Genomic DNA, 72,089 nt, shown 5'->3' with positions numbered 1-72,089 from the left:
AAACCTACTTGTAGGAGCATCTTAGTCTAACCCTTGTAATTCCAATCCTACTTGAAAAAAGTCAATGTTTCTTCTTTGGAAAGTGATCAGATATTACTCATCAGTCTCTCCAGGTCAGTACATGAGTAGATATAAATATCTACAGGCTTTCAAAATGGGATGACCTTGTTTGTCACAGACTCTGGAGAGTCACAAGGCTCAGCATACCCCATGAAAAATTTAAAACAGAGCTGGAGAAACAGATGCACACCAGGACACAGGGATGAGGACACTCATCCATGATTGTCCAGAAAGGAGAGAGGCCAGAGGTGTGAGGAGCTGAGGGTCCAGTGATGGGCTCCAGCTGGGCCCAGACGAGGTGAGATTTGTATGGGCAATGACAATCATGATGATGGCTGTACTTAAGACTTTATAAACTTGACCTGACTTCTGGCATCTCATCCTTGCAACACCAAAACTAATGGTTCTAGTTCTCTTTCTACTTTAACAAAGGCCTACATTTCTTTAAAAGACTGAGTAGTTACAGCTAGGACTTCTTGGGTGCCAAGTCCTGCTTTTATCACTGTATACAATTCACCTATGTTTTTATTTATTTATTTTTAATTATTATTATTATTATTTTTTGGTGGTACTGGGGTTCCTGGAAGCCCTTCTTCCTCCGGGCTACACTCCCAGACCTATTTTATATTTTTGAAACAGGGTCTCTTACGCCAGTGCAGCTGGCTTCGAACCTGCGTGATCCTCCTGTCTCCGCCTCCCAAGCGCGGGGATTACAAGCGTGCGCCACCACGCCCGGCCTCACCTATGTTTTTAACCCTAAGATTTGAGCTTTAATAATTTCCTTCAGGGAAATGGATGGAACTGGAGGACATTATGCTAAGTGAGATTAGTCAGTCACAAAAAATAAGAAATCAGACGCTTTTCCTAATATGTGAGAGTTAGGGAGAAATGGGTCATAGGAAGAATTCTAGATGAAAAAGAAATCCTATAGAGGAGCAAACAAGGCAACCTAAAAGAGGAGAAAGGAGGGGGGAAGAGAAAAATCTCTAAAACACACAATGTATTTAAACATATCGAAGTCAACCACTAAGCCAAGCAAGGGAAGGACGGACAGGGAGGGAATGGGGTGGGAATTGGGTAGGCGTTAAATCAGTGATGTGTACATGTATGTACACACAAGTTTTTTTACCCCAATATGATATATAAATACAATGCACCAATAAAAAATTAAAAATAGAGTATTTTCCATTTTACAGATGATGAAACAAAGATTCAGGGAGGTTAATACACTTGCTGAGTATTACCCAGCTGGTACTGTCACAGAATAATTGATTCCATGATAGGTCCATAGGAATTCCAAGCAAGCAATAGGGGAACATAGCTCAGGACTTGTGGTGGTGGTGGTGGTGTCCTTGGCTTACCTGATAGAAAAGAATTTTAGCATCAGCCAGTCAGGGACCTATGCAGAGATTTATTTAGGAAAGCAGAAAATACATGCTCAAGGGAGAATGTGGGTCACTTCTAGAGTGAGAGACACTTTTGGGGTCAATGGTTCTTTTTTCAAAAGGTAACTTGGTAAGGGGGTGGGTATGGAAAGATGTGAGTATAGCATAAGTTTGGTTACCACAAGCCACATTACAGTGTCCTGGTCATGTTCTGAATCCTCAGGCTAATCAGCCTGATCAACAGATGAGTGGGGAAATCCCCTTTATTGGTTTCTCAAGATATTTTTTAATCTGTTTTGCTTAAACTGTTAATTGGGTTAATCGACAGTGCACAAGGAAATTAAAGTTTTGTTGTTAACTTTAAGATGTACATATTTCTCAGGAATTTGGTAGAGACATGCCTGGAAGAGCAAACTTGTTTGGGGAGTAACAATATGAGTAACTTTAGCACCAGGCTTTTATATTACACCTACACTTTAATTATCTTCCTGTTCTTTTTTACCTATTTATTTTCTTTCTTCTATCTTACTTCAATAAGGAGAAGATCTGGGATTTAAATGCAGGCAGATGGAAGACAGAGACCTTATTCCTAAACCCCATACTTCCTCCCTAGCTTGCTTGATGTTACAGGGTACCAAGTCATGGAGCTGGGATAAAACTCAGGTTAGTCTCATTCCTGGCCCTGAACCTGGAGCCCTAGGTGCATTTCACTGCTTCCTGGGAGGAAGAATTCTGCTAACGCATGAAGAGGTGTCTTTTTAAATGGCATTTGATTTAAAAGGTTGTCCAACACAAACTAGGTGGACAGTAAAGCCAATGCCCAGAAAGAATAGGGCCAGGTTGCAGCAAGAGATGCTCAAGAGATGCATGCAGCCAGCCTCTGGGTGCTCCAAGAGGATAGGTATGTACCTGTGGGGTAGGTGGCAGGAGTCTATGGGGATTTACAGAGAAATCAGGCTAGGGGAAGTGGAATATGCCCATAACCCCAGAACTTGGGAGGCTGAAACAGGAGGATCCACAGGGTCAAAGCCAGACTCAGCTATTTAGCAAGACCCTATTTTAAAACAAAAATTAATGTTGGGTGTGGTGGTGTACACTTGTAATCCCAGTACTTGGGAGGCTGAGACAGAAGAATCACAAGTTCATGGCCAGCCTCAGCTACTTAGTAAGGCCTTCCACAACTTAGTGAGACCCTGTTTTAAAATAAAGAATAAAAAATAGAGCTGAGGGTATAGCTCAGTGGTAGAATGCCTCTGGATTAAATCCCTGGTAACACACACACACACACACACACACACACACACACACACACACGAATCAGAGCCAGGAGAATTGGATTTCTCATGTGTTCCTTTTGAAAACAGGTATTCCTTTATTTGTTCATTCATTCATTCATTCATTCATTCATTCATTCATTATGCTGTTGATCCTGGGCTGTTTTAAGTATAGTTTACTAATAAAAACTCTAAGGTACAGGAAGTCCATTAAATCAGGTACAACTGCCTTTGAAAAGCAGCTTGCTACACACAGTTCTTGAGGAGGGCACATGATACCATGGGGCTGCATGGGGAAGGACCAGGAGGCAGAGAACAGAGGCAGGTGCAGGCTGAACACCTTTGCTAGGTTTGTTTCCTGGGAGCAAAAGGCCAGGCAAGGTCAGCAGGCTCCCAGATCTGGGGCAGAGGCTCATCAAGTTTGAGGCCTGATGGAGGAGGTGGTTGGAGCTGTGGGCTCTGGATTGAAAAGCATGTTCACAAAAGCATGTTTACTTGTTTACCTCTCTAAAAGCAGACTTTCCTTGGGAGAAGCTGACCCACCAGCATCAGCCAGATTCCAGACATAAACACTTTGGAATTAGAATTAAAGACCTGAGTAGTCCAGAACCTTGGTCTGTCTTCTTTCCTGGGCACCATAGCACTGCCCCCACAACCTAGTTAAAATTCATTTTTCCTGGTCCTTGTGTTGCAGAACCTGAGCCTACCAGAAGACCTTTTGCATTTTAGGCAGTTATTTGACTCAGGAAGGAGCTGACCACATGGCAAAGGGATATTGACTTTGCTGAACTTATGCTTGGATGTGGCACTGTGCCTTCCTGGTGTCTGTAGCACTTTTGAGATTAAGGCAAATTGTAATGCTGGTGTGTGGATCAGCCACACACTGTCTGTAGCTCCACATCTAGGTAGGTGGTTTCTCACTAGGAAATTTAGTGTGGTTATTATAACAAGCCTCCAGCAGGTGGCAGTAAAGCTAACAAAGTCTGTCCATTAGGATAATTTTCCTGACAGAAGGAAAGGCTGTAAGGGATACAAGAGACCTGGTGGTTTGCTCTGTGGGTCAACCAGCTGGCTTCATGCCTCTCAGCCCAGCTCCCTGTGGTTCTAAAGTACCCTAACATTGGATTCTACTACCAGAGCCACAAGGGGAGAAAACTGAGAGGTCTCAGAAGGTCAGAAGGAATGTCACATAAAGCAAGTGGGTGGCTCTTGAATCTGGTGTCTTGACACATTGGGGGAGAGGGAGTGCTCTAAGAGCTTGAGGCCAGGATGGAGGAGGTCATGGAAGGACACATGCAGAACAGAAGTTAGGCCTGGGGATAACAAGCCCTGTACCAGGGAGGAACCTTGATATAAATGATCAGGCCCAACCAGGTGGACATGGGATTTGAGGTGGGGCAGAAAGTATGTGGCTTTGAACCTGTGCTGTTTCTGCAGGGACATAGCAGACATGTGTGTGGGGGGTGATGAATGAGCTGAAGTGGTCCTTCATAGCTTGCTGTGCCAGTTTCATTTAGGGCCAGCAGTTACTCTAACATCTATCCTGAAAAGGATCCTGAAAAACCACTGAAAAGAAGGTGAGACCTTAAGGGTGGGGGTGATTCAGGGATTTTGAGCTCATTCAATGAGGCAATAAAAGGGATTTGTTTCATGCCTTTTGGAAGAGGAAAGGGGAGGAAAGAAGCAGGAGGAGAAGAAAGATGTAAGATGAGAAACCCTGAGTTCCCAGTGAGTGTGGGAGCTGTTAGGGGAGGTGACCCCAGGGATGGGGCCATTGAGAGGGAACAGGGATGCCCAAAACACAGCTTTGGTCATAGGATCCAAGCCAATGAAAACCCTTTCCCTGGTCTTTGGTGAAATTTACTCCATGGCCAGTGTTTTGTGTGAGAATTTTCCTGGTGTGTGCATGTGAGAGAGACTTCTGGATGGGCCAATATAGTGCAGCAGAGAGAGGCATAAGTGGAAGAAAGCCCAGATGCACATGGGCCATTTCAGTGGAAACCCCTCAGGATTCTGCAAGTTTGGTGAAGGCCTCAACTTTTAAACTTTTGAGTGTAGGGTTATATTCACTTTCCCCTTAATGTCAAGTTTGAGATGCTCCTATAATCATCTGAGTCACAAAGACAGCCCTATACACAGGAAGAAGGCTGTTGAAAGACTTACTGAGCCATAGAAATATATACACATAGAGAATGTTACAAGGCTTAGTGAAATGTTAAAATTTAGCTGGGCATGGTGGTGCACGCTTACAATCCCTGTTCTTGGGAGACGGAGACAGGAGGATCGCGCAGGTTCGAAGCCAGCCGCACTGGCTTAAGAGACCCTGTTTCCAAATAAAAATATAAAAATAGGTCTGGGAGTGTGGCCTGGAGGTAGAAGGGTTTCCAGGAACCCCAGTACCACCAAAAAAAAAAAAAAATTGCCTCCATCTTCTACTTGTCCTATCCAGAGAGTAAATTTTTCTCATTCACTCCCTGAGTTACAACTGTGATGGGGGGAAGCACTCAGCCAGTACATTCAGTTCCTTAGTAGAAATATTTTAAAGAAATAAATGGCTTTATTTTGATTGATTTACTCAATGTATATTTATGATACAATATATGTATCAGGAGTATCCCAGGCATTGGTTGGGGGGACATGAAGAAGGTGGTTGTCCCTAAGGCGATTGCAGGATGCTGGCATGGTACCAAGAGTACCACAAACACAGCACTTCAGGGTCACCTTTTTAGAAGCTACTTTTAATTTGCTTGACAAACTCATTTGCTTGAAAAATTAAGGCAGGAATATCCCTGGGTAGAAATTGCTTTATGTTAGATAAAATACAGGTCTGTTCTCCAGTCTTATATGCTTTTAAGTTTTTGTTGCAAGCAGGAAGCAGGGAAATAGGCTCAGAATGGGCCTGACCCAAAGTAATCCCTAGAAAGAAGCTGCAGGGCCAAAAGGACTCAGCCACTCTGTTTTTCATTACCAAGTCTCTGTAAATTCTTATTTCATGCTGGATCTATAGAAAAATAGCAAAATTGTTCTTAATACTGAAGGTTCAAATTATGCTAGAAAACTCTCATTTGGATCTTCTAGTGGGTTATAAGTAAACACATTCTTGGAAGATGAGAACTGAAACTCTACTGTTTAAGTCCAAGAGGACCAGACAACTTCAAAATGTGTGCTACTTTGCAGTCTTGGTTGTCTTTAGTATATCAGAAGGAGCCATTTTGGGTACTGATAATGAGGTTGAGGAAGTACATATGATTACATAGAAAGGGCTTAACACAAGCCTTAGAAAGAAATGGAAAAAGGATTGCAGCACAGAGCAGATTCCCACACTTATTCTCTTTACCTTCAATGATAGAAGAGTTTTATAATTTTTAAAACTCAAGTAAAACTTATTCCCTCTCTTTGGTACTGGGGATTGAACTCAGGGGTATTATACCTCTGAGCCACACACCTCATTTTATTTTGAAACAAGGTCTCAATAAGTTGAGGAGGGTCTCAAGTTGATGAGGGTGGTCTTGAACCCATGATCTTCATATTTTAGCTTCTGAAGTCATAGAATTACAGGTGTGTGAAATCTCTCCAGCCTTAAAATTCACCCTTTTCAGGGTATGTGTTTCAGTCAGCATTCTCCAGTTTCAATCTAGAGACTTGACCATGTAATTTAGAGGAAAAAATTTATTTTCTTATGGTTTTGGGTTCAATCCTAGGCATGGGGGCAGGAGGTGGGGAGAGGAAATGCATATGGGCTGTGCTCTTCACATTACGAAGGTGGAAAGCAAGAGAGAGAAAGGAAGGAGGGAGGGAGGGAGGGAGGAAGAGAGAGATAAGAGAGAGAGAAGGAGGAAGAGGAGGAGGAGGGTGAGGAGGATGAGGAGAAGGAACCATGTATAAACTATAAGGTTTTACCCCCAGAGATACACCGATTCCAGCTACACCCTACTGGCCCAGGCCATCACTTAAATGAATCCATTATAGTGAATTTTTTTCACTGCTGGAATTACAACTCTCAAGACTCAATTACATCAACTTTAAACATTAATATATGAGCTCTTTAGGGGGCATTTTATATGTAATTGTAACAGTGTCATTTTGAAAATTTTAAAACGTATTATAGCTGTGTAACCACAATCAGGACAGGGAATTCTCCAAAGAAGAATTTGAGAGTTCACCTATGTTAACAACTATCAAGTACCATTTGATGTCCCTGTTGCTTTGTGTTTGCAAAAATGTCTTATAAATGAAATTGTACAGTATGTAACCTTTTGAGTGTGGCTTCCTTCACATAGCATAATAAATTTTGCCTTGAAAGTCAAGGATCCCTGCCTCCTGGTGTTCACACTCTTGTATAATTTCTTCCTCTTTGGTATGAGTGGGACCTATAATTTGCTTTTAACCAGCAGAATATGGTGATGGCAATATATGTTATGTCCATGATTGTTCCAGTAAGCATTTGCCACAGTTATAATCTAAAAAACTGTCCACATAATTTAGAGGAAAGGAGATTTATTTTTTTATGGTTTTGGACTCAGTCCATGTGAGACTGGGGACTGAGGATTTCAGGGCTGCAGGAGGTGAAGAGAAAAAGAGCACATGGGCTGTGCTCCTCACAGTATGGGAGCTGAAAACAAGAGACAGAAGCAAGAAGAGGAGAAACCAAATATAATCCCCAAGGCGATACCCTCAGAGATCTTTCCCCACTAGCCACGCATTACTGACCAAGGATACACCAAGATAAATACAACCCTCAAGATTCAATTACATTAGGTACAAACATTAATAAATGCGTTCTTTTTTAATTGGTGCATTGTAGTCATACATCATAATGGGGTACAAGATGGTAGAAGCATACATGCACACATCATTCATTTAGCCCTTCTCCAATTCCCACCCCATTCCTTTCCAGCCCCCTACTTCTCATGTTTGGTTTAGTAAATGATTTTATATACTTATAAATGTTCATAATGTACATTAGGAAATTTCCCTTCCCCAAACCCCCTTCAGTAAGGTCTCCTTGTTTGCTCAACTATAGTTTCTTCTTCTTAATCTAGAGTTTCTCCTATGACCCTTTTACTTAGGGAAAGAAGCCAATTTATTACTTTTTGGGACTGACTAAAACCAACTTGCATAATTCTCTTCAATTTCATCCATTTCCCTATAAATGAAGTAATTTTGTTCTTTATGGCTGAGTAAAATTCCATTGTGGGCATATCCCATAGTTTTGTAATCCATTCATCTGTTGATGGACATCTTGCCTGGTTTCATGGTTTGGCAATGGTGGATTGGGCAGCTATGAACATAAATATACCTGCATTAGTTTGGTAGTTTGGTTTCCATTCTTTTGGGTAGATATCCAGAAGTGGTATTGCTGAATCATATGGTAGGTTTATTCCCATTCTTCTGAGGATCCTCCATAGAGTTTTCCAAAGAGGTTGCACTAATTTGCAGTCACACCAACAATGTATTAGAGTTTCCACTTCTCCACATCGTCAACAGCATTTGTTGTTGTTTGTGTTTTAAATGATTGCCATTCTAATTAAAGTTAGGTGAAATTTCAAGGAAGTTTTGTTTTGCATCTGTCTGGTTGCTAATGATGTTGAACATTTTTATACATTTATTGACCATTTGAAGTTCTTATTTTGTGAAGTGACTATTTAGTTCACTTCCTAGTTTTTGATTGGGTTGTTTGTTTCCTTTAAAAAATTTTTTTATTGGTGAATTGTAGTCATACATCTTTTTTTTCTTAAATTTATTTTTTATTGGTGCAATGTATTCATACATCACAGTGGTATAAAGAAAATACTTTTGTAGACATACATGCACTTATCGCCCACTTAGCCCCTACCCGATCCCCACCCCGTTCCCTCCACGTCCCTCCTTCCCATGCTTGGCTTAGTGGTTGACATCTAGTATTATAGCAATTTATCCAATATTAACATTGATAATCTCACATAACAGTTTCATTTGTCTGGTACCAAGCGTTTGATGACTTAAAGATAACATTTCAATATTTCTAATATTTCTTTTTGCTTTCTTTCTTACCAGAGAATATTTTTTTTAGGTGAAACTATCATACATTTATTTATTTATTTTTCAGAAAAGATCTATCCTGATATGGAATATGAACTCTAGATACCCAAAACAATCTCAAAGAAGAACAAAGCTAGAAGATGTATGTTTTCTGATTTCAAACCATATAAAGCTACAATAATTGAAACAGTGTAGTACTGTTCTAAAGGCAGATAAATAAACCATTGGAGTTAAATAAAAGCCTAGAGATAAATTCTTCCATACATTGTCAAGTTATTTTTGACAAGGTTTCCATGAACTTTTGGTGGAGGAAATACTAGACTTTTAACTAAATATTGTTGAAAAATAATAATACATGAAAAAGAATAAAATTGGACCCTTACCTAACACATATACAAATATTAACTCAAAATAGATAAAAGACCTAAATATAAATCTTAAGACTATAAACTTTTAGGAGAAAATCTGGGTCATAAAACCTCACAACATTGAAATTGGCAGTGATTTATTGGATATGATTTCAATGGCACAGGCAACAAAAGGGTAAATAAACTCCCTAAAAAATAAAAAAATATTGTATATCCAAAGACAATGTAAACAGAGTTAAAAGTTACTGATCCTCTTCCAAGAGTTCATCCTATTACCCATTTCTCCCTAACTCTCACATATTAGGGAAAGCATCTGATTTCTTATTTTTTGTGACTGACTAATCTCACTTAGCATAATGTCCTCCAGTTTCATCCATTTCCCTGAAAATGATGTAATTGAGTTTTTTTTGATGGCTGAGTAAAATTTCATTGTGTACATATCCCACAGTTTTGTAATCCATTCATCTGTTGATGGACATCTTGGCTGGTTCCATAGATTGACTATGGTGAATTGTGCAGCTATGAACATAGATACACATGCATTAGTTTGGTAGTTTGATTTCTTTTCTTTTGGATAGATACCCAACAGTGGTATTGCTGGATCAAATGGTAGGTTTGTTCCCATTGTTCTGAGGATTCTCCATACTGTTTTACAAAGTGGTTGCACTAATTTGCAATCCCACCAACAATGTCTTAGAGTTCCCACTTCTTCACATCCTCTCCAGCATCTGTTGTTGTTTGTGTTTTGAATGATGGCCATTGTAGTTGGAGTTAGGTGAAATCTCAGGGTATTTTTGATTTGCATCTCTCTGATTGCCAGTGATGTTGAGCATTTTTTCATGCATTTATTGGCCATTTGAATTTCTTCTTTTGTGAAGTGTCTATTTAGTTCATTTGCCCATTTTGTTATTGGATGCTTTGTTTTCTTAGTGTTGAGTTTCTTGAGGTCTCTGTATATTCTAGATATTAGTCCTCTATCGGTGGTGTAGGTGGCAAAATACTTCTCCCATTCTGTTGGCTCTCGATTGAGGTTCTTGATAGTTTCCTTTGCTGACCAGAAGCTCTTCAGTTTCATGCAATCCCATGTATTGATTCTCCTTTTAATTTGTTGTGCCTTTGGGGTCTTGTTGAGGAAATGTTTGTCTGTGCCTATGTGTTGTAGTGTTGGACTTATGCCCTCTTCAAGGAGCTTCAAGGTCTCTGGTTTAATTTCCAAGTCTTTGATCCATCGTGAGATGACTTTTGTACAGGGTGAAAAAGTGGGATTAACATCCAATTTTCTGCATATGGTTAACCAGTTTTGCCAACACCATTTGTTGAAGAGGCTATCTTTTTTCCAGTGTATGTTTTTGGCCCCTTTGTCAAAAATCAATTGGCTGAAAGTGTGTGGACGTGTTTCTGGGAATTCTATTCTGCTCCATTGGTCTATATATCTGTTCTTTTGCCAGTACCATGCTGTTTTTATTACAGTGGCTTTGTAGTATAGTTTATTTTATTTTATTTTATTTTTTAAAGAGAAGATTTTTTTTTATTGGTGCACTGTATTCATACATCATAGTGGGATACAAACTTTTGTAGACATACATGCACACATTGCCCAGTCAGCCCCCACCCGATCCCCACCCCATTCTCTCCCCATCCCTCCCTCCCATGCTTGGCTTAGTGGTTGACATCAAGTAATATAGCAATTTATCAAAAATTAAAAATGATAATCTCACATAATAGTTTCATTTGTCTGATACCAAGCGTTTGATGACTTAAAGATAACATTTCAATATTTCTTTTTACTTTCTTTCTTACCAGAGAATATTTTTTTTCTATTTTTTAAGGTGAAACTATTTTTTAATGAAGTAAAGGCCTCAATTCAAAGCACAAACAACCGATTAGACCACATGGAGAACAGAATCTCGCTCTTAGAAGATGATTATTCCAAAAATGAACGCATAGTTTCTAATCTAGGAAAAAATATCCGACAGCAGGAATCTGATATTGAAGAAATATGGGCCCATTTTAAGAGAGCTAACCTAAGAATAATTGGAATAGAGGAGGGAAAAGAAAGCGAAACCAAGGGGATCAACAATCTCTTCAAGGAAGTAATAGCAGAAAATTTTCCAAACATAGAGCAAGAGGTTGATACACAGGTCCAGGAAACTTATAGAACTCCCTTTAGACAGGATCGGAGAAGAGGATCCCCACGCCACATAATTGTCAAAATGACCAATGTGGAAGCTAAGCAGAGAATCTTAAAGGCAACAAAAACAAAGGGCCAAGTGACATTCAGAGGCAAGCCAATTAGAATCACTCCAGACTTCCCAAACCAAGTCATGAGAGCCAGAAGGGCTTGGAGTAACATATTCCAAACTCTGAAAGAAAACAACTTCCAGCCAAAAATTTCCTACCCAGCAAAACTTTCTATCAAATTAGATGGAGAAATAAGAAGCTTCCATGACAAACAGAAACTGAAGGAATTTATGTCTTCAAAACCAGCACTAGAGAAAATACTCAAAGAGATTAACTACAAAGAAGAAATAGGTAACACACATCAGAACTAGAGAAACAAGATTTTCCATCCAACAGACAACTAAGATTGATTATCTGTGGAGATTCATTATTTATGTTAGTCTGTTACCTATCTCTAAAGGGTATTGTTTGCCTTTATTGTTGTTAATTTTTAGGATTTTTAGTTGGAATATTAATATACCTTCAGATATAGCATTTGGAAATATTTTATCCCATTCTATTAGTAACTGTTAACTCTGGTTACATTGTCTTTGGATATACAATTTTTTTTTTTATTTTTTAGGGAGTTTGTATACTCTTCTGTTGCCTGTGCCATTGAAATCATATCCAAGAAATCACTGCCAATTTCAATGTTGTGAGGTTTAATGACCCAGTTTTTCTCCTAAAAGTTTATAGTCTTAAGATTTATATGTAGGTCTTTTATCTATTTTGAGTTAATATTTGTATATGGGATTAGGTAAGGGTCCAATTTTATTCTTTTCCATGTAATTATTATGTTTCAACAATATTTAGTTAAAAGATTACTATTTCCTCCACCAAATGTTCATGGAAACCTTGTCAAAAATAACTTGCCAATATAGGGAAGAATTTAGCTCTAGGCTTTTATTTAACTCCAATGGTTTATATATCTGTATTTAGAATAGTACTACACTGTTTCAATTATTGTAGCTTTATATGGTTTGAAATCAGAAGATATATATCTTTTAGCTTTGTTTTTCTTCAAGATCGTTTTGGGTATCTAGAGTCCATTTTCCATATTAGGATCGATTTTTATTTTCTGAAAAATAAATATATAAATATATGATAGTTTCACCTAAAAATATAGAAAAAATATATTCTCTGGTAAGAAAGAAAGTAAAAAGAAATATTGAAATGTTATCTTTAAGTCATCAAAATGTTGGTATCAGACAAATGAAAATGTTATGTGAGATTATCATTTTTAATTTTGGATAAATTGCTATAATACTAGATGTCAACCACTAAGCCAAGCATGGGAGGGAAGGATGGGGAGAGAATGGGATGGGGATTGGGTGGGGGCTGACTGGGCAATGTGTGCATGTAGGTCTAGAAAAGTTTGTATCCCACTATGAGGTTTGAATACAGTGCACCAATTTAAAAAAAAAAAGATTCTCTCCTTGGCTTCCACATTAGTCATTTTGACAATTATCTGGCATGGGATTCTCTTCTCTGATCCTGTCTAAAGGAATTCTATAAGTTTCCTGGACCTGTGTATCTACCTCTTGCTCTATGTTTGGAAACTTTTCTGTTATCACTTCCTTGAAGAGATTATTGATCCCTTTGGTTTCACCTTCTAATGATCATCTTCTAAGAGCGAGATTCTGTTCTCCATGTGGTCTAATCGGTTGTTCATGCTTTGAATTGAGGCCTTTACTTCATTAATTGCATCTTTTATCTCTTTTTGGCTCTCTCTGAGTTCTTTACGAAGCACCTCTATCATTTCTAGTTATTTTCCTTATTTGATCTTCTAGAAATCTCTGATTTTCTGTTTTATCAGGTTCTGATGTTGTGGGGTTGTGGGCATTCATTGCTCCAGTGTTATTCCTCTTTCCCATGATTTCGGAAGTTTGTGCCTTCTCTGGGTTCTTCCCTTGGGTCACTATGACTTCACGTAAGGTGTTCTGGATCTCGAGTCTGTAGTATCTCAGACCCCAATGTGGGGAGCCATTAAGGTTTTCCCCTTTAAGAACACTTCTGACTGTCCTTTGCCCAGAGCCAATAATGTTTGGGGTCATGGAAAGTTCAACGTCTGAGAGAAGCTCAGGTGGAATTGATTGCTTTGACTGTTAAGCGCACAGGTGGTGACGGCACAGGCTTGGTTGGTTTGACCGTTACGTGCTTAGGTGGTGACGTCACGAGGGTTGGTTGACTGGGAGCGGTATAAATAGGACTTGAGCGATAAAACCAGGATCGGTCAGTAGAGATATCGACCCGGGAGTGTACTGCCGATCCTTCCATGAGAGAATAAAGTATTCTATGAATAAAATTCATTGAATAAAATTCTTTTCATCCTCACTCCTCTCTTCAGAACCCGTACTTTTGCTGGCTGGTTCTGGCAGGTGGTGGCCCTTACGAGGAGATTCTGAAACTGAGGAGGCAGTGAAGGACACCGCTGAAGAGAAAGAGAGCATGTTCGAAGACTTGTGGTGGCGGTGAGTAACGTGGAAGTTGTAATATACAATGGGTCTAAAACTTAGTCTTTTGTTTTTTGTAGAGATGTTAAGAGATATGCTTGGTGTAAGTAAAACTAAGATAGAACACAAAGGTGTTTTGCCTTCACTTCCTAAGGAAGATGAGGAAACTGAAGAAGTGGAGCAGCTTGAGGAAACTGCTTCTTGGTTCCATAGAAATGAGTTAGGGGCTTATCCTGATATTCCAGAAACTCTGGAGCCCACTTTTTGTATAAAACAATTAGAAGTAGCCGTAGAGACTTTAACTAAACGTTTAGATAAGATAGCTCCTTCAAATAGTGAAAAAGAAGGACCTCAACAATATTCTCCTATTATTAGCAATATGAACCTTCAAAATTCTCCCACTGTAGCATTTGCTAAACAAAGCACTGAAAAACACCGACCTTTACCTGTAGAATTACCGTTTCAAGCGGATATAAGTCAGGCTGCAGAAAACGGAGAAGATACTAGGGGATTTAGAGTTTTCCCCGTTACTGAAGACCCTGATGGTCGAGGAGGTGTGATTAGAGGACATAGACCCTTTACTTTCAAACAATTAAAAGAATTAAAAACAGCTTGTAGGCGGGCGTGGTGGTGCACGCTTGTAATCCTCGCGCTTGGGAGGCGGAGACAGGAGGATTGCGCAGGTTCGAAGCCAGCCACGCTGGTGTTTCAAAAATGTAAAAATAGGTCTGGGAGTGTAGCCTGGAGGTAGAAGGGCTTCCAGGAACCCCAGTACCACAAAAAAAAAATCAGTTATGTAAAGATAATTTAAATACCTTAAATGATTTTCAAAAACTTTTAGGAGATATTAATTGGCTAAGACCATTTTTAAATATTACTACTGGAGAATTAAAACCTTTATTTGATATCTTAAAAGGTGACTCAGACCCAGCTTCCTCTCAGATCTTAACAGAGGAAGGACATGCTGCTCTTAAAAAGGTTGAATTGGCTATTGAATGTCAAAGAAAACAGTACATTGACTATGCTAAAGAATGGGCTGCTTATATATTGACATCAGCACATACGCCCACTGCTGTTTTGTGGCAGGATGGACCATTAATGTGGATACATTTACCCACTACTCCAAACAGAGTCTTAATGCCATACTGGGAATTAGTTGCCTGCTTGGTGTGTTCTGTCAGATCAGAATCTATAAAATATTTTGGTAAAGAGCCTTCACTTATTAGTGTTCCTTTTACTAAACAACAAGTACAATGGCTTTTTCAAAATGCTGATTCATGGGCTATTGCTTTTGCATCTTTTATTGGAAAAATTGACAATCATTTACCTCATGATAAATTATTACAGTTTGTTAATAAACATGCTCTTATATTTCCTAAGATAATTCATGCTACTCCCATATCTCAAGCGGTCTTGGTATTTACTGATGGCTCATCAAATGGTAAGGCATCTTATGTAATTAATAAACATAGTACTACAATTCAAACATCTTTTACATCTGCTCAAGTTGTAGAATTGCATGCAGTAGCAGCTGTTTTTCAACATCTAGCTGATACACCTTTTAATTTATATACAGATAGTTTATATATAGCTAATGCCCTTCAAACATTAGAAACTGTACCATATATTGATATGCATAATAAATTGATAGGTAATTTATTTTTTCAAATTCAAACTCAGATCTTATCACGCCAACATCCTTGTTTTATTGGGCACATAAGAGCACATTCTGCTCTACCTGGTCCTTTGGCAAAAGGTAATCAGATTGCAGATGATGCTACAAAGTTAGTCTGCCCCTCTCAATTAGAACAAGCTCAGTGATCACATTCTTTACATCATAAACACAGTGCTGGTCTGCGTAAACAGTTTCAAATTACTCAAGAAGCAGCACGACAAATTGTTAAACAATGTCCTATATGTCCAGAGTATTTGCCTGTTCCTCATTTAGGTGTAAATCCACGGGGATTGATTCCCAATAATTTATGGCAAATGGATGTTACGCACATTTCTGCCTTTGGTAAACAAAAGTATGTCCATGTGTCTATTGATACTTTTTCAATGGTTCAGGATATACAAGTATGGCTTTTAAACGATTTTGCAATACATACAATATTCAACATATTACAGGTATACCCTATAATCCTCAAGGACAGGTTATTGTAGAACGTGCCCACAATTCTTTAAAAACAACACTTTTGAAAATAAATAAAAAGGGGGAGTTATATCCCCATTCACCACAGAACTCTTTAAATCATGCTCTTTTCATTCTTAATTTCTTGAATGCTGAAAAAACTGGTCGCACAGCAGCAGATAGATATTGGCATCCATCCTCCAAAAACAATTTTGCCCTAGTGAAATGGAAAGATCCTTGCACAGGAATTTGGAAAGGTCCTGACCCTGTACTAATATGGGGAAGAGGGCATGTTTGTGTTTTTTCACAGGATGAAGATAATGCACGGTGGATACCTGAGCGGCTGGTGCGACATATGGATCAAGCAAAAATGGAAGATTCTCAGATCAATGCTGATGATGCTCCTAGCTTCAATGTTGAATGAAACATGGACTTATGTTCCAGATAATCCCATACTCATCCAGCTGTTTGGGAACAATGAAAGATCACTGTCTTCAGTGACAACTCACGATTACTGGGACTTCTTGCTTTGAACTTTATACCCATTACAGAAACTTTTAATTATTTTGGACAAAGAATTGGAACTTTTGGTTATTTTGGACAAAGAACTGGTACACTCTTATGTTTTCCTAAATATGTCAAAAAGATGGGATGTCTGCAGTTGATGCCCATGGTATTGCAGACAAATACTAAGAGGAAGAGTAATTGTGCTATTAAAGATGTGGTCTTGTGGGACCCTGGTTATGCAGGGAAAGAAGATAAAAATGTTAGCCCACGAATAACTTGTATACCCTGTTAAATTGATTTAACATGTGGAAATCCTAATGTTAATTGGAAAAAATGTCTTACTGAAATACCTATTTTTCATGATATACCCAATACCTTGTTTATTAGAGGCTTGGGACAAAGTGTGACCTCGGATGAAGTGAGAACAATTTTATTCAGCAGAAGTACATGATCTACATCTAAAAAGTACCCCCATTTAAGAGGCTGGTAGTCAATGACGGGTAAGATTTCCTTAGGACAAGGAAACCTAAGACAGGATATACAGCTTAGCTCTGTATTATCCAGAGACGGGTAATCCTTGATACCTGAAGGAAACAACCTAAGACAGGCACAGTCTTCTTTTGAATATAATAAGAAAGGGGGAAATGTGAGGAGCCATTAAGGCTTTCCCCTTTAAGAACACTACTGACTGTCCTTTGCCCAGAGCCAATAAGGTTTGGGGTCATGGAAAGTTCAACGTCTGAGAGAAGCTCAGGTGGAATTGATTGCTTTGACCGTTAAGCGCACAGGTGGTGACGGCACAGGCTTGATTGGTTTGACCGTTACGTGTGTAGGTGGTGACGTCACGAGGGTTGGTTGACTGGGAGCGGTATAAATAGGACTTGAGCGATAAAACCAGGATCGGTCAGTAGAGATATCGACCCGGGAGTGTACTGCCGATCCTTCCATGAGAGAATAAAGTATTCTATGAATAAAATTCATTGAATAAAATTCTTTTCATCCTCACTCCTCTCTTCAGAACCCGTACTTTTGCCGGTTGGCTCCGGCACCCCACTACTCCTTTACTGGGTTGTATCACAGAGTCTCCGACCCAGGGAGTCGATAGAGGCTGCTTTAAACTATGGGGGGTGCCAGGTTGCACGTTCTCCTATGGTGTGATATCTCTGCCACCGCCACTCCCCCACTGGGTCAAGTCCCAGGGAGTACAGTACTGGGATTTCTCCTCTGTGGCCCGCAATTTGACTCACTGTTCTTGAGTATGTAGATGTAGCTGTACTGGGCTCGGTGAATTCTCTGCTGCTGCCGCCGGTGGCAATATGGCGCCGCTGCTACGCCCTCGACCGTGAGGCTGGCGTATTTCTTCTTGGCTTTGAGTTCCATCTGAGTCCCTGCAGCATATGCTGAGCTCAGCCACTGGGAGCTTTAGATGCTCCCTGCGCCGAAAGATCTTGCCTGGCTGTTCCGCAGCAGCTCACCTCGGCTTGCTGTAGCTCTCCGGTGAATTCGCCGCTGCCGCCGGCAGTATGGCGCTGCTGCCGCGTCCTCGGGCGTGAGGCCTGTGTATCTCCTCTGTGGCTCTGAGCTCTGTTCTCAGTCTGCTTTCTCTCTGGAGCCTGGTGATTTTTTTTGTTTCTCTGGTGATGGTGTTTTCTGGCTATGAAAGGTGCTGATTTTGTGGTAATAGAGATTGGTTGTTAGCGGGGCTCTTAAGCCCCGTTTTTCTCAGTTGCCATCTTCCCGGAAGTGTCTGGTTATCTTTTAAAAAAGAAAGCAGTGAGACTCTCATCAACCTAGTGAGACCATATTTCAAAATAAAAATACAATAGGGCTAGGGGTATAGCTCAGAGGTAGAATGCCCTTGGGTTCAGTCTTCAGTACAACACACACACACAGACACACACACACACACACACACACACACACACACACAAAGTTACTCTGTGTTGATGATTTTCCTCTGACCCTGAGTGAAAACATCAGGCCTACAACTTCTCTGTTTCTCTTACATAATAGACTGTCATATGGATTTCAAGACTCAGTTCAGTTATTAGTATGTCCAGTATGAGATCTTAAATCTATTTGTTGATACACACTCCTCTGCCTCACAGCTGGGCATGCACGTGGTTTTCTCTTAGTTTCTTCAACCTGCCTTTTACTTCCTCTCCAGGCCCTGACGGAGCAGTGCAGTAGGTTTGTCCTGGCCAGGAATGGAAGCAAGGAGAAAGGTGTCCTGGCAAGTTTCTTGGCTTTCTAGAGGCCAGGAGATTATAAATTATAGGGCAAAAGAAACAAGTAGCAGAGATAGGCTAATAAGGGGGAGGGATATCCATGTCTTTTTGGAACAGGCAAAGGTTTTGTTATGATGATGGAGGAGAGAATACTACCCTTCTCTAATCTTGTACTACCTAGTCAACCTCATTAAATTTCTACCTGCCCTACTTTTGCTTGTCTTTGTGGACAAGAGACCTGAAGGTCAGGAGTTCCTCTTCAGGTATGACAGCCAAAAAGCAATTGGATCTAAGATGGCTGCAGAGCCCACCAACAAATAACATTTGGCTTCATTCTAATCCCATCTGCATGCTGTATCACACTCCCTACCCCATGCAATTGCAATAGTGGCGATTAGAAAGAATAATAAAAGAACTGAAGAGAGGTGGTGCCCAAATTCCCAGAAAAACCTCTGTCCATTTCCTGAAAAGACAGGGACCCCTCTCCCACAGCATATCTTTCCCACTTATTTCTCAGACTCTACATCTATGAGCTGACCCTGAACATAGAGAATCTGACTGGGAGCCCTTCTCCCTGCTTCTCCTGTTCCAGGAATGAGCTTCCCTTCACTCCATAAGCTCCATCTTGTTTATTGGTTCCAGGATTCCAAGATAAAAAAAAGACCCAGTTTAGAATTGAATATTGGTAAAAATAGGGCCTGGCTCACTCCAGCTGGCCATGTTGAAAGCTAAAATCCTACTGCCTGGGCTGTCAGCTGTGCAGATTGGCTGCTTCCTCTTGTGTGGGGATCTGGAAGGTTCTTCAGCTTGCCCAGTGGGTTCCTTGGTTGCAATTGCTTCGAACAGGCCTGGGATTTTTTTTTTTGGTCTGACCATCAGGGTGAGAAGCTGCCTGTGTATAGAATCCAGTCTTACCTCTACTATTGCTGCAGAGATTACTCTGGTCCTCCAGACAGTGCTGATGGCTTCAAGACATCCCCAAACTAGCTTCCCTACTATGGGGCCCACATTTCAGCCTTGGGAAACATTGATACGTCCTGCTCTGCAATCTTCATATACCTCTGCCCTCTCAGTTTCCTAGGTAGGAGCCAGAGCCCAAGCTCCCTGCCTCCTACTCAGCTCTGTGTGCACAGCACAGGGGGCATCATGGATATGACCCCTATTTTTATTTACAGAAAGGTTGAGAGGGTGGAGAAAGAAGTCTTGATCTGATCAGAAATCCTACCTTTGTCAGTGTGATGGTATACACCTGCCCTCCCAGTACATGGGCGGCTGAGATAGGAGGAACACAAGTTTGAGCCCAGCCTCAGCAACTTGGCAAAGCCCTCAGCAATGTAGCAAGGACATGTTTCAAAAAATAAAAAATAAAACAAGTCTTAGGAATGTAGCTTGTTGGTATAATGCCTCTGGGTTCAATGCACAGTATCTACCAACTTCCAAAAAGAATTTATGCCTCTGGTGACCTTTCTTTCTTTTTTTATTGGTGTGTTGTAGTCATAAATTTTAATGGAGTACAAGGTGGTAAGGCATACATGCACACTTCACTCATTTAGTCCTTTCCCACTTCCCACCCAGTTTTCTCCTTCCTCCCACCTCAATTTGGCTTAGTGATTGATATTTTTGGCAACCTTTCTCATAGGCACTTTGATGTTGATACCTGTTGTCTGGGTGCTTAGCTGAAATAGAAGCAGGAAGAATTCTGCCTTCCATCCTGAAACAGAAATGAACCATCATGCTACATGAAAAAGGCAAAGGTAGCCATCCAGCACTAGCTCGAAATAATAATTTTTATCTCCACTTTCTAGCTGGACACGACCTGCATTGCTGGACCCATAGAAAGGCAAGCCAAATGGAGAAGCCAGCATGAGTGTCCTGACTGCCTGTCCCCATCTTCCTTTATTTCCTGTCCCTGAGGAAGCAGGGACTACTGGGTGGACACTCCTTTGAACAGTTTTATTTTCAGGCTTCTAAATCTGTATGACCTGTGGGTGTTTTTATTTTATTTGGCAAAACAAATTCTTCAGATATGGTTTACCTTTTGCTGTCACATAGATTGTAATTATGGGGTCAACAGAGTGAAAGTAATAAGGAAAAGCCCAAGGCTGTGTTGATTAGACCCAATTAGTATAGACCTTGGATTAATCTACTGCCACCTTGGCATGTCCAAGCCCTTTCCAAGACTGTGAATCCAATGGAAAGATTTATGGTAAAGTGAGCAGGAGTTGAGTCACCTCCAATTATGTGGAGAAAGTGGCTGATATTTGTGTTAGTATGTTTTTGAGCATCAGAGCGAAAAACTGTAGCAATACACCTAACATTCCCTGTCCTGTTTCTGCTGTGTGCTTGTTATAGAGAGCTAAGTGGTCAGTGGCAAAGGAGGCAGCCCCTGTTCCCAGGAGCTCTAGGCTGAGCTTATTCTCTGGCACTTCTGCTCTACCAGACAGGTCAGCAGGTTTCAAGATGCAGATGCTGGCAGCAAGTAGCTATTTGTATTTATCATGAGGCTCTGGGCCTTGGTTTGTTCAAAAGTAAAATGAAGACTATACTTTGGATGCATTCTTCCAGGTGCAGATTTGTCACTTGCTTACTTCATCTTACTGCCTCTTTTGGAAATTAGTTTAATCCAGACCTTTGAAAGACCTGGACCATGCAGGTCGTCTTTCTAGGAAGTACAAAATAACTCCCATCCATGTGGCTTCTTCTACATAGGATATCTCTGGGAGCAGGGATGGAGCAGTTTGGTGAGAAGGAAACAAGGATATAGAGATCTGATATGCTAGGGGCATAGAAATGTTTGGCACAGTCAAAAGCTATTTCCTATATTTTGGGGTGTGTGGTGAGTGCTTGACCATGGGTTTTCTAAGTACATGCCACTTTGAATAGATGTGTATTCTAAAGTGTAGCTCACAGACTTAAGTTACATAAAGACTCTTCCTGAAATGGAACATTTACTACTGATTATGAAATGGCTCAAATCCCATCAACAGTGCACCTGTGGGTGACCTTAGCTCAAGTGTCACTAATTTTTTCTGCACAGCACTTTCCTCTGTTCATGGCCTGAAGGTGGTCTAATCATTGCATAGTCAGGAAGCCTTCCCTTTCCATAGTCAGGGGATTTATACTCCCTGTATGTCTGGTCCCTTCCCAGTACTTCCCAAATCAGTCCTTGGATTTTTTTCCTGACTTTTCTAAAATATATGGTTTAATGTTCATCAGAAATCAATAATTGGGTGATGTGTGCATGTATACCTCCACCATCTTGTACTCCATTAAGATGTATGACTACAATGCATCAATAAAAAATTAAAAAAAGAAATCACTTATATTTATTAAACAATTGCCCCAAATAGCCCATTGGCTGTTCACCCTACATAAAGTTATTCTTAAAATAGGAAAGGTCATGATTAATCTTTGGAGCTACTGCACAGACATTTTAGAGAGGTCCCTCTTCATAATAGCTCCCATTTTGTACTAAGATCATGTAATAACACATGCTTTAAAAGTTTTGCTCTTCTTAATCTGTTATCTCTCATCTGTATATATATATGTATGCATATATATCATCTGTATATATACATGTATGTATATATACACATATACAAAACTTGATAAGAAAAATAAAGAAATTGAGGTCATAGTCTTACAAATAAATGCAGGGCAAGCAAGACTGGCACATAAAGATTGACATTAGGGTTCCAGGCAGGCATTAGAGGCCCTTACACATTTAGCCCTGAACTTTCTAGTGTCAAAATAAGAGAAACACTACCTCTGGATTTTCACAACAGGCAGAGCCATGACAAAGCCAAGCTTGGTAATGGTGTGGGCTGTCCTCTGGTGTGTGGCTTCCATGTTTTTGTGTGCTGGGGTGGGACAGGGCTGTGTGGTCTCTAGGTAGCTAAGGCCTCATAGGAAGGGCAGTGGGTTCTTGCACTGATCTTGGTGATCCTGTGTAGCCCAAACTAAACTTAGAGACCACCTCTCTGTCCAGGCCAAATCTGGACAATTGAACAGACTCAGAAAAGGTTCTTGTCCAGGCAGTGCTTAGGAAGTGCACCTGCAGGGGTAGGGTGAGACCTCCCTCGACTCCCATAGGACCCTGGTTCTCCATATGCTCCAAGCAGATGGGCACAGTAGGTGCCAGCTGCCCAGGAGGTGTGGTTGTACACATAGGGAAGCTGCTTCTGAGATCCAATGTTAATGTATCAAAAATGCTTGTGCTAAGTTGTGTTCCCTGAGAACATGAACTAAGTGCTACTGGGCTCATCTTTTCAGTCAGAGACACTGATTTCAGGACTTTTGGCAATCATTCCAAAGGGAATAAACTTAAAAGGCTGTTGCCTCGCTGAGCTTGTGCATGTATGAAATTCTGTTGGCCAAAGGCTTGCTGGCCTTGCTTTCTCTTTAATTGACTTCCTCCACCTGTGTTTCCCACCTTGTTCTGATGGCTTACCTGGGGGTGTTTCAGTTTCTAGAACTAATGTCTTGAAATTGCAGTTCAGTTGCTGGCAATATAGATGAACACCTCCTTTTAGTCCTGGGCTTGGGGACCTTCTCAGCAGTGAATCAGGGGATGCCCCTGGCTATGAATTTCCTGATTCCTGTGGTCTTTTGTAGGTTTCAGTAGCAACTGTTGTTGCTTGATGGATCAAGGCTATTACGAAACTTCTCATTCAAAGAGTTATCTTGGAATTTTAGATAATTTATCTGTAGGAACCATCAACTTTAAGCTTATGAAGAGTGTTATGGGCAGCTGCTGATTACTCTCTATCGTGTAACAATACCTGAAGTGTGGAGAGCTTTTTGTAGACTCAAGAGTGCTTCTCCTATTTAATTCTCACCATGCCTCCATGAAGAAGTGCATCAGTTAGAGCAGGCCTGGATCCAAGTGACATACAATACTTCTTCTGTCTTGATCTATAACGTGAATTTATTGGCTCATTCATGCTAATGATATTCTCAGAGGTAGTCTGTATTCAGGTGAAGCTTGATCTAGGGCTCAAAAGATATCCTTAAGGTTCAGACACTCCTCCTGTCTTGCTCTGCCTCCTCAGCATGTTATTCATTCTTAAGGTTTATACAGTCAGCCCTCTGTATCCTCAGGTTCCACATCTGTAGATTTGACCAACTGCAGATCAAAAATATTTAAAGAAATATGTCTGTTATAAAAAGATTTTCAACTTACCATTCCTGTAACAAAATACCTGAGATAAATCAATGTAAATGAGAAAAGTTTATTTTGGCTCATGGGTTTTGGTCATGGTCACTTGACCATGCTGCTTTGAGCCTGTGGTAGCACAGTACATCATGGTGAGAGGCAGGGCAAGGTATAATTTTTCTTGCTTTAGAAACAAATGTGGGCTTCTGAGTCCCAAACCATCACTGAGGGTTATTGTGTTTGCTAGCTTTTTCATTGCTCTAACCAAATACTTAACAAGAACAACTCAGAGGAGGAAATATTTATTTGAATCAATGTTTCAGAGGTTCAGTTCATGGTTGGCTGGTTCCAAGGCAGAAACAGCATGGTGGAAGGTTGTGGTGAAGGAAAGGTGCCCAGTTTATAGCATCTGGGAAGCAGAAAGGGGAGGATGGAGGAGAGAGAGAGAGAGAGAGAGAGAGAGAGAGAGAGAGAGAGAGAGAGAGAGAGAGAGAGAGGAGAGAGTGATCACATAGTCCAAGGTCATGACCCCAGTGTCCCCCCTCCAGCTACATCCTGCCTATAGTTACTACCTGTCAGTGCAAATTATTAATCTATCAAGTGTATTAATCCACTGATGAAGTTGCAACCCCCATGATCCCGTTAGTTCACATGTGAACATTGCTGTGTTGCTTAGTGCTTGGGTTTCTTTTTTGGTGGGGGGGGGATAGTCTATATCCAAACCACAGCAGACACTGGCCCTGCATGGCAGCTTGTCCATGCTTGGTCCAGTGCTGGTATTTGTTGTCCCCTTATTTCCCTGACATGATTCCCAAACAGAAAACTTAGTCAATATGAGAAATTTCCTCAGGCCTCCCAGGTCTGGGGGGGGGCTGCCTTCCAGTCCTGCTTGCCTCCATCCATGTCTCATGGCTTTTGTATTTCTGATGCACTTCATTGACACTGGATGGGATTAGCTCCAATGAGGTAGGGGCAAGGATAAGTCAAGTGTGAGTTTCTGCAGTGTGGCTGATACCCTCTCTAAGCAGCATAGGACACTGGGATAACCCTTCATCCCCAGCCTGGGGTACCATACTGACCTGCCCTGAAGTATTCTTTTTCTTACTTTTAAAGGATTCCAACTGACTTTTTCAGGTAACATACTTTCTATAGATGGAGTTCCTAAAGGTGACTTTAAACCTAGACTTCTTTTGTACTAGAAGCATCCTAGTCCTCTTTGAGTTCAAAGGGGCAGTTTTCCAGCTGAGCCCTCAGAAGGAAGTTGAAGCCCATCAGGCTGATGAGCTAGCTCTTTATTTATACACAGCCTCCTTCTACAAAGGCTCAGAGGTTATTTTAAAATGGGGACACATAAAATAAAACAATATAAACATAACAATGAAAATTTAGGTCTCAGGACAATAAGAATAAACAACATACATGGAGCCAGGAAAAAAGAAAGAAAGAGTGCCGGCAGCACAGCCTGCCTTGTTGCTTTCCATTGAGCCTGGCACTTGGCTGTGAGCTTCCTGGCAGCCAATGTGAAGAGGTAGAATCAGTTGTACATCTACATTAAGAAAGGAGCAGGCAGCCAGAAGGTGTGTTATATGCTACAAGCACATGATATGGTCTAGCACACAGCCTTCTGTATTAGTCTGCTTTTTTGTTACTATGATGAAATCCTGGAGACAGGTTAACTTTTTATTTTATATTTTTGGTACTCAGGGGCATTGAACCTAGGGGCATTATGCCTCCAAACTACACTCACAGCCCTTTTATTATTATTTTGTCTTTATTTTGAAACAGTGTCTAAGAATTGCTAATCTCAATGTGATGGCAGAAATTTGTAATCCCAGTATTTAGGAGGCTGAGGAAGGAAGATTGCAGATTAGAATCCAACCTCAACAATTTAGTGTGATTCTGTTCAAAATAAAAATATAAAAACAGAGTTAAAATGCACCTGATTTAATCTCCAGTCTCACACACACACACACACACACACACACACACACACACACTCAAAATAAAAATACAAAGGAATTTTCAAACTGCTACCACTAACCTTGGCTGCCCAGTGCTCTGGTCATGGCAGGTAGTAGCCATCACGGAACTAGAGGAGACAGGGCCTTCATCCAGCCTACTTCTGGCAGTGCATGTGTGGTTTTGCTACTCATAGAGTCAGGAGAACAAGAAGTCTCACCACAGTGGGGGATTACACAATTCTTCCTCCTGAATGTGGCTGGTCTCTTCCACATAGCTATTACAGGTAGATTTGTTTTACTTCTGGTGGATATTTTATTCTGGAGTAACTGGCTTTTGGCAACTCAACTTGAAAATTAATTAAAAACACTGAAGAGAGATATGGAGAGAATTCAGCTCCATTCAGACCTAGGATAGATACATCTAGGGATGTGACATCACTAGGGGTCTTCTCTGGCTCTCTTGGATCTAGGTGAATCTCAGTGTATGAAAACCAAGATTAATGAACAATCATCATACAGATACAGTTGGAGCACTTGCTTGCAATGTGGAGGAGGATTTTGGTTTATGGAAATATCCCATTAAACAGAAGCTCCTGATGGGAATGTAGCTCAGTAGTAGAGCAATTATCTAACATTTATGAGGCCCAGGCTCAATCCCCAATACCCTTGCTCCCCCCCAAAAAACATGAAAATCAAGGCTCCTTTAGGGTTGGAAAATCATCAGTGAGGTTAAGAATAGGCAAAGGCAGTGGAGAAGATGAGGGTCTAATTTTTGCTTACAACAAAGAAATGCTGGACTTTAGGAATATATGAAAAAGAAAGATAATTGGAAATAATGGGGCTCTGAACCCTGGTGCTAATGAACTTATTTTGGACCTTTATTAAACAATTAATTTTTGAAAAGGACTAGTTTTTAATATTAGAAATGTAGCATATAGTTATGATTAAATTAAATTTTCCAGAGGGTATAAAGTGAAAATTATAAAGCTCCATTCCCAATTGCCTCAGAGAGGTTACCATGATTATTCATTTTTTGTTTGTCTAAAAATTTCCTATGCAAATAAAAGAATATTGTCATAATGTTTAAAAAACACAAATAAAGGGCTGTGGTCTCACTCAGAGATGGAGCATATGCTTAGTATTTGCACAGCCCTGCAGTCACCCCAGGACCTCCTAGAAAGTGACCAATGGGGTCACATTGCATGGATTATGCTGCAACTTGCTTTTTACTTCATATTCTATCTTGGAGATCTTCCCATATCTGCATAAAAATAAGCAGCCTTCTCTGAAATGGCCACCCACTATTTCATTGTATAGGTATATCATAATTTTTTCTAATTTATTCTTTGATAAAGAACATGTGTGTCATTTCTTGGCTTTTGCTATTACAAATAATGTTTCAGGACTTCCGGGAAGATGGCGACCGAGAAAAGCGGGGCTTAAGAGCTCCGCTAACAACCAATCTCCATTACCACAAAATCAGCGCCTTTCATAGCCAGAAAATACCATCACCAGAGAAACAAAAAAATCACCAGGCTCCAGAGAGAAAGCGGACTGAGAACAGAGCCACAGACGCGGCAGCAGCGCTTTACTGCCGGCGGCAGCGGGGAGTTCACTGGAAGGCTACAGCAAGCCGAGGTGAGCCGCTGCAGAACAGCCAGGCGGGATTTCTCGGAGGAGAGAGCATCTAAAGCTCCCAGTGGCAGAGCTCAGCACATGCTGCAGAGATTCAGAGTGGAAATCAAAACCAAGAAGAAAAACACCAGCCCCACGGCTAAGGGTGTAGCAGTGGCGCCATATTGCCACCGGCGGCAGCAGCAGAGCGAATTCAGCGAAGCCAGTACAGCTACATCTGCGTACTCAAGAACAGTGAGTCAAATTGCAGGCCACAGAGGAGAAATCCCAGTATTGTACTCCCTGGGACTTGACCCAGTGGAGGAGGGGCGGTGGCAGAGATATCACACCATAGGAGAACGTGCAACCTGGCACCCCCCCCCCACAGTCTAAAGCAGCCTCTATCAACTCCCTGGGTCAGAGACTCTGTGATACAACCCAGTAAAGGAGTAGTGGGGTCTGAGATACTACAGACTCGAGATTCAGAACACCTTAAGTGAAGTCATAGTGACCCAAGGGAAGAACCCAGAGAAGGCACAAACATTCGAAATCATGGGAAAGAGGAATAATACTGGAGCAATGAATGCCCACAACCCCACAATATCAGAATCCGATAAAACAGAAAATCAGAGATTTCTAGAAGAGCAAATCAGGAAAATAGCTGTAGAAATAATAGAGGTGTTTCGAAAAGAACTCAGAGAGAGCCAAAAGGAGATAAAGGATGCAATTAATGAAGTAAAGGCTTCAATTCAAAGCACAAACAACCGATTAGACCACATGGAGAACAGAATCTCGCTCTTAGAAGATGATCATTCCAAAAATGAATGCATAGTTTCTAATCTAGAAAAAAAATCCAACAGCAGGAATCTGATATTGAAGAAATATGGGCCCATTTTAAGAGAGCTAACCTAAGAATAATTGGAATAGAGGAGGAAAAAGAAAGCGAAACCAAAGGGATCAACAATCTCTTCAAGGAAGTAATAGCAGAAAATTTTCCAGACATAAAGCAAGAGGTTGATACACAGGTCCAGGAAACTTATAGAACTCCCTTTAGACAGGATCGGAGAAGAGGATCCCCACGCCACATAATTGTCAAAATGACCACTGTGGAAGCCAAGCAGAGAATCTTAAAGGCAACAAAAACAAAGGGCCAAGTGACATTCAGAGGCAAACCAATTAGAATCACTCCAGACTTCCCAAATCAAGTCATGAGAGTCAGAAGAGCTTGGAGTAACATATTCCCAATTCTGAAAGAAAACAACTTCCAGCCAAAAATTTCCTACCCAGCAAAACTTTCTATCAAATTAGATGGAGAAATAAGAAGCTTCCATGACAAACAGAAACTGAAGGAATTTATGTCTTCAAAACCAGCATTAGAGAAAATACTCAAAGAGATTAACTACAAAGAAGAAATAGGTAACACACACCAGAACCAGAGAAACAAGAGTTTCCATCCAACAGACAACTAAGATTGGTTATCTGTGGAGATCATTATTTATGTTAGTCTTTTACCTATCTCTAAAGGGTATTGTTTGCCTTTATTGTTGTTAATTTTTAGGATTTCTAGTTGGAATATTAATATACCTTCAGATGTAGCATTTGTGAAATATTTTATCCCATTCTATTAGTAACTGTTAACTCTGTTTACATTGTCTTTGGATATACAATATTTTTTTTATTTTTTAGGGAGTTTGTATACTCTTCTGTTGCCTGTGCCATTGAAATCATATCCAAGAAATATGATAGTTTCACCTAAAAAAAAAAGAAAAAAGTATTCTCTGGTAAGAAAGAAAGCAAAAAGAAATATTGAAATGTTATCTTTAAGTCATCAAAAGTTTGGTACCAGACAAATGAAACTGTTATGTGAGATTATCAATGTTAATATTGTATAAATTGCTATAATACTAGATGTCAACCAGTAAGCCAAGCGTGGGAAGGAGGGATGAGGAGGGAATGGGGTGGGGATCGTGGTAGGGGCTAACTGGGCGAGATGTGCATGTATGTCTACAAAAGTATTTTCTTTATACCACTATGATGTATGAATACATTGCACCAACAAAAATAAATTAAAAAAAAGATTTATATTTAGGTCTTTTATCTATTTTGAGTTTATATTTGTATATGGGATTAGGTAAGGGTCCAATTTTATTCTTTTCCATGTAATTATTATTTTTCAACAATATTTGGGTAAAAGATTATTATTTCTACCACCAAATGTTCGTGGAAACCTTGTCAAAAATAACTTGACAATATATGGAAGAATTTAGCTCTAGGCTTTTATTTAACTCCAATGGTTTATATATCTGCCTTTAGAATAGTACTACACTGTTTCAATTATTGTAGCTTTATATGGTTTGAAATCAGAAAATATACATCTTCTAGCTTTGTTCTTTTTCAAGATCGTTGTGGGTACCTAGAGTCCATATTCCATATTAGGATAAATTTTTTTTTCTGAAAAATAAATATATAAATATATGATAGTTTCACCTAAAAAAATAGAAAAAAATATTCTCTGGTAAGAAAGTAAAAAGAAATATTGAAATGTTATCTTTAAGTCATCAAAAGCTTGGTATCAGACAAATGAAACTGTTATGTGAGATTATCATTGTTAATTTTGGATAAATTGCTATAATACTAGATGTCAACCACTAAGACAAGCATGGGAGGGAGGGATGGGGAGAGAATGGGGTGGGGATCGGGTGGGGGCTGACTGGGCGATGTGTGCATGTATGTCTACAAAAGTTTGTATCCCACTATGATGTATGAATACAGTGCACTAAATAAAAAGCAAACAAACAAACAACAAAAAAAACCAAATAATGTTTCAGGCAACTTCTTCATTCCCACCCATTCCTGAACATCTGCACCAGTTTCTCACAGTTGAATTCATTCTGTTCAATACAGCTGAAGCTGGCCTCATACAATTTTTCTTGCCAGTTGGAAATGAGAATGCTTGGTTTTCCTTGAATCTTTATGGTATTTTTTAACACTATGGGTGAAAACAATGCTGTCATGTATTCAGTCCCTTAAAGATATTAACTGAGCACCTATGATATGCTGAGCACAGCAGGTCAAGTTCTGGGAACCCAATATGAAACGGGGTGTCTTGAGAAGAAACTCGGCATTTCCTTACCGGATTCTTGTCTGTGGTAAGCGAAGAATGACACCCGCAGACTATAGGAAGGGGAGTAAAAGGTTTATTGTGAGCAACAGGGAATAGGAAAAAGTGGCCAACCACCCCTAAGGGCTATCGGGGCTCTGGTGTCCAGCAGCTGCCTTCAGGTCACTACCTGGGTGTATCCCGGGCCAAGTACCTTCAGTTATAAGCTGCTTTCTCCCAAAGTACATGCCATCTGCCAGAAAAGAATAGAGGAAGTAGCAGAACACCCCGAAGGGCTATCGGGGCTCTGGTGTCCAGCAGCTGCCTTCAGGTCACTACCCGAGTGTAGCCCGGGCCAAGTGCCTTCACTTGCAAGCTGCTTTCTCCCAAAGTCCACACGATTTGACAGAAAAGAAGTGCAGGTCACCCTAGGGGGCCTGGTTAGCCTTGATGTCCAGCAGAGGTCTTCAGGTCACTACCCAAGTGTATCCCGTGCCAAGTGCCTTCAATTGCACCCCACCTTCTGTCAAAGCTAACGCAACCTGTGAGAGATAGAAAAGCTCCCCAACGGGGAGGGGTTCCCAGAGTGGGTAACTGTCCTGGTGATTGGTCTAGGGGGTTATATATTTCTGCATGTCTTCTGTTGGTTGGAGTCTGGAATGCAGTTCTTAAAATCTGCATAGGGGTGTCAGACTTGCTCCAGTGATGTCTCCTGGGTTTGTTGATTAGTAAACAGATGGTTTTGTGAAGCTTTGGTCATTCTTATCTCTGAACCTTGGAAGAGCTGGTCTCTTTTAGGAGCCTTGGAAGTTAATTTGTATTCGTCACCCCTCAGGAAATTAAGTTTTTCTACTGAGGCCTCTTCCCTATCTGCCTACTTCCTTTCTACCTCCTCAAATGGATGTAAAAAAGTCAATGTCACATTTGGGAAACTCTTACAGGATCAGATGAAGAGACACTCACTAAATAATCACTTCAGTAAATAGGAGTTACAACATTTAGTAGTGCTGGGAAAACATGCTACTTAGGAAAGCATATCAAAGAGAAAGCTGGTCTCATGAGGAGATGGGCTGGGGGATCATGATAAAGAGAGATGCTTTTCCCAGAGAGGGAGATCCTGCACCTCTCTGAAGCTCACTAGGGAAAGAAGGGAGGGAGGGAGGGAGGGAGGGAAGGAGGGAGCAAGGGAGTGAGGCACAGGGAGAGGGAATACACCACATCCTGCAAAGACCCTGGGTACATCCAGGTGGGGAGAAGCCAGAAAGAAGAGGCTGTTGAGCCAGGTCACACAGGACCCAACAGAGGTTTTCGCCCATTCCCAAGAGGAGAAGAAAAGCTTTTCTCAGGTTTAAACAGGGGAGAAACATAGTAAAACGTGTTTTGAAAAGATTGTTATATTTGCTTTGGGAGAAAGACAAGAGTAGCTCTTGCCCCATTTGCAGATGGTTGAGGACAATAATTTGTGGGCTCCCCTTGCCACAGCTGCAGGGTAACCTCAGACCCAGTTTGGGGCAGGCAGAACACACCAAGTCCCATATTCTTTCTGGGAGCAAGGCTGCAGGCAATCCTTCACTCCCCTTTCCTTACAGATAGACAAGAATGCTTAGTGGGGAACAGAGCCCTTGTTTATAAGTTTCCCCCAGAAATAAAGCAGATCCAGGGCTGTGGCCTTCTTGCTTTGTGGAGGTGGATTCTTAGCCTCTCAGAACTGTGGCTTCCTCTCCATACATGGGGTCATGACATGCTTGCTTCCAAGAGGCTTTTGAGAGATTGCATTCGAGAGCGCCTGACACAACACAGCTGACGAGTGATGGATTCATTCTGAAGCTCACCCACAATTGTTTCTTAGAAAAACCATGGCTGTCATACTATGCAGTATCTTCTGTAACCTCTGAATGTTGATTTAAATGCAGAGACATGGGGTAGGAGATTCTAGGGCCTTTCTACTCATTTGCTGTTTCTTTTGTTTTGTTTTTTGTTGGAAAATTCAATAAAAAGATGAGGGGTGGATATTTTAAAATAGAAACAAGCCAGATATGGTGGTGCACACCTGGAATCCCAATACTTGGGAGGCTAATGTGCCAGTATTGGGAATAACCTAGGAAGATTTGGGAAAGCTCTGATTATTATATTTCAAAAGAAAATAATTGGTATATTTCAAAATAGTTGTGTCAGAATGGTGGGAGACATGGGTAAAGAAAGGACTTTGTTTCTGCCTAAAACAGGCAGCTATTCCAATGTAAATCAACCTAGCTCAAAGTAATTAACAAGTCAATAGAGGAGAGCTATGGCTTCCTCTTTCTAAAGACAGATCTACATGATGAGCTAGGGAGGATGGGGCAGGGTTTGACCCTGCCCTTCATGAAAGGAGACACCTCACCACACCTTGCTAGGGGAGGTACCTTACAGGGACGTTCACTAAGTCAGAGTCATGCAAACAAGATGGAGGTCATGGATTTAAAAGGCCAAGTCCATGTGTAAGCCCTTTGGTGTACTCATTCGAGTCATCCCCTCATGCCATCTTGGCATGGGGCTGTATTTCTATTTTCTGTATTTCTATCTTTCTAATAAACTCCTTTAAATATTCAGCAGCTGTCCAAGCGATGAATACTTATTCTTAGCTTAGGACAAGAATCCACGGTTTTTCTGTTTGTCTGTTTGTGTTGTGGTGGTGGGATTGACGAGGGTTTCTTGAGAGAAAACCCCGGCGAGTTCTTGTCTACGGAGAGCGAAGAATGACACCCGCAGACCTCAGGAAGGGGAGTAAAAGGTTTATTGGAAGCAGCAGGGAATGGGGCAAGGGTGGCCGAACACCCCAAAGAGGCTGGAACTCTGGGTCCAGCAGCTGCCTTCAGGACAATACTTGAGAGTAGCCCAAGCCGAATTGCCTTCAGGTGCAGGCTGCTTTCTTCCCGAGTCCGCAGATCTGCCAGAAGGGAATAGAGAAAAGTGGCCGAACACCCCATAGGGGCTGTCGGAACTCCGGGGTCCAGTAGCTGCCTTCAGGGTCACTACTCGAGTGTCGCCCGAGCCAAGTGCCCATCAGTTGCAAACTACTTTCTCCCAGAGTCCACGCGATCTGCCAGAAAAGAGGTACAGGTCACCCCTAGGGGCCTGGTCAGCCATGATGTCCAGCAGAGGCCTTCAGGTCACTACTCGAGAGTCGCCTGAGCCACGTGCCCTCAGATGCACTCTGCCTTCTCTCAGGGCCAACATGAGCTGCGAGAGAGAGAACAGCTCCCCAAAAGGGGAGGGGGTCCCGAGCAGGAAGTCCCCCACTTTTGCCATCTGACTGGCCGATGCCTGACCGCTTGCAAGTCTGTTTGTGGTTAGGGTGACTTTAAGATTCCAAGGAGAATTTGCATAGGACATTTGCAAGTTCTTTGAAGGGTCTCCATTCAGGAATGCCAGACTTGCTCGGTGGGTTTGTTGATTAGGAAACTCAGGATGGCTTTGTGAAGCTCTGGCCTTCTTATCTCTGAGCCTTTGGAATTTCAGGCATTTGTCGCCCCTCAGGAAACTCAGGAATTAACTTTTTTCTACCAAGGCCTTTTCCCTATCTGCCTATTTCCTTTCTATCTCCTCAGAATTACTTCTCCCCCCACACACACCACGCACCTCCCCCCCCCTGCCCTTCCCCACAACAGCTAAGAAAGGAGGATTACAGGTTGGAGGCCAGCTTGTGGTAACTTAGTGAGACCATGTTTCAAAAAAATAAATAAAAAGGGCTAGGGATGTATCTTGGGGGTAAATGTCCCTGGGATCACAGTTAAAAAAAAAAAAAAACTGGTATGGCAGCAGTGAGGTTTCAGGTCCACAGCTGACTTTGACTCCAGGTTCCACCAGCAGGTGTCCCGCCCATTTCCACCTACCAGCACCATCTTTAGAGGTTAGTGTGCAGGGTCACACTAGCTTGCACTTCTTGGATCCTTTATCCAATTCTTCATTTCACAAAGTTTAATTAACTAACACCACACCCCAGTGGTCTGGAGTTGAAGGAAATGCTTTCAGAATAAAAATCTCAATTACACTGAAAGGTTTTAAGAAATGTCAGGAAATAGTGAACTGGGGGGGGGGGGGAGAGAGAGAGAGAGAGAGAGAGAGAGAGAGAATGAATGAATATGACCCAGACCTTATTGTACCAGTATTGGGAAGAGGTTGCAAAATGTATTAATGTGCCAGTAGTGGGAAAGATTTCCAATTTTAAAAATATATCTTTGGTAGTGAAGAAAGCCAGGAGCGGTTGGGAGAGGGCTGGCAGATTTCTCCATGGATACTTAACAAAAGAATAGAAGAAGCCTAGGGCCTTTTTACATTTCTAAAGAGAGATGGGAGGAAATCCCAGACTCCAGAAAAGCAACTTAACACATCTTGGGAGTGTAACAAAAGGTGTGGGGGAGCCGGGCATGGTGGCGCATGCTTGTAATCCCCGCGCTTGGGAGGCTGAGACAGGAGGATCACACAGGTTCAAAGCCAGCCTCAGCTACTTAGTGAGGCTCTCAGCAACTTAGTGAGACCCTGTTTCCAAATAAAATATAAAAAATAGGTCTGGGAGTATAGCCCGGAGGTAGAAAGCCCCTGGGTTCCACCCCAAGTACCACCAAAAAAACCCAAAAAAGGTGTGGGGGTCTGTGCAGAGAGACAGAGATGCCCCCCCCACCCCTCAGAGGGGGCGAGTCTGGCTGGAATGGAGACAGTGGATACCTGGGCTAGAGATAGGGCAGCATATCTACATATCAAAGGACCTGCCACAGACTTGGTTGGGATAAGAACACTCAGCATGCAGGGACTGTGGGTGAATTCCCTTGAATCGCCCCCCTGTGCCATTCTTGAATGGCATGGGGCTGTAACTATCTTCTGTATTTCTATCTTTTTAATAAACTTCTTTATATCTTCAGCAAGAGTCTGGGCGAATGTGTATTTACCATTAGTTCAGGACAAGAACCTGTGCTTTTTATATTTGTATGGTTTTGTTGGGGGGAATTATTTCTCCCCTCACACACACAGCAACATATTTCACTGTAACACTTATCAGTGACTTCTCCCCAGCCAAGTATTTACCAGGTTGCTTGTGAAGTGTGCTCTCTGTGAAACCAACAATTTTTGCAAGTATCAAACCTAGAGGAAGTTTCAATCACCATTATTAGAAGTGTTAATAACATTTCATTAACGTTATTAACAGAGAGAGTCACTGGGCTTCTGTTCAAGAGTAGATAATGCTATTTTGACAGGAATATGGAAATGGGGAGGGGAGAACTGGCTTCATTTAGACAGTGGTGCTTGGATTCTAGAGACTGTAGCACTTCATGATGTGAAAAATACCATGTGACTGTATTGGTGATGGTGAATTTGGAAAGAGCAGTGGCTTAACAAAGCAGCAAGGTTGGGCCCAAGCAGACCATGGTGGAAACCAGCAGCACAGGTCCTCCTTAACCTTAATGGGGATACAGAGGCACCCTGGGACTCAAGGGCTGTAGAGAGAAAAAGAACAGGTACCAGGATGTGCAGTCCAGGGATCTCTGACTGTGGTAAGGATGTGGAGATCTGTGGGCTGGAGACTCTACTATTTTCCTATTCAGATATTTAGTGCTGTCCCTAGGTGGGTTGCTGTTCCCCTGTTCCTATGTAATGCTCCAGTAGCTCCTGTGGCTTGCAGATAGAGCCTCACCTGAGCTCCAGTGCATCCCCCACGTGGCCTCTGCTTACCTGCCTGGCTTGTTTCCTCACTCCAGTTGCCTTCATAGCTAGCTCTGGATGCTCCCAGGAACTGAACTAGAGTGCCATGTTCTTCAGAAAGTTTTTCTGGTGTTCCTGCTCAGGAAGTGCCTCAAGGCCAGTTGGAGAGAGGATGCCTTGCACCCCAGGGGCCTTCCTTACCACAGTCTCTCAGAACCTGTCCCATTAGGTGTGAGCACCTCTTCCCACCACAGTTGCTGCTTCTGGTTGCTGCTTAGCACTGTAGAGGCTGGCTGCAGGTCAGGCTTCCTTGGAATCAGGCTCTGAGATGGAGCTTGGAGGCAGGAGCTTTGGTTGGGGAACCCTTGGGAATTACACCTGCCACAGGGAAGGGGAGGTAGAGGAAATGTGGGTCTCTTAGCAAGACCTTGGGGAGCTGGGGCTGGAATGGATCTTGGGAGGGTCCTGGTTTGGGGGAGGCAGAGGGACTTTACACCTTCATTACTTACTGGATGTGGGCCACCCTGAGGAGAGTGTGGCCTCTTTTGAGGGCTCTTGGTAGCTGAGGTGCCAAGTTGGGGAGTGGGGAAAGGATATGGCTATCTGTATATTTTTTTACAAATAAAAAGTTTTTCTTTTCTATGCATCTCATCTTTTCTTTGTTGAAATCCAGACCAGACAAATGCTGAAGAATTAGAAATCTAAAGTTGATTTCATGGATGGGCTGGCTATGAGGAATGACAAGGGTCTTGGACAGGGCCATTTTGGCATTGCACAGTCTCTCCAGGATGTCAGGAGCTTCTGTCTTCATACTCTTGGCCTCAGGCAGATGTCAAGATGGTTTGCTGAGAAGCTTCTCCGGTGGCACAGACATGGTGTCTGTGAGCCACTGCTGTTGAGCGACAGTGGTGTGTCTGTGTCCTGCTCCCCAGCTTCATGGAGGAGTACCTACCAGGGCAGGTGGTGCAGGCTGTGGGGAGGTTGCAGGACCATAGTTGCTTACTGGCTCCACTCTGGAATCTCTGGGGTTTGGAAGGGCCCCTGCTCCAAGTCAAGTTATAGCTACAACAGTGTTGCTGAGAGAGCTTATGGGAGCATGAGGCAACCTTGCTTTGTGCCACGGATCTGGTACTGCGACTGGAACAAGCATGTAATTTCCCTGTGTAGCATAATGACCTTTTTTTTTTAGCTTCTGGGAATTGAACTCAGTATCATTCTACCTCTGAGCTACAACTTTATCCCAATTTTATTTTTTATTTTGAGACAGGGTCTCACTAAGTTGCAGAAGGTCTTGCTAAGTAGCTGAGGCTGGCCTTAAAACTGCAATCTCCCTATCTCAGCCTTCCAATTACTGGGATTACAGCCATGAACTACCATGGCTGGCTTACAATAACCTTATTTAAGTGATAATTATAAAGCAGAAATGACTAGGTTGTGATTGGAGCCTGGAATCTGCCAGACTATCAGCTATCTGACCCACAGAAGCTGTTTAAAGTTGTGCAAGGCACCAAAACTTGCAATCTTTGTTTTCTCATTAAAATGTGGAAGATAATAGTTGTATTTTCCCTGTAGGGATTAAAATAGTTGACTTAGAACAATTGCTGGCACCTAATAAAAACTCAGTGAAATGGTTTGGATATAGAATGTCTTCTGGAAAAGCTAATGTGTAGGCAATGCAAAATGTTCAGAAGAAAAAGAATTGAAACAGAAACCTAATATCACCAGTGGATAAATCCACTGAAGAATTAATAGATTGAATGGCTTTACTGGCTGGTAACTCAGGCTGGGGTGGTGTGACTAGAAGAGGTGTGTCCTGGGGTATGGCCTTGGGGACTGTACTGTCCCCGGTCTTTTCTTGTCTCTCTGCTCCTGGTTGTCCTGAGCTAAGAGGAGCTTTTCTCTACCATGTACCCTGCCATTGTGATTTCTGACTTGCTGCCGGCCAACTAAATCTCTGAAATCCTGAGCCCAATAAAATTCCCCTTCACTAAGCTGTCTTCTGCAGGTGTTTTGGTCAAAACAATAAAAAAAGCCTATGAATACACTCAGCAACTGTCTTTTTTTCATAACTGGGGATGGAATCTAGGAGCATTCTACCTCTTAGCTATACCCCCAGCACTATTTTTATTCTTTATTTTGAAACAGTGTTTCACTGAGTTGCAAAGGGCCTCACTAAGTAGCTGAGGCTGGCTATAAATTGTGATCCTTCTGTCTCAGCCACCCAAATGTTTTGATTACAAGCATGTGCCACCACACCTGGCTTTAGCAACTGTTTTCTTTTATCTTTGTTACCATAAAAGTGCTAAATGTAGAACTATTCAAGCCCCATAGTAGCTCTTTAATTGATATTATCTCCATTTCACAGATGAGGAAATAGAGAGATGATATAATATCTTAAGGTCAGGGAGTTACCTGGTAGGCCTGCTGGATTTAAACTTGATGAAGATCACACTTGCAGGACCTATAGAAAAAGGCTTAAAAAGGAGCCAGTCTAGTGCTGATCTGCCTGGCTCTTCAGGTAGGCTGCCTGCTGCTGGCAATGAGGGACGAGGAGGAACCAGAAGGGACTGGTGAGACAGTATGGACTTGGGGTTAATGGTGGATCTTTATCAGGGGAAAATGCAGAATCAAGGTAACTCAGAAAAATGAGACTATTCTGTTTCCATCAAGGGGAGTTTTAACTAAAACTACAGGGTTGCACAGAGGACCAGGGATGCCCTAAGTCTGTCCTATGAAGTATAAATGGGAGAATTTGTCTGGCTGCCAGGACTCACCATGTGTTGCTTTCCAGGTCCTGGAATATTGGCAAGCACACACGGGCTTAGGAAGGCTAGCCCTGGTTGTTGGCTCTCTCATGGCCAACCAGGCTGCGCAGTTGCAACACAGGAGGCTTTAGTTAAAGATTAACTGGCAAGAAAAAGGAGGACTTGGCTCATAAACTTTTATTTATGAGAGATTGAAGGCTGCTCAGACAACTGTTTTGTAGGCCAGAAATCTGCACTTATCTGTCAGAACGGTGCTGGAAATTAAGTTCCTGCCAACATTGCCATTTGTGGGCGCATCCACTGAATCCTTATGCTTGGGAGTTGGCAGGCATTGTCTGTAATATGCCGTCCTTGCTCTGATCAGTGTGGTGGGCTTCACAAATGGATTCTCCAAGGCTCAGAAAGGTGACAGAAACTTGCCAAGACCTGAGCCAGAGGGACAGAATATCATTTTCAGAGTCCATGCTTGCTTAAACCCCCATGGTTTCCCAAATACTTCTTCACACATTTCTCATTTTTTCTTTTGGTGGTACTGGGGTTCCTGGAAGCACTTCTACCTCCGGGCTACACTCCCAGACCTTTTTTGTATGCTTTTTTATTTGGAAACAGGGTCTCTTAAGCCAGCGCAGCTGGCTTTGAACCTGCATGATCCTCCTGTCTCTGCCTCCCAAGCGTGGGGATTACAAGGGTGCACCACCACGCCTGGCCACATTTCTCATTTTGATCAAACTTGGTTCAAGGAGACAAAAGTGTTCCTTCCAAGAAATACCTGAGCATGAGATAAGCTTGTCCTCCTCACTGAAGAACCTGTTGGATCCTTCCTGAAGGAATAGCTTTGACACAGGAAGTGCAACCAACATCCATAAACTGGGGAGTGGTGGTCTGCCTTGCAGAAGCCTTCACAGCCGTACCCTCTGAATAGAGTGCTCCTTTCATGCAGGAGGGCATGTGTTTTTTGGAAGCAAGCTAATACAGTTTAGTAGACATATTCTGGTCTCTGCTGTCTGATCCCTTCTGTCTTGAGCTCTAGAGGGCTCTAGCTGAGCCCACTTGCTGGCCCATCCTAAACTCTCCAGTTACTGATTTTGCTCACAAATTCCTGCAGCACCCTTCCATTCTTTAAGGCACTGGTTGATTGATACCCAGCTCCCGGGAGGAAGCTGGACTCATCTCTCTAGCTCACTGTGCTCAGACTGCCAGGTTACATATGGGATATATAATGTGTATTTAGTTCAATTTCAGATAAACAAGGAACAATATTTTTAGTACATATGCATCCTATACATTGTAATATATATATCCCATGCAATATTTTGGACACAGTATATATATTTTTGTGGTACTGGGGTTTGAACTCAGGGACATTCTACTTCTTAGCTATACCCTTAGCCTTTTTTTTTTTGTAAAGGGGTCTCACTAGGTTGCTGAGAATCTCTCAACATTGCTAAGGCTGTCCTTGGATCTACAATCTTCCTGTCTTAGCCTCCCAAGTACTGGAATTACAGGTATAAGCTTTAATTGACTTGGACACATTGTATTTAAAAATAATCAATTGTTTATCTGTAATCCAAATGTAACCAGATGGCCTGTATTTCTTGGTACTATATCTGGCACACCCACCTTGAACTCTTTCCCTCTTACTTTTAGCACATATAATGCCTCTGGTTTGTAATTGGACTAGTGTGAATGTCTTTTCATTTATATTAGATTGTACAATCCCAGAGACCAGGGGCTTCACACAGGCTCTCACAGGATTCCTTAAACACATGATCAAAGATTTTTTTTTTTTTTTTTTTTTTTTTTTTTTTTGCGGGTTGGAACCCAGGAGCCTCCCAAATGCTGGAATTACAAGCGTGCACCACCACACCGACTTCAAAGATGTTTTGAAGGTACCAACTCTGAATCACTTCACAAACATCAGGGTTGCAGCCATACCTACATGCCCTGGGGTCCTTAGGAGTGAATTTTGATATCTTAACACTACTGAGGTTTGGATGGGGCATAAAACAGAGTTTGGAACAAGGCAAAGTTTACTGAACAGCCAACAGACCTTAACGTGTTGACTTTTGAGTGCTTGGGGGCCACTCATTTTGTCCCTGCTTCCAAAACAAAATAGAGCAAAATAAAGGAAAACTCGATTAAACCAAACAAAACCAAATTAAGCTAAGAAGTGGAGTGGAATGCTCAAGGTGGAAAGAGCCTTTCAGTGGGTCTTGGGGTGAGCTTGCCTGTGTTTGGGGTTGCATTGTATGGAGCACTCTGGTTCAGCTTCTGCTCTTTTGACTAAGTCCATCACTATATAAAATGGGTAGAAAAAGGACAACCACATCATAGTATTTTTCAGAGTTAGGGAAACATACTTATTTAAAACTTTTCTAACTCATCCCTAATTGTGAGTCCCCCAAAAGGCAGGACCAGAGCTGACCTTGGTTCTTGTGAATAAAAAATTGAGAGGATATACAACATCTATGACAGAACAGATGACTTTTTCTTTCAGTGCTCATGGGAGATGTATTTTTCTCCTTAAAGTTTAACAGGTACATGTCTGCTTGGAAAGATGGAGAGGGCAATGAGGGCAGGAAGTTGTGTGGGCATGTGGAAACCAGTAAGTATCCTTCACACAGTGAATATTTCTGAAGTCTCTGCATTCTGTGTTAGAAGCTAGGAAGTTAATCTAATCCCAATTTAGGGTAGGGCCAAGCCATGTGGCTGTGGGACTCCTGGCCATACCCTTCAGTGAAGTAGGGCACACCACCAACTATCCAGGTACCTGGTCCTTGGTGGGCCAACTCCCATGAGGAGGAAGATCTGCCTTTTCCGGAGAACAGTGCTCCTTCTAATACCTCACACACATTGGGACAATCTGCAGGCAACTTTGAGGTGCATCTGACCTGCCTTCTGTGAGCTGTGGGAGCAAGGCTGCAGCTCTCCACTGATTCTCACCTTGGCTTCCTGATTTTCTGAAGGAAAAATGAAGTAGTGTGGACATAGCTTCTTTTACCTGAATACTTCCTGGTAGAATTCCATTTAATCCATTCAGTCTCAAGTTTTTAATTCTGTGAATGTTTTAACAAAATCAACACAAGTGCATTAAAGTAGGGTAGAAATAATAATACAGAGATTACATAATTTATATTGATTAATATAATATCATCACATCATATTATATATACCACAATATAATATAATATAATATAATACATGATTATATATGGTATATGGTTATATTACATACCGAGGACCAGATTCAGCCAATTCAGGGGTTCTCAAAGGTGGTGAGGAGTCTGCAATTTGAGGGAATTAGAGACAGCCTTTTTTGAAGGCATGACTCTGTCATTCAGAGTCGATGCTTTATTTATTTTTATTTTTCCATTTTTTGGTGGTACTGGAGTTCCTGGAAACCCTTCTACCTCTGGGCTACACTCCCAGACCTATTTTTATATTTTTATTTGGAAACAGGGTCTCTTAAGCCAGCGAGGCTGGCTTTGAACCAGTGCGATCCTCCTGTCTCTGCCTCCCTAGCGTGGAGATTACAAGTGTGCGCCAATATGCCTGGCGAGTATATGCTTTATTTTTATATGCTTTTACACAGAAATATTTAGTATTAACAACTTTTGGCAAAACATATCCTCAGTACACCTGGATACAAACAACTTTTAGCAAAACATGTTTTTTAGTACACCTGGATATAGTTTGTGTTTTACCTAAAACAATTCAACCTGCCCTGATGACTCATATAACAATACAATGGTTGAAAAAACCACCCCAAATTATCGAGATTAATGTCATACAATTCATTCTGGTTACCTAGTCACAAAAATCAATTTTATTCTAATTATTAACCTAAATAACAATCAAGCTCTGCAAAGCACATTTAAACTTAAGACTAAACTGAAAGTACAGAAAACAAGGGGCTTTTCATTAGAAGAAACACAAAAATTTTAAGAGACCTTTAAGGGGCACAGAACATTTTACTATATATTTCATATTTTAAAATATAAAGCGTACAATTTATTTTCTTAAATTCTTATGCTCTTTGGTCAGAAACACCAAAAAGGGGAGCCCTGTCTGGTCAATCCAATCTCTCCATCACTCATAATAAACTTTAACTTATCCTATCTTCTAATTTACCTACTAAATATTAAACTTACTATCTCTACTTCTAAAATTAACTGATAATATTATCTGCTATTTTAACCACTAAATATTTTGTTAACTTATTCTAATCTAACCACCAAATCCATGCTAAACTTATTCTATTTCTCTAACATATAATGCCTACATCTAATTTTCTACAATACCTATTAAGTTGTTTATGAAGAGAACTCTTTTGCTTTAGTGAGCAGGCACCAAGGAGGTTCCTACCTACCCAACCCTATTTAGGAATGGCAGAGTCCTGACATTAAGCCATTTTCCAGTAATATTAACTCTGTGCTTTCCATTCACCATACACTCTTTTATAGGAAAGTGGAGGATTGGTTGGAGGTGGAAAAGTATTCTGATTAGTGCTAGCCCCCTACAGTTAACCCCCTACAGTCAATATATAGAAGGTCTTGCACAGTAGGTATAATTTGCCTATAGTTAACTTTTCCTTTCATGGCTAAAACCTTAAGTGAGTTAGGTGTTGTAAGCAGAGGAGCAAAGAGCTCTTTTCTATGTAGCTTCTTGTAAGTTCTCCCATAGTCATATTCTTAGTGCTATTCCCATCACGAATCTTAGGGCATTTTCCAGTCATATTCACATCAATTTTCAGATTATTACAAAACAGCAATACCCGTTCAAAGAAATTTTCAAATTTCATTAATATTATCATTATTATAACTAAAATCAAGAAGGATAATGGCTTCAGTTTTGTCAGTCTTCCAGCCTTGCAGAATTCTCTTCTCAGCTATGAACCTGTCATACAACAGGAATGGTGCCACCTCTGCCAATTACACAATAATCTACAATTATATTTATATCAATAAATATGTTAATATATAGTATGTTATTACAAAAATTATATATTAATATATTATATGCTTATTATAGTGTAATATATAATTGTATTATAGATGTTATATGCTATGTTCAAGGTTTTGGAGATTTTCCAAATCTAGAACAATGGGACAAAGTGGCTTAGATAAGATGCTTCTATGGTATTTTGAGGTAAGAAGTGTGGTGAGATGTGGTTAGTAACAGATTATTGGTAAACTGTCTTCCATTGGGTGGGTTCTGTTTGGATGAGCACAAAAGCCAAGAATGGAGTTGGGGAGGGTAGAATTTCTCTAATAATACAGTGGAGAGGAGTTTGAAATAGGGGGATCAGGGAGATCCAGGAGGAAGAAGCTGGTGAAGCTGGTTTCACCTGAGAGAAGATAAGCAACTCATTGCTGGGTGTGTTGGCCCAAGAGAGACTTTGAGAACAGAAAACATAAACAGTATGCAATTTGGAGCAAAGCAAGAAGTCCAAAACTGCTCAGAAATATCAATTCATGAGCTTCCTGTTTCTTCCAGCTGTCCTCCTTCCCTGACTCAGGAAGATAGGGTTCAAGAGCTGGCTAGAGCTTTGCAAAAGGCTGTCATACACATTAGTAATTGCTTTCTTTCTCAGGGCATCAAGTTACTGCTCACCTCCATCAGGAGCAGCTTGTGGTCCCCCATCCCCTTCCTCCTTCCTGCTCTTGGGGTGGGAGTTAGAGCCCTTGCTAAAGGATTTCCTGCCTGACTTGTCATTTACTGTCCCTTGAGTTATTTTCAAGTCCAAACAGAAGCATGTCATATACTTTATATCCATGCAAACAATAGGGCAAGCATTTTGAAGCCAAGCCATCTTGCTGTAATTTGCATTTTAATTAATACTTCAAATGAATTACTCCTTCCTTTTAAAATCCTGTTTTTGGCATTTTCAAAGTTCCTGGCCTGGGAGGCCATTTGTGGCCTTTGCTCAACTGTTCTGATGCTGAGAGGGCCCTGAGATTTGGTTGTCTGCCAGTTTTTGTTTTGTGAAGGGGAAGAACTGTCTTAATTCCTTTCTTAGGAGAACAATATATTTGAGTTGATATCTAACTGATGGCTGAAAGGAATAGTGGTCACACTAAAAAAAGACAGTTGTTAATATTTCTCAAGCTATTTGAGGGTAGACTAATGTTTTAATGATTATTTTCTGTAATCCTTTAAGACTTTATTTTTTAACTTTATTATTTTTTAGTGTATTACTGGGGATTGAGAACAGGAGTGCTCTACCTCTGGACTACACCCCCATCTCCATTTTATTTTTACTTTTTTTTTTTATACTTTTACTGCTGCACTTAGTCTCAGATTATAATGTAGCTCATAGTGATGGTGACATACATGCACACGGCACTTGGTGGGCTTTTTCTTGATCCTTACCTATTCCCCTTCCTCATAACAGAATATTGAGATTGGTATTGGTATTCTCACATATGTACATAATGTAGATGGAAGTACTCCTTAATTAATTCTCTGTCCCACATCATCCTACCCTAGACCACCTCTTTGGCTCCACTGGAGTTTCTCCTCCATTATTTAAAGCCCCTCAAGTATCCCAATTACTTCATAGCTTTTGCATGTGAGAGAAAACATTTGACTCTTCACTTTCTGTGAGTGACTAATCTCACTAAATATAATATATTCCAGGTCCATTTATTTTACTGCAAATGAAATTATTTTGTTCTTTTCGTTGCTGAAAAAAAATCCATAGTGTATATACCCCATAATTTTATAATCAATTCATCTGTGGATGGACACCTAGATAGGTTCCATAATTTTGGTATTGTGAATTGTGCTGCTATAAACATGGATATGTATATAATACTATAATATTCTGATTTCAGCCACTTTGGAAAGATACCCAGGAATGGTATAGCCAGATTAAATGGTATATTCATTTCCAGTTTTCTTAGGAATCTCCATAAAGGCATCAATAATTCTTTTTACAATTTTTAATTAACTTTATTTATCTAAATATATTTTAAGTGGCAGACCACCACTTATATTCCAGTCTGGCAACTAGGTGGCACAGGTATAGAGCAAATATGAATAACACCATGAAGGCCTTGAAAATGGACCTCAGTTTGAATCTATATGCTGCAGAGCCCTGTTCAACACTTGCAGCTTAAAACTAAATAGGTTATTGACCCATTAAAATAAAAATTAAAATATCAACACTCTCCATAGAATTTAAACAAGACCCAAATTTCACAAGATAATAATATCCAAAACATTCAGGACATAATATAAAGTGCCTCAGCACATGGAGATATAAGAAAAATCTCAATTTGTAAAGAAAAAAAATCAAACAGACACCAGTGCCAAGTGGCACAGATATTGGAATTATCCAACACTGATGCTACAACAGCTATGTGAAAATGCTCCAAAAAGTAATGACAAACACTGTTTTAAAATAATTTTTAAATTTTTTATAGGTGCATTGTAGTCATACATCTTAATGGAATACAAGATGGAGGAGGCATACATGCACACATCACTCAATTAGCCCTTACCCAATTCTTGTCCCATTCTCTCCCCCTCCTTCCTCGTCATGCTTGGCTTAGTGATTGACATTGATATGTATGTTAATGTACATCATGAACATTAGAGAATTTTTCTCTTTCCCCTTCCCATACCCCGTTAGGTTGCCTTATTAGTTCATCTATAGTATCTCCTTCTTCATCTAGAGTTCCTCCTATGACCCATTTTCTCTCTAGCTTTCACATATTAGGGAGAGCATCCAATTTCTTATTTTTTTGACTGACTAATCTCACTTAGCATAATGTCCTCCAGTTCCATCAATTTCCCTGAAAATGGTGTAACTGTTTTTATTTATGGTTGAGTGAAATTCCATTGTGTACATATCCCTGAGAAAAATGTGAACTCTGCCTAGTTGGGGATAATATTATGTATGCATCCAACAGGTCAACCCATTTGATTAATATGTTCTTTAGGTCTGAGACATCTTTACTGATCTTTGTATAGAAGATTGGTCAAATGGTGTGAGATATATGTTGAAGTCTCCCAGTAATATTCTATTGGAATTTATGTGTGACTTAAAGTCACAAAGAGTTTTTTTTAATGAAAGTAGCTGTACCTATATTGGGGGCATAAATGTTGACTATCATTACTTTCTCTTGTTGGATTATTCTTTTTACCAGTAAAACATGACCTGCTTTGTCTCTTCAAATAAACTTGGGCTTGAAGTCTAATTTGTCTTATATCATAGTTGCTACTCCTCCCATATCCAATAGCAGACCCCACTCCCACCTACTCTTGGTTGGACCACAAAGTCTCAGTGAGTTTATTGGGGCTGCATGAGTATCTTGGGGCACTGGGCTGGGGCACTGGCACTCGACTTCACTTATGGTGTTATTGAGCACAGCTTTGTATCTCTGGGGGGTGTGGTAATCTCAGCCACCACTACTCCTTCGCTGGGTTGAACCACAAGATCTCAGACTCAGGAAGTTTCCCATGGCTGCGTGAATCCCTGGGGGTACAGTGCCAGGAGTTCATCTGTGGGACTGCAGTTTCACTTGATTTTGGTGTGAGCTGGTCTGGAGGGTGTGGTGAGCTCTGCTGCCATTGGCAAGATTGTGCTGCTGTGGTGCCCTCGGCCACAATGTGGGTGGGTTTCTTTTCTGGTGTTGAGCTCTGCTCCGGATCTCTGGAGGGGGTGGTGAGCTTGGCTGTTGGAAGTTGTAGCTGATCTTTGTGCAGGAAGAACTGATGACTTATAACCCCACTGATCTGCAGCTGTTCACTTCAAGTTCTTTTTTACTTTTTGTCTTTGGATTCCAGTGCTGTGAGGCAAGATGGTGCTGTCATAGCTCCCAATGCTGCAAGGCAGGCAGGTTTCTTTTCTGCTCTCTGATTAGTCTTCTAATCTCTGTTCCTTGTATTTATCATTTTTATTCCTCTACTGATAGTATTTTCTGGCTTTGTAGAATGCTGGTTTTGAGGCAATGGAGATGGGGTGTCAGTAGGAGTAGTAAGTGCTGTTTCCCTTGGCCACCATCTTCCCTGTCTTATACAATGGATTTATAAATATATTCATTTATATTTATATTTATAACCCATTATATTTATATCCATTGTACTGAATTTATCTACTGATGACATTAAAATCCTCATGACTTAAATTATCAACCCTGAACTTATATATGAGCTCTTGGGTGTGCATTCTGTATCTGACCTTAACAGGCTCTCAATTCCAAGTGTTCACTTCACTTACTTTATTCCACACAGGGCTTCATGGAGAAGAAGGACTTGGATCAGGTAGGAGGATTGGTGAGTTTAGCAAAAGAGAGGCCATACTGCTTAGGTGAAACAGGAACTAGTCTTGCCTTCCCCGGTCCTCTGCTGTGCCCCTGCCCTGCACAGGCAGGCAGGTCCCATTTTTATAAGTAATTCAGATACAAAATGATCACTTTCAGCAAGTGAAGGCCTCTAGGGGCCTGGGGGCATGTTGATAAATATGGGCTTGGTAGGAAGGATTTCACTGGAGGTGCAGTGGCTGCAGACAGACAGGACCAGAACATCTGCATTTCTCTGCCCTGAAGGAAATCTATTCCTGGCTGAGCTTCCTCAAAGAGGCTTTTCATTCCATCAAGTAAAAAGGGTGTTTCTTCTTCTCATTGTTTCTGCTTGGGTCAGTGTAGTGTAATGCAGAAAGAGGGGGGATGGTATCGAAGAAAAAATTTTCATTGGCATAGGTTAAAACATAATCAAACAGCCTTTACTCAGGAACACTTTAGATGGTCCAGCAGGTGGTCAGGTAGGGATTGTTTCCACTTACAATGTGGATGAATGAGGATTTATAGCCAAAAGCAAGGTCAGTCTGTGGGAGACACCAGGGCCAGGGGGTTATGTCTAAATGGATCCATTCTTTTTTTCTTTGTACTTCTATTGGCACATTGCAATTATACATCACAATAAGATTAAAGATGATATAGACAAACAAGCACACATAACTTGGTATATTTTAATCTGTACCCCATCTCATTCCCCCTTTCTCCTTATACATCTCAGCTAGATTGGTAATGTTACTTTTATTATGGACATAGCATTATTTGAACTTGTTTTTCCTCAGTCTTTCATTTTTCCTCCTCACCTTCCTCCTGAAATCCCTTTTCACTATTTTACTAGTCTCTTTCCTCATTTGTCTAAAGTCCCTTTTGTTTCCTATTTTCTTTTTAGCTCCCACATATGAGAGAAAACATAAGATCCTTGACTTTCTGAGATTGGCAAATCATACTTAGCATAAGTACCATCTATTTTCCTGCAGATGACATAATTTTATTTTTCATGGCTGAGTAAAATTTCTTGTGTGTTTATGTCACATTTTCTTTATCCATTAGGAATGTAAACATCATAATGATCCAGCTATACTCTTCTTGGTATCTTTACAAAATAATTAAAAATTGGAATACCTCAGTGATACATATGCATTTATGGTTATAGCAGCACAATTCACAAGAGTCAAATTTTGAAACCAGCCTACATATCTGTCAACAGATGAATGGATAAAGAATTAACAGAATTCTTGGTAAAGACAGGCCAGGTTAGTAGACAGCTGAGGAATGGCAGAGGATGGAAAACCTGGTCAGATATAGAGGATAGAGTGTTCTTGCTAAACTGCTTTAACAGGGATATTTTTAAAGCTGAATTTTCTAAGTGAGTGCACAGAAGGGCCTAGGAAGAGGTTCAGGAAAGTGAATAAAGTTTTGACAGTCACTGCCCAAGGAGTTAAGAGCTCCCAGTTTGGAGGATGGTGTGGGAGCCTGAGCGCACGTGCACACGCGCACGTGTACACACACACACACACACACACACACACACACACACACACACACTGGGTGGGACTCGTCTCTGGGGCACAGATTATTCTCACAGACATGTCACAGAGAGCACTGGAGGAAAAGGGCCACCTTAGGAAAACTATACAACAGAAGTATCAACAGCATTCATGAGAGTATAAGGTTTGTCATGGTATTGGCTCACAGCCCACTTTTGGACATTTGTAGGCTGGAAACACAGGGAACAGATGGTGTGGTTCTAGTCCAAGTACACAAGCCTGAAGACTAGGATCTTCAGGTCAAGGGCAGTAGAAGTGGTTAGGCTAGCTTAAGAAGACAAGTGAGCAAGCTTCTCTTCCTCTGGCTATGTGCTCCCTCTGCCCTCAATTGGCTAAAGATTCTCTCACACATTGGTGGGGGTGAATCTTCTCTCAGTTCCCTGATTCAAGTACCACTCTCATGGGCAAATAGAGAAACAGTTTCCCTGCTGTCTGGACATCTCTCACTTTGGTCAGGTTGACACATGAAACTAATCATCACTTTTATTTAGCCCACACTGTCTCTTATTATCATTCCCTTTTCTGAGAGGAGGAAAACAAGGCTTGGAGCAGATAAGTAGCATGCTAACTATTAAAAAATGAGAGGTAGAGCTGTAGTGTACCAGTGTGTCAGGAGGCTGAGGCAGAAGGATCACAGGTTCCAGGCTAGATTGGGCAATTTAGAGGTACCCTGTCTCAAAATAAAAAATTAAATGTATGGGGTTTAGCTCAGTGGTAGAGTATCCCTGAATTCAACGCATAGTTACCACCAACCCCCTAAAAGAATGAAGAAGAAGAAAAAAAGAAGATCTGGAGTTAAGAATTTGGACCCAGAAATGGCCTCTAATCCCAGCTCTAAAGTGAACTGCTTTGCCAAATTAGTACTGATTGGCTATGTGTTTTGGGGCATGTCCTTAACATTTCCGTGTCTCTCTTTATTACAAAACATATATAGTTTCAGTCCCTCATGGGGGACTTGTGTGGATTAAGTGAGATGTGCATGTGAAACCCTTGCACAGGACTGGACAGTCAATAAAAGTCACCTAGTATTTCATTCCTTCATGACCCTCTACTGAAGTGAAGTCAAAAGATTATGGATGAAGAGGCTAAGGACTTTTCATATATAGTAATAGAGGCTCTTACTGAGCAGTCTAGCATGAAGAAAATTAAGTAGGAGAACTCTAGAACAGGAGGGTCCCAGAGCCTCCCAGGTTGAAGGTATCTACTGTTATTTGAAAAAGAACCTGAGGACTATGCAGGAAGCTCATCAGTGGTATTCTACAAGGTGCCCTATTATCATGGTGCAGTTCACCCTCTCAGGTACTCCTCATTCTAGGCAATGTGTGCGTGGTCATTTTCAGCAATACTTCTTATAGTTATTATTAAGGTGTGGAGTAAATCCTTCCTCCAGGTGTGATTGCAAAGAGCTACCTGCACAGGAAGGACCTGCCTCACTGTACAGACAAGATGCAGTGCCCAGGGTGAATTGTTCCCAGGGGATTAGCAGCCCTTGATTACATAGATACCAGCCCTTGCTGCATCAGAATCACCTGAAGGACGGCTGATATGCAGTACCAGTACTTCTCTGGGTACCTTCATGCCCTTGGATTGAAGGCCAGGAGAGAGTGTGCATGGTCTATGACTACCTCATGATCTGTGCTTGTGATCCTTATACTCATCTCTGAGAGATAGCAGTAGACAAGGTAGGGCACCACCTCCATAATGCAAAATGTCCTCTGGTGCTGTATGACATTAGATCTAAATGGTACCTTCAAACATACCTATGGAAAGCTTTCCTGAGACATATTCCAGCTTTATAAGCACACACACACTTCTTTAGGAACAGCCAGTTACATAGCTCTGAAAGAACAGTGTGTTACCAGGTCCAAGTTCCAACTGGTTGTATTCCTAGGCTTGAAAGGAAGTTAAATTTGAATGTCAAGACATTAATATTTTTCAACTGTGTTCTCCATCAAATGATTCCTCTTTGCAAATGGTTTTCTCTCCACCAAGCCTTCTGAAAGTCACTCAGTGGAAGTAGTTAGGTTTAGGTTGCTCATTCTCTAGGGTATATATGTGGGCCCAAATGCAGTCATGACATGGTACAGGTGAGTCATTAGGAAAATGTGGAACATAGTTTTGACATTTTAAGCACTGATAACAGTTGAAATCAAGGCAGGATAATGACTTTTATTAATCATCCATGTCTCCTCCTGCCCTTCTGGTCTCCGCCTCCCACCAGCTGTTAAACATTTGAGAAAATCGTAGATGAACATGATCATAAGCAATTATGAGTTTTTCTTTTTTAAGAGACAGATGGAATCAAGGTTTCTATTTTAAGAGGCTTTTAAATTTAGGTTATGTCTACACAATGCCATGTTATTACAAGAGAACCATATGTTTTCTTTTAGTGCCATTGAAATTTCCATCTAGAATGGTCCAGAATCAATAGTCAGTGATGTGCACTGGGAAAGTTCACTGATACACTTTAATGCAAACCAATAATTCACTTTTTTAAAACATTAATTTTTAAAATGCTTCCACACATTCCTCCCTCCAATAAGCAGCACAAAACATAGTCTGTTTTGTGCTGTGCTATTAGGATATAAAGATGAAAACAATATGCTTTTATGTACAATGAGCTTATTGTTGCCATCATGCAGTAGTTTGGGTTGGTTTAGTTTAACACAATGCTCCAAGTCTCTTATATTTATCTGTATACATAAAACACTGGGAGGAACTATTATTTAACTCTTGATGTTAGTTTTAAGCTTTTTTTCTGTACTGGGGGTGGAACTCAGAGACACTCTACCTTAGAGATACACCCCCAGCCTTATTATTATTATTATTATTTTTTGTGGTACTGGGGTTCCTGGAAGCCCTTGAACCTCCGGGATACACTCCCAGACCTATTTTATATTTTTATTTGGAAACAGGGTCTCCTAAGACAGCATGGCTGGCTTCGAACCTATGCGATCCTCCTGTCTCTGCCTCCCAAGCACGAGGATTACAAGCATGTGCCACCACTCCCGGCTTCCCAGCGTTATTTTTAATTTTTATTTTGAAACAGGGTCTCACTGAGTTGCAAAGGGCCTCACTAAGTAGCTGAGGCTGCCCACACACCACAGTGATCCTTGTCTCAGTCTCTCAAATGCTGAGATTACAACCATATACCACCACACCCAGCTAGCTTCAAGATTTTAACAAATCCACTGGACAATAAAAACCCTTGAGTAGTTACTCCCCAATCCTTCAGCAAGTCAACGACATAGGTAGGGTTTATGACCAGACAACTTGATTTGAGCTGCTGAAGGTGAATCTGAGTTTCTAAGGTTCCTTAGGGAATTTTGGATTAAATGCCCTCTTATTCCTTAGAACAGATATTCTTAGACTTTACTGTGTGTTATGGTTTGAATATAGGATGTCCCTGGAAAAGCTCATGTGTTGGCAATGCAAAAGTGTTCAGAGGTGAAATAATTTATTTGGGGCTCTAACCTCATCAGTAGACAAATCCACTGAGGAATTAATCATTTGAATGGCTTTACTGGGCAGGTGGGGCATGGATGAGGAGATGGGTCACTAGAGATATTGTCTTGGCAACTATTTGTCTGGTGCTTCCTCTCTTTATCTCTAGTTCTGGTTTCTAATGAGTTGAGCTCAGCTTTCCCCTGTCACACTGTGCCACCATGAAGTTTTCCTTGAAGTCAACTGTGGACTATACCTCTGAAACTATGAAGCAAATAAACTTTTTCTTCTCTATATTGTTTCATGTATTTTGGCTACAACAATGGAAAAGCTGATGAAAACATTGTGCGTTGGCCTTGTGACTTGGCTGGACTCCCTGCCTCGTGGTGACCCCTAAGCCAGAGGACAAACACCCACCAAGCCCCTTTGGCTAGGGTACTGGAGTTCCTGGAAACCCTTCTACCTCTGGACTACTCCCAGACACCTATTTTTTATATTTTTAAAATTTGGAAACAGGATCTCTTAAGCCAGCAAGGCTAGCTTCAAACCTGCACTATCCTCCTGTCTCTGTCTCCCAAGTGTGGGGATTACAAGCATGAGCCACCATGCCTGGTGGGTCCATCCTTTTGATTGTTCCTCAGATCACTTCTCAGTAGCACTTAACATTGATATCTGATTGGTAAGTTTTCCCCACCCTCCTGGGCCCCTAAACTCATGGTATCTGTCTGGCAGGATTTTCTGGCAATGCATTCAAGGATCTCCAAGTGAAGGAATGCACCCCACCTAGACTTTCAAGGTCTTAAAAATGCCCTTAATCCAACAGGTGTGTAAAGCTCTGTACTCTGGTTGGCCTACGTATTTCTTGGAAAAAAATGCTCCCATAGGGGTCCCTGGACTCCTCCCTGCTGAGGAATCTTCTTAACTTCTGCGGGTGATTGGAAAATGGATGGACAACAAGCCTTATCTCTTCTCCTGACATAGCCACTGCTCTGCAATCAGCAGTGGCTCCTCCCTCACCCTCCCTGCAACCTCTGCATCTTACTGCTTCTGTCCCCTCTCCACAGGCACCTCTCCTTACCCTTCCTCCTCTTCCACAGCAACTGCAACTCCTCCTTCTGCAGCCTTTTCACAGCTAGTCCCTGCCCTCCACCTTCCAGTCTCCTATACACAGGTTCAGGAAACTTATAGAACTCCCTTTAGACAAGATCAGAGAAAAGGGTCCCCATGTAAAATAATAGTCAAAATTACCAATGTAGAAGCCAAGGAGAGAATCTTAAAGGCAACAAAAGCAAAAAATCAAGTGACATTTAGAGGCAAACGAATTAGAATCACTCCAGACTTCCCAAACCAGGTAATAAAAGCCAGAAGGGCCTGGAGTAACATATTCCAAACTCTGGAAAAAAAAAAACAACAACTTGCAGCCCCAAATTTTCTACCCAACAAAACTATCTTTCAAATTAGATGTGGAAATAGAAGCTTCCATGACAAACAGAAGATGAAGGAATTTATGTTTCAAAAACAGCACTAGAGAAAATACTCAAAGAGATTAACTGCAAAGAAGAAATTAGTAATACACGGCAGAACCAGAGAAACAAGAATTTCTACACAGAAAACAAGTAAGCAAAGAAGAACAAACAGTATTTCAAACAGAAATAAAATCTTAACATGTTAGGAATTAAAAATCATCTCTCAAAATCACACTGAATGTAAATTGCCTCAACTCTTCAATAAAAAGACATAAAGTGGCAAAATGGATTAAAAAACAGAACCCATCTATCTGCTGCTGGCAAGAAACATACCTTACAAGTAAAGATAGTATCAAACTTAAGGTAAAGGGCTGGAGCAAAGTAATACATGCCAATGGACTTGAAGGTAAGTAGGAGTAGCAACTATGATATCAGACAAATTAGACTTCAAGCCCAAGTTTATTAGAAGAGACAAAGAAGGTCATTTTTTTGGTGTTATTGGGGTTCCTGGAAACCCTTATACCTCCGGGCTATACTCCCAGACCTATTTTTATATTTTTATTTGGAAACGAAGGAAATAATAATCTTTAAACTAAATATTTTTGAAAAATAATAATTACATAAAAAAGAATAAAATTGGGCCCTTACCTAACACTATATACAAGTATTAACTCAAAATAGATAAAAGACCTAATGTAAATCTTAAGACTATAAACTTCTAGAAGAAAACCTGGGTCATAACACTTTACAACATTGAAATTGGCAGTGATTTCTTGGACATGATTTGAAAGGCACAGGCAACAAAAGAATAAACAAAATTCCTAAAAAATAAAAAAATTGTACATCCAAAGACAATGTAAACAGAATTAAAAGTTACTGATAAAATGGGATAAATATTTCAAAATGCTATATCTGAAGGTATATTAATATTCCAAATAGAAATCCTAAAAATTAGCAACAACAAAAGCAAACAATACAATTTAGAAATACAATTAGAAATAGGTAAAAGAATAAAATAAATAATGAATCTCTAAATATTTTAACCAATAAACACATGAATATATTTTTCTTTGCTTAGTTGTCTGCTGGATGGAAAGTTTTGTTTCTCTGGTTCTGGTGTTTATTACCTATTTCTTCTTTGTAGTTAATCTCCTTTAGTATTTTCTTTAGCGCTGGTTTTGAAGACATAAATTCCTTGAGTTTTTGTTTGTCATGGAAACTTCTTATTTCCCCATCTAATTTGATAGATAGTTGTGCTGGGTAGAAAATTTTTGGCTGGAATTTGTTTTTTTTCAGAGTTTGGAATATGTTACTCCAAGCCCTTCTGGCTTTCATAACTTGGGTTGGGAAGTCTGGAGTGATTCTAATTGGTTTGCCTCTGAATGTCACTTGGCCCTTTGTTTTTGTTGCCTTTAAGATTCTCTGCTTGGCTTCTACATTGGCCATTTTGACAATTATGTGGCATGGGGAACCTCTTCTCTGATCCTGTCTAAAGGGAGTTCTATAAGTTTCCTGGACCTGCATATTGACCTCTTGCTCTATGTTTGGAAAAATTTCTGCTATTATTTCTTTGAAGAGATTATTGATCCCTTTGGTTTCACCTTCTTTTCCCTCCTCTATTCCCATTATTCTTAGGTTAGCTCTCTTAAAATGGGCCCATATTTCCTCAATGTCAGATTCCTGCTGTTGGATTTTTTTTTTCCTAAGTTAGAAACTATGCATTCGGTTTTGGAGTTATCATCTTCTAGGAGTGAAATTCTATTCTTCATGTGGTCTTATTGATTGTTTATACTTTGAATTGAGGTCTTTACCTCAATGATTGCTCCCTTTATTTCTTTTATACTCTCTCTAAATTCTTTTCGAAGGTCCTGTATTATTTCTATAGTTATATTCCTGATTTGATCTTCTGGAGATCTCTGAATTCTGTGTTATCAGGATCTGATAATATGGGGTTGTGGGCATTCACTGCTCTATTGTTCCTCTTTCCCATTATTTCAGAATTTTGTGTCTTCCCTGGTTCACTACGACTTCACTTAGGTTGCTCTGTATCTTGAGTCTCAGCCGCCACTACTCTTTTACTGGGTTGTATTACAAAGTCTCATACCCAGAGAGTTAATCAAGGCTGCGCGTGACCGTGGGAGTGCCGGGCTGGGCGTTTTCCCATGGGGAGCTGCGACTAGGGTGTGCTATCTCTGCCACTTCTACTCCTTCACTGGGTTGGACTGCAAAATATCTGACCCAAGGAGATTATTAAAGCTACGCAAGTCTCTGGGAGTGCAGTACAAAGACTTCTCCTTTAGGGGCTGCAATTTTACTCACGGTTATTGTGTGTGCAGATCTGGAGCTATGGTGGGGTGCAGTGAAGTCGCTGTCGCTCCTGGCAATATGTACCACAATATGGCCTTGAGGCTGGCCTAATTCTTTTCTGGTTTTGAGCTCCGTTCTGAGTCCCTGGAAGGCCTGATGAGCTTGGCTCCTGGGAGTTTTAGACGTTCATTGTGCTGAAAGAACTGCTGAATTATACCCAAATGATCCATAGCTGCTCACTTCAGCTCCTTGTTTACCTTTCCTCTCTGGAGCCTGGTGCTGTGAAGGAAGATGGCGCAGGCGCGGCTACGCTGCTGCACTGTTGGCTTGATTTCTGGTCTCTAGTTGTTCTTCTAGTCTTTTTTTCTCTATCCCTTGTGTTTTAATTTTTTTATTTCTCTCCTGATGTTGTTTTCTGGCTATGAAAATCACTGATTTTGTGTCAACAAGATCCAGTTTTAGCAGGACTCATAAACACTGCTTTTCTTGGTCACCATCTTTCCAGAAGTCCCTGAATACCACACTTCTGAATGAAGAATGGGTCATAGAAGACGTAAGAGGTGAAATCAAGAAATTTCTAGAAACAAATAAAAATAAAGATACAACATATCAAAAACTCTGGGACACTTTTAAGGTAGTAATAAGAGGAAAATTTAGAGCAGCGCCACACTGCCAGCAGCAGCGGCAACTTTACCGGACGGCTACAGCAAGCTGAGGTGAGCCGCTGCGGAACAGCCAGGCGGGATTTCTCACCGCAGGTAAAATCTAAAGCTCCCAGTGGCTGAGCTCAGCACACGCTGCAGGGATTCAGAGTGGAAATCAAAACCAAGAAGAAATACACCAGCCTCATGGCCGAGGGCATAGCAGCGGCGCCATATTGCCACCGGCGGCAGCAGCAGAGAATTCACCGAATCCAGTACAGCTACATCTGCGTACTCAAGAACAGTGAGTCAAATTGCGGGCCACAGAGGAGAAATCCCAGTACTGTACTCCCTGGGACTTGACCCAGTGGGGGAGTGGCGTTGGCAGAAATATCACACCATAGGAGAACGTGCAACCTGGCAGCCCCCACAGTCTAAAGCAGCCTCTATCTACTCTCTGGGTCGGAGACTCTGTGATACAACCGAGTAAAGGAGTAGTGGGGTCTAAGATACTACTGACTCAAGATCCAGAACACCTTAAGTGAAGTCATAGTGACCCAAGGGAAGAACCCAGAGAAGGCACAAACTTCTGAAATCATGGGAAAAAGGAATAATACTGGAGCAATGAATGCCCACAACCCCACAACATCAGAACTCGATAAAACTGAAAATCAGAGATTTCTAGAAGATCAAATCAAGAAAATAGCTGTAGAAATAATAGAGGTGCTTCAAAAAGAACTCAGAGAGAGCCAAAAAGAGATAAAAGATGCAATTAATGAAGTAAAGGCCTCAATTCAAAGCACAAACAACCGATTAGACCATATGGAGAACAGAATCTCGCTCTTAGAAGATGATCATTCCAAAAATGAACGCATAGTTTCTAATCTAGAAAAAAATATCCAACAGCAGGAATCTGATATTGAAGAAATATGGGCCCATTTTAAGAGAGCTAACCTAAGAATAATTGGAATAGAGGAGGGAAAAGAAAGCGAAACCAAAGGGATCAACAATCTCTTCAAGGAAGTAATAGCAGAAAATTTTCCAAACATAGAGCAAGAGGTTGATACACAGGTCCAGGAAACTTATAGAACTCCCTTTAGACAGGATCGGAGAAGAGGATCCCCACGCCACATAATTGTCAAAATGACCAATGTGGAAGCCAAGCAGAGAATCTTAAAGGCAACAAAAACAAAGGGCCAAGTGACATTCAGAGGCAAACCAATTAGAATCACTCCAGACTTCCCAAACCAAGTCATGAGAGCCAGAAGGGCTTGGAGTAACATATTCCAAACTCTGAAAGAAAACAACTTCCAGCCAAAAATTTCCTACCCAGAAAAACTTTCTATCAAATTAGATGGAGAAATAAGAAGCTTCCATGACAAACAGCAACTGAAGGAATTTATGTTTTCAAAACCAGCACTAGAGAAAATACTCAAAGAGATTAACTACAAAGAAGAAATAGGTAACACACACCAGAACCAGAGAAACAAGAGTTTCCATCCAACAGTCAACTAAGATTAGTTATCTGTGGAGATTCATTACTTATGTTAGTCTTTTACCTATCTCTAAATGGTATTGTTTGCCTTTATTGTTGTTAATTTTTAGGATTTCTAGTTGGAATATTAATATACCTTCAGATATAGCATTTGGAAATATTTTATCCCATTCTATTAGTAACTGTTAACTCTGTTTACATTGTCTTTGGATATACAATATCTTTTTTATTTTTAGGGAGTTTGTATACTCTTCTGTTGCCTGTGCCATTGAAATCATATCCAAGAAATCACTGCCAATTTCAATGTTGTGAGGTTTTATGACCCAGATTTTCTCCTAAAAGTTTATAGTCTTAAGATTTATATGTAGGTCTTTTATCTATTTTGAGTTAATATTTGTATATGGGATTAGGTAAGGGTCCAACTTTATTCTTTTCCATGTAATTATTATTTTTCAACAATATTTAGTTAAAAGATTATTATTTCCACCACCAAATGTTCGTGGAAACCTTGTCAAAAATAACTTGACAATATAGGGAAGAATTTAGCTCTAGGCTTTTATTTAACTCCAATGGTTTATATATCTGCCTTTAGAATAGTACTACCCTGTTTCAATTATTGTAGCTTTATATGGTTTGAAATCAGAAAATATATATCTTCTAGCTTTGTTCTTTTTCAAGATCGTTTTGGGTATCTAGAGTCCATACTCCATATTAGGATAGATTTTTTATTTCTGAAAAATAAATATATAAATATATGATAGTTTCACCTAAAAAAAATAGAAAAAATATTCTCTGGTAAGAAAGAAAGTAAAAAGAAACATTGAAATGTTATCTTTAAGTCATCAAAAGCTTGGTATCAGACAAATGAAACTATTATGTGAGATTATCATTTTTAATTTTGGATAAATTGCTATAATACTAGATGTTAACCACTAAGCCAAGCATGGGAGGGAGGGATGGGGAGAGAATGGGGTCGGGATTGGGTGGAGGCTGACTGGGTGATGTGTGCATGTATGTCTACAAAAATTTGTATCCCACTATGATGTATGAATACAGTGCACCAATAAAAAAATTAATAAGTTACTATATTAGAAGCTGTCTGCATTAAGAAAGGCAAATCCTATGCTACTGGGACATAGCATTGGATTTCTTAATCATAAAAGCATTAACAAATATACTGTACTCAGTGTTGGTATACATACATGGGGGAAATCTGTTTCTTCAAGACAGTTTGTTAACTAACATGTGTCTAATGCCAAAAAGCCTTTGACCAAGTAATTTGTTTCTAAGAATTTCTTATAAAGACATTCTGATTTATAATAGTGAAATAGATAAAAACTACCCTGTGTCCCAAAATATATGATTTATTATGTCCATTATGATCATCATATCATGGAATATTTTTCAGCTTTTAAAAATTAAAAGTCAAAGAATATTTATGTTGGAGAAAGTATGCTTACAATGTACTCATAGTAAAAGGAAAACCATATAAAAATGTTACAAACATAAAAAAGAGGAAAATTTATAGCACTGAGTGCTCATATAAGAAAAACAGAAATTCACCAAATAAATAATCTAATGACAAACCTTAAAGACCTTGAAAAACAGGAACAAAATAACACCAAAGCCAGTAGAAGACAGGATATTATTAAAATCATAGAAGAAATTAACAAAGTAGAGAATAAAAAAATATAGAAAATCAACAAAACCAAAAGCTGGTTTCTTGAAAAAATTAACAAGATAGATAAATCACTAGCCAACCTAACTAAAAAAAAAAAAAAAAAAAAAAAAAAGAATCAACCCAAATTATGAAAATAAGAGATGAAAAAGGAGATATTACTACTGACAGTGTAGAAGTAGAGATGATCAGAAAATACTTTGAAAAACTACTTCCAACAAAATGGAAAATCTGTAAAAAACTGACAATTTTCTAGAAAAATACAACCTACCTAAACTGAATCAAGAAGATATAGAAAGTTTATTTATTTATTTATTTATTTATTTATTTATTTATTTTGGTGGTACCAGGGATCCTGGGAGCCCTTCTATATCTGGGCTACACTCCCAGATCTATTTTATACTTTTTCTAATTTTTGGAAACAGCGCGGCTGGCTTTGAATTTGTGCGATCCTCCTGTCTCTGCCTCCTAAGTACGGGGATTAGAAATGTGCACCACCAAGCCTGGCGATATAGAAAATTTAAACCAACCAATAACAATAAAGGATTTTGAGACAGCAATAAAGAGCCCACCATGAAAGAAAATCTCGGGACCAGAAGATTTCCCAAGTGAATTCTATAAAAACTTTATAGAAGAGCTAATACCCATATTTCTCAATCTATTTCATGAAATAGAAAAAACAGGACTCTCCCAAATACATTCTATGAAGCCAACATCACATTAATACCAAAACCAAATAAAGACAGTTCAAAGAAGGAAAACTACTGGCCTATATCTTAGAAGAATTTGGATGCAAAACTGCTAAACAAAATGCTAGCAACACATATTAAAACCATATAAAGAAAATCATACATCATGACCAAGTAGGGTTTATCCCAGGGATGTAAGACTGGTTCAACATACAAAAATCAGTCCATGTAATTCATCATATAAACAGAACCAAAGACAAAAATCACATGATCATTTAAATACACACTGAAAAAGCATTTGATAAAATCCAACACCCATTTATGGTAAAAGCACTGCAGAGAATTGGATAAAAGGAACATGTCTCATCATCATAAAGGCAATCTACAATAGGCCCACAGCCAACATCATATTAAATGGGGAAAAACTTCAAGAATTCCCCCTAAAAACAGGAATGAGACAAGGGTATCCATTTTCACCACTTCTCTTCAATATAGTACTTGAGACTACAGCCAGAGCAATAAGGCAAGAAAAGGAAATCAAGGGAGTACAAATAGGAAAAGAAGAACTCAAACTTTCACTATTTGCAGATGACATGATACTATACTTAGAAAACCCAACAAACTCAACCAAAAGGCTTATATAAGTGATCAACAAATTCAGCAAAGTGTCTGGATACAAAATCAATCTTAAAAAATCAGAAGCTTTTCTGACACCAACCATAAACCCACTGAAAATGAAATTCAGAAAACACTTACACCAAGGATCTCCCACAAAAATTAAAATACTTAGGAAGAAACTTAACCAAGGAGGTTAATGATCTTCATAAAGAATACTATAAAACATTGAAAAAAGAAATCGAAGAAGATCTTAGAAGATGGAAAGATCTTCCATGTTCATGGATAGGAAGAATAAATATCATCAAAATGGCCATCCTCCCAAAAGTGATCTACAGATTTAACACAATGCCCATTAAAGTACCAAGATTATTTCTTACAGACATAGAAAAATCAGTCCTTAAGTTTATTTAGAGCAACAAAAAGTCTAGAATAGGCAAATTAGTTCTCAGCAACCAAACCATGCCACAATACCTGGCCTCAAACTATACTACAAATCCATTGTAATAAAAACAGTATGGCACTGACACAAAAACGGATACATAGACCAATGGGGCAGAAGAGAAGACCCAGAAACAAGTCCACACACTTTCAGCCAATTGATTTTTGACAAAGGGGCCAAAAACATACACTGGAAAAAAGATAGCCTGTTTAACAAATGGTGTTGGCAAAACTAGTTAACCATATGCAGAAAATTGGAAAGTAATCCCACCTTTTCACCCTGAACAAGAGTCAATTCAAGATGAATTAAACAGTTAGAAATTAGACCAGAGACCTTGAGGCTCTTTGAAGAGGACATAGGTCCAACACTGCAAAACATAGGAAAAGATAAAAACTTTCTCAACAAGATCCCAAAGGCACAGCTAACTAAAAGGCGAATCAAAATGTGGGATTGCATGAAACTGAAGAGATTCTGTACAGCAAAGGAAACTGTCAAGACCCTTAATAGAGAGCCAAAAGAATGGGAGAAGGTTTTTGCCATCTATCCCTTTTAAAGTACTAATATCTAGAATATACAGAGAACTCAAGAAACTCAGCACTAAGAAAAGAAATAATCTAATCAAAAATGGGCAAGTGATCCAGGCATGGTGGCACACGCTTGTAATCCCTGCACTTGGGAGGCAAAGACGGGAGGATCACACAGATTCGAAGCCAGCCATGCTGGTTTAGGAGACCCTGTTTCCAAATAAAAACATAAAAAATAGGTGCCTGGGCGTGTAGCCCAGAGGTAGAAGGGTTTTCAGGAACCCCAGTACCACACACAAAAAATGGGCAAGTGAACTAAATAGACACTTCACAAAAGAAGAATTTCAAATGGCCAATAAATGCATGAAAAAATGCTCAACATCACTGGCAATCAGAGAGATGCAAATCAAAACTATCCTGAGATTTCACCTTACCCCAACTAGAATGGCAACCATTCAAAACACAAACAAAAAATGCTGGCAAGGATGTGGAGAAGTGGGAACTCTAAAATATTGTTGGTGGGATTGCAAATTAGTGCAACCACTTTGGAAAACAGTATAAAAAATTCTGAGAAGAATAGGAACAAATTTACCATTCAGTCCAGCAATACCTCTTCTGGGTATCTACCCCAAAGAAAGAAAACCAAACTACCAAAATAATGCATGTGTATCTATATTCACAGCTACACAATTCACCATAGCCAAACTATGTGGGATATGTACACAATGGAATTATACTCAGCCATAAAAAATCACAATTGCCACATTTACTGGAAAATTGATGGAACTTAGGACATTATGCTAAGTGAGATTAGTCTGTCACCAAAAGTTAGAAATCAGATGTTTTCCCTAATATGTGAAAGATAAGGTTAAATGGGTCTTAAGAGGAATTCCAGATTAAAAAGGAGATCCTACAGAGGAGCAAATAAGGCAACCTAACTGTGGGGATCAGAGGAGGGAAAACAAAAACTCTTTAAAGAACATGATGTACTTATTCATATCATAGTCAACCACTAAGCCAAGCATGGGAGGGAGGAATGGGGAGGGAGCGGGTGGGTACTGGGTGAAGGGCTGGCTGGGTGATGTGTGCATTTATGCCTACACATTTTTTACCCCATTATGATATATAAATACAATGCACCAATAAAAATTAAAAAAATGAAAATATTTTTGCTTTTGATAGATTTTCACTTAGTATCAGTGGCTCTGGGAATGAATGAAGCTACTAAGTCAGGAAGAGGTATGATAGTCACAAAAAAGGTAGGCAGGCCTATGGAAATAACTTGGCTAAATTTACCATTTGTCATGAGCTACTTTACCTTAATATGTTTTTTTCTCAATCAGAGTAAAGGATAAAATAGGAAAATTAAATAAACAGGATAAGTGTGATAGTCACTTCCCATTACTATTAAAAACACTTGAGATGATTAACTTTTAAAGAGGAATGGTTTGTCTTGGCTCATGATTTCAGAATTGCAGTACATGGCCATTTGGCCTTGTTGTTTGGGCCTGTGGTGGCACAGTACATCATGGTGGGAGTGCATGGCAGAGGCCTATCCACCTTATTAGCACCCAGGAAGCACAGAGAGAGAGAGAGAGAGAGGGAGAGAGAGAAAAGGGCTAGGTCTCAATATCCCCTTCAAGGGCCTTTGTGCCCAAACTTCATCCCACCATGTTTCACCTCCTGAGATTTATACCTCATGAGAGTGTACTAGGCCACAAATAGAGTCTTTAATAAATGGGCATTTGGTGGATACTTGTCCAAACCATGTCAGAAAGTTTGTTTTCTTTATCCTTCACTGAGGAGAGAGAGAGGAAATACTTGAGGGAGAAAAGAACTTTGTGGTAAGAGTGAGAAGCATTGTGCAGTTCATCACAACCACGTTGTTTGCAACCTGGAGACCTTATCAGCAAACCATCCTGCACATCTAGAATTTTTTTCCATTTCTGTTCAATTAAGACTCATTTGCAATATGTTCACAAGGGACTTTAGTTCATGATAGAACTAGACAGATGACATATTCATTGTTCAACTTTGAACCAGAGCAGCAGCTGCAAATTGATACAATGATGGTTCTCTGCAGTGAGCTGAACCACTGTGGCTGGTACATAGTGGATATATTGTTCTTTTATTTTATTAACAAAGGCAGCTCTGCCTTTCAACCTGGCATAAGACTAATGATTTCAAATAGGCCTTAATAAAGTGCCCTGTGGGTGCCACTAGTAGTCTTGACCCCAAGAAAAAGAAGTGCTTGTTGAATGGTAGGGATTTGAAAACAATTATCATTAAGCAAATATTTTCTGGGATTTTTTTGGCATCCAGCTGAACTGTGGTCTAAGATTCTTGTGGCTTGATTAGGTGGGTTAAGAGGGATAGGATAGGTGCAAGTAGAATAGACTGTGGTAGTAATTTGGGGGGGCTTTTGCTTCCCAAATGCTGCCTTTTGACCTGTCACCATTTGATCAGTTCCTGGAAAGGTGAAGACATTATCATTCAAAGCTTAGGCATATGCAACTGTAACATCTGGTTGTATTCAGTCTGCAAGCAGGAAGCTGCCTGGATGCTGTTTTAATTTTCTTAAGGCACTTGGATTTTTAAAAACTCATTTTTGTAGCAAAGGTAGCATGACATTTTAAGCTAATGAGCATGTTACTTTTATCTTGTCCTGCTACAAGTTAAATGGAATCTTCTTATAAAATCTAGGCTCTTAATTGCAATTCCTAAAAGGCCATCATGCTTGGAAGGTTCTGGTTAAGCAAAGGCTTTACTCTTAATTAATAGTAAGCAAGGAAGTTATTTGATTTCTTTCACTGAAGTAGAAAGAAGTCCAACCTCCTTATGAACTCAAACTGTGCACATTTCACAGTGAGACTAACCTGGTAAGGAATCCTGCTTCTTCTACTGCTGACAACAAGATAGTAACCTCCAATTTATAACTCCCTTCTATCTCCCTCTTCCTCTCTCTCTCTCTCTCTCTCTCTCTCTCTCTCTCTCTCTCTCTCTCTCTCTCTCTCTCTCTCTCTCTCTCTCTCTCTCTCTCTCTCTCTCTCTCTCTCTCTCTCTCTCTCTCTCTCTCTCTCTCTGTAGAATTGGAGATGAAACTCTGGGGCACTCTGTCACTGACCCACATTCCAACCCTTTGTCGTTGAGGCAGACTCTCACTCAGTTGGCCAGGCTGGCCTTGAAATTACTTGTAATTCCTACATATTAGCATTCCAAGTCACTGGGATTATAAATATGTGCCACAACAACTGGCAATTTCCCCATCTCTGAAATAGAAATCACTACCAACAGTACAGAAATCCAGATGATTACCAGAAACTACTTTTAAAAACAATACTTCAACAATATGGAAAACTTAGAAAAAAACAGACAATTTTCTAGACACATACAACCTTCTTAAATTGAAGCAAGAAGATAAAGAAAACTTAAACCCACCAATAGCAATCACATTGATTGAAATAGCAATAAAGAGCCTACCATCAAACAAAAGTTCAGGACCAAATGATTTTCCAAGTGAAATTTTAAAAACATTTATAGATGAGTTAATTCCAATACTCTTCAATCTATCATGTGAAATAGAAAGAAGCAAGACTCTTTCAAATACATTCCACAAAGCCAGCTTCACATTAATACCCAAACCAAATAAAGACAGCTCAAGAAAACTATAGCCCTATATTGTTGATGAACTTAGATGCAAAACTACTAAACAAATTCACCGAGTCCACTACAGCTCCATCTGCGTACTCAACAACAGTGAGTCAAATTGCGGGCCACAGAGGAGAAATCCCAGTACTGACTCCCAGGGACTTGACCCAATGGGGGAGTGGTGGTGGAAGAGATATCATACCATACGAGAAAGCCCAACATGGCATCCCCCATGGTCTAAAGCAGCCTCTATTGACTCCCTGGGTCTGAGACTCTGCCATACAACCCAGTAAAGGAGTAGTGGGGTCTGAGACACCACACTCGAGATCCAGAGCACCTTAAGTGAAGTCTTAGTGACCCAAGGGAAGAACCCAGAGAAGGCACAAACTTCTGAAATCATGGGAAAGAGGAATAACAATGGAGGAATGAATGCCCACAACCCCACAACATCAGAACTCGATAAAACAGAAATTCAGAGATTTCTAGATCAAATCAGGAAAATAACTGTAGAAATAATAGAGGTGCTTCGAAAAGAACTCAGAGAGAGCCAAAAAGAGATAAAGGATGCAATTAATGAAGTAAAGTCCTCAATTCAAAGTACAAACAACCGATTAGACCACATGGAGAATAGAATATCGCTCCTAGAAGATGAGCAATCCAAAAATGAATGCATACTTTCTAATCTAGAAAAAAAATATCCAACAGCAGGAATCTGACATTGAAGAAATATGGGCCCATTTTAAGAGAGCTAACCTAAGAATAATTGGAATATAAGAGGGAAAAGAAGGTAAAACTAAAGGGATCAACAATCTCTTCAAGGAAGTAATAGCAGAAAATTTTCCAAACATAGAGCAAGAGGTCGATACTCAGGTCCAGGAAACTTATAGAACTCCCTTTAGACAGGATCAGAGAAGAGGATCCCCACGCCACATAATTGTCAAAATGACCAATGTGGAAGCCAAGCAGAGAATCTTAAAGGCAACAAAAACAAAAGGCCAAGTGACATTCAGAGGCAAACCAATTAGAATCACTCCAGACTTCCCAAACCAAGTCATGAGAGCCAGAAGGGCTTGGAGTAACATATTCAAAACTCTGAAAGAAAACAACTTCCAGCCAAAAATTTCCTACCCAGAAAAACTTTCTATCAAATTAGATGGAGAAATAAGAAGCTTCCATGACAAACAGCAACTGAAGGAATTTATGTCTTCAAAACCAGCGCTAGAGAAAATACTCAAAGAGATTAACTACAAAGAAGAAATAGGTAACACACACCAGAACCAGAGAAACAAGAGTTTCCATCCAAAAGACAACTAAGATTAGTTATCTGTGGAGATTAATTATTTATGTTAATTTTATACCTATCTCTAAATTGTAATTTTTGCTTTTATTGTTGTTAATTTTTAGGATTTCTAGTTGGAATATTAATATACTTTCAGATATAGCATTTGGAAATATTTTATCCCATTCTATCAGTAACTTTTAACTCTGTTTACACTCTCTTTGGAGATACAATATTTTATTTTTTAGGGATTTTGTATACCCTTCTGTTGCCTGTGAAATTGAAATCATATCCAAGAAATCACTGCCAATTTCAATGTTGTGAGGTTTTATGACCCAGATTTTCTTCTAAAAGTTTATAGTCTTAAGATTTATATGTAGGTCTTTTATCTATTTTGACTTAATATTTGTATATGGTGTTAGGTAAGAGTCCAATTTTATTCTTTTTCATGTAATTATTATGTTTCAACAATATTTAGTTAAAAGATTATTATTTCTTCCACCAAATGTTCATGGAAACCTTGTCAAAAATAACTTGAGAGTATAGGGAAGAATTTAGCTCTAGGCTTTTATTTAACTCCAATGTTTTATATATCTGCCTTTAGAACAGTACTACACTGTTTCAATTATTGTAGCTTTATATGGTTTGAAATCAGAAAATATATATCTTCTAGCTTTGTTCTTTTTCAAGATCATTTTGGGTATCTAGAGTCTATATTCCATATTAGGATATATTTTTTTCTGAAAAACAAATATATAAATATATGATAGTTTCACCTAAAAAATAGAAAAAAATATTCTCTGGTAAGAAAGAAAGTAAAAAGAAATATTGAAATGTTATCTTTAAGTCATCAAAAGCTTGGTATCAGACAAATGAAACTGTTATGTGAGATTATCGTTTTTAATTTTGGATAAATTGCTATAATACTAGATATCAACCACTTAGCCAAGCATGGGAAGGAGGGATGGGGAGGGAATGGGGTGGGGATCGGGTGGGGGCTGACTGGGTGATTTGTGAATGTATGTCTACAAAAGTTTTTTTTGTATCCCACTATGATGTATGAATACAGTGCACCAATAAAAAAATTTAAAAAAGTGTGGAAAACTGCAAGAATTACCCCTAAAAAGTGATACAAGACAAGGATGTCTATTTTTACCACTTCTTTTCAATATAGTACTTGAGATTCTAGCCAGAAAAATAAGGCAAGAGAAAAATAAATCAAAGGAGTACAAATAGAAAAAACAACTAAAATTATCTCTATTTGCAGATGACATGATACTATTCTTAGAAGACTTAACAAACTCAACCAAAATGCTTATAGAATTAGTCAATAAATTCAGTAAAGTATCTAGATACAATATCAATCTTAAATATCTTAAAAATCAAAAGTTTTCAGGTATGCCAACCATAAAACCACTGAAAAAGAAATACAGAAAACATTTACACTCAGGATATCCCACAAAAAATGAAATACTTAGTACTAAACCTAACCAAGCAGATAAAAGACCTCTACAAAGAAAATTTAAAACACAGAAAACCTTAGGAGATGGAAATATATGACATGATGGGCAGAATAAATATCACCAAAATGACCACTCTTTCAAAAGTGATCTGCAGAATCAATGCAATAACGATTAAATTACTAAGGTCATTCCTCACAGTTATAGAAAAATCAGTTCTTAATTTATTTTGAACAACAAAAAAACTCAGAGTAGCCAAAGAAGTTCTCAGCAACAAGATCTATTGCAGAAGGCATCACAATAGTGACTTCAAACTATATTACAAAGCCATAGTGCTTAAGACTTATTGCCAGAGCACTAAGGCAAGAGAAGAAAATCAAATTAGTAATAAAGGAAATCATAGTAATCTAAACAGCATGGTATTGGAACAAAAACAGATACATGATCATGGAGCAGAATAGAAGAGTCAGAAACAGAAACCAAACTACCAAACTAATGCATGTGTATTCATATGGAACCAGCCAAGATGTCCATCAATAGATGAATGGATTACAAGACTGTGGGATATGTACACAATGGAATTTTACTCCGCCATCAAAAAAAAAAAAAAAACTCAATTACATCATTTCAGGGAAATGGATGAAACTGGAGGACATTATGCTAAGTGAGATTAGTCAGTCACAAAAAATAAGAAATCAGATGCTTTCCCTAATATGTGAGAGTTAGGGAGAAATGGGTCATAGGAGGAACTCTGGATGAAAAAGGAAATCCTATAGAGGAGAAAAAAAGGCAACCTAAAGGAGGAGAAAGGAGGGGGAAGAGGAAAATCTCTAAAACACACAATGTACTCAAACATATCGAAGTCAACCACTACGCCAAGCAAAAGAAGAACGGACAGGAAGGGAATGGGGTGGGAATTGGGTAGGGGTTAAATCAGTGATGTGTACAGGTATGTACACACAAGTTTTTTACTCCAATATGATGTATGAATATAATGCACCAATAAAAACTTAAAAAAAAAGAAGACTCAGAAACAAATCTGCCCATTTTTGGCCAATTGATTTTTGACAAAAAGGCCTAAAACATACACTGGAAAAAAATAGCCTGTTCAACAAATGGTGTTGGCAAAATTGGTTAATCATATGCAGAAAAATGGAAATAAACCCCATTTTCTCACCCTTCACAAGAGTCAGTTCAAAATGGATCAAAGACTTGGAAATTAGACCACAGACCTTGAAGCTCCTTGAAGAGGGCATAGGTACAACACTTAAATACATAGGCACAGGTAAAAATTTCTCAACAAGACTCCAAAGGTACAAGAAATTAAAAGGAGTATCAATACATGGGATTGCATGAAACTGAAGAGCTTCTGTACAGCCAAGTTAACTATCAAGTACCTTAACAGAAACCCGACAGAATGGGAGAAAATTTTTTGCCAATATTTCTCAGATAGAGGACTAATATCTAGAATATATTTGTCTATAATATATAAAGAACTTAGGAAACTCACCACTAGGAAAACAATCCAATCAAAAATGGGCAAGTGAACTAAGTAGACACTTCACAAAAGAAGAAACTCAAATGACCAATAAATGTATGAAAAATGTTTAATATCATTAGCAAGCAGAGAGATGAAAATCAAAACTGCCCTGAGATTTCACCTAACTCCAATTAGAATGGCAGTCAGTAAAAACACAAACAACAAAAAATTCTGGCAAGGATGTAGAGAAATGGGAACTCTAATATATTGTTGGTGGGATTGCAAATTAGTGCAACACTTTGGAAAATAATATGGAATAATCTCAGAAGAATAAGAATGAACCTACCATAAAATCCAGCAATATCAGTTCTGGGTATTTACCCAAACCACCAAGCTAGTGCATATGTATCTATGTTCATAGCTACACAGTTCACCCTTACAAAACTATGGAACCAGCAAAGATGTCCATCAACAAATGAGTGAATTATAAAACTATGGGATATGTACACAATGAAAGTTTACTCAGCCATAAAGACGAACAAAATTACATCATTTGTGGAGAAATGGATGGAACTAGAGAACATTATGCTAAGTGAGATTAGTCAGTCACAAAAAGTAAGAAATTGGATGCTCTCTGTAGTATGTGGAAGCTAGGGGGAAAAATGATCAAAGAGGAATTCTAGACAAGAAAGGAAAAACCCTAGATGAGTAAATAAGGAGATCTAACTGAGAGGGATATGAGGGAGAAGAGGAAAATTCCCTAATGTCCATCACATACATTCATAAACATATCAAAGTCAATCAGTAAGCCAAACGTACAATGAAGGGAGGAGGAGAAAATGGGGTGATAAATTCAGAGGGCTAAATGAGTGATGCATGCATGTATGCCTTTACCATCTTGTACCCCATTAAGGTGTATGGCTCTAATGCACCAATAAAAAATTAAAAAATAAAATGAAAATTATAATATTTAATTGATGAAGTTGCTGCAGGCATTGAAGATAATGCTTGTAAGATATCTGGCATGGTTCACAGCCTGGAAGGATAAGGTATATGGATATCACAAGGTAATTACTAATTAGTTCTAGAGGACCACTTTTGAGGAAGCATGAGATGATCTAGAACAAGGACCATCATGGACACATTCTTTGTGA

This window comes from Muscardinus avellanarius, assembly GCF_963383645.1.
Source record: "Muscardinus avellanarius genome assembly, chromosome: 2".
In the NCBI taxonomy this organism is placed as follows: domain Eukaryota; kingdom Metazoa; phylum Chordata; class Mammalia; order Rodentia; family Gliridae; genus Muscardinus; species Muscardinus avellanarius.
Note: the sequence above shows the minus strand (reverse complement) of the source record.